Below are 72,089 nucleotides of genomic sequence, written 5' to 3'. Positions count from 1 at the left end.
AAGTAGCAAAGGAACTTGAGCTTTGCATGTTATTTAAATAAGATACTAACTGTTATTAACTATGTTTTGCCATTGGATATTTCAGAAAAGTCGCAAGCAATTCACTAAAGAGGAGAGTGAAGAGGTTTTGAAATGCTTTGGTAAAAACATTAGACAATGAAAGAGGATATTTATCCGTGAGGCAAGGGTGGCTTTGGAAGAGGGTTCCCTGTCTTTGTGCGCAACGAAATCCGCAAAACAAATACAGGATCGGGTTGCAGAGTTCATACGATCGGAACAAAGAAGGGAGAAGGAGAACAATTAAATGTTTGAGTGTGAATTTTATGTAGTAATTTCGTTGTGTTTTTAATGGTTCTATATTCAATTTTCGATTGTGATAGCGTGGTAGTTGTACATGATCAAACAATGAAAATGCTTTGCAATCTTACCCTTTGAGTGCGTTGTAATTAGGAAAAGTTTTTTAGGGCCACGTTTAGAGGATAATATTTCAAACCTAAAGTGCTCTAACACAAATTCTACTCAAAGAAATTCAAGATTTAGTGTGTTGTCCGCAATAAGTTTGTGCCTTGATGTAGAATGCTGAATTCAGATCGAGCAATGTTCATGTTCATGTTTTTATTGTCCATAACGTCAAATCGCGTTTTCCATTATCGGAAACATAAAATTTACAAGAACTATTAGAAGGAAGCATTTTTCAAGTTTATGATTCCGAAATTGCCTTAACCCCAACACGTGTATTTTTTCTTTCCTTTGGTAGGGTTGGAGCATTTAGGTGATTGTTTATTGAAGTTTTAAGAGTTAAAGGTTATAACGATGGACAATTCGACAGACCTTCCTTGCACCCAGAAAGTCATGTAAGTTAAAGGATGTAAGGAAAAAGTAAAACAGTGGATGTCACGACCATGGAAGAGAAATGTCCAGCGGAACAGGGTTGTTTTCCTCATCTACCGTAGTATGTGCAACTGTTTTCTATATTCTGCTGAGTGTTTGCGGTATGATAATGCACATACTATTTTGCAGATCCGCGCTAAAAACCCGGAGCAAAGGGAAATGGTGGCAGGCCATATGGCGCATCTGCCATCCACACAAGAGACGCATTATATTAATCGGTTCCAATGCGATGAGTCAGTCGTTGCTTTTGAAGCCATACAATCACTTTATGTAAGATTGCAGCCTCAGCGAAATAAATGTTTTTGTGTGTGCCAAAAATGTTGAACAGGAACAACTGTAAATTATGGTGTTTAACTGGAGCTTTGCATGTTATTTAAATAAGATACTAACTTTTATTAACTATGTTTTGCCATTGGATGTTTCAGAAAAGTCGCAAGCAATTCACTAACGAGGAGAGTGAAGAGGTTTTGAGATGCTTTGGTAAAAATATTAGACAACGAAAGAGGATATTTATCCGTGAGGCAAGGGTGGCTTTGGAAGAGGGTTCCCTGTCTTTGTGCGCGTATACCATACCACATACGTATGCGGACACATACCAAGAAAAGCACATTAAAGTAAGCACCTGCGTAGAATTTGCTTCTTTTGTGGTTTGTTACGTTTAATACAGACTATATTGGCAGTTTCTGGAGGAAAACAAGTGCAAGCCTTCCACCTTCATATCGCACAATTGCGCACTAATTAATTTCATAAAATTCCTAACTATGAGGCATGCGGCAGAGTGCAGCTTTCAATTTGAACCAAGCATGATCAGAATTAAACAATGGAATGAGTGTTACCGGAGACGCCCCCAGGAGCGGTATGTTACTGATTTCTTTGAAGTTTGGTTCAAACTTTGATGTTGCCGAAAATATTTGTAGACGCCACGAAATCAGGGAGAGGGATAGAAGGAACGCAATTCGAACAGAAGATGTGAATAAAGTTCTTAATTCACGATACGTCACAAGATGCATTCGAGACATGCAACATAAGTAGTGCGACGCAAAACTAGTAAATCGGGTTTACTTTTCCATTATCTACAGACATGGTTGAGCACCCAGGATCTATGCGGATGCGTGCATACGGGGAAGTCCTTTTCACCGTCTTGGCATTTGAAAATGTCCAGAGACCGAGACCGAGGCATGACGGTCAGTGAAGCCAAGGCGGCCGAAAAAGGACAGAAAGGACTTTCCGTGATTCGAGTACGTATTGCTGGTCATTTTGTTGACTGTCAAGCATCATAAGACCGGCCTGACCTCCGGGCCGGCTCAAATTGTGGTGAGACCACAGGTCATGGAGGCCCTTTCAATGTTCATCGGCATGGAGGAAGAACAAAAGTATGTGTTTGAGTGGCGTGGAGAGCAATTCACCAGTTCCCACGCCGCTAAAGCTATGAAGCACGTATGTAAAACTGCAGTGCCAAACGCCCGAAAACTTACTGCGACAATGGTTCGCAAATGCACAGCCACTCAGGTTTGCTTTCCTCATCTACTGCAGTACGTGCAACTATTTCTTATACCCTGTTGGGTGTTTGCAGTATGCAATGCACAATACAATGCACATATTATTTTGCAGATCCGCGCAAAAAACCCGCAACAACGGGAAATGGTGGCAGGTCATATGGCGCACCTGCCTTCCACACAGGAAACGCATTACATCAATCCGTTGCAAAGCGACGAGTCCATCATCGCCTTTGAAGCTATTCAAGCCATTTATGTAAGATTGCAGTTTAGTGAAGTAAATGTATTGTATTTCGCATAAACGTTGAACTGGAATTAGGCATCCTGATTTTTATTGTGTTTTAGGGTCGTGATATCGCAGATGTTGAAGGAGAAAGATTGGGAAACGTGGCTGAGGAAGGCGAAACTTCTGGATGTGTCATTCCAGAACCAAGTGCAGGACCGAGTGAACCTCACTCGGAGGTAGGCCTAACTTCTCCGGAGGAAGTGAATGAAAACCCACAAAATCAAGAAGGACCGTCACAACCGAGAACTAAACTTCTCTCCGAGGTAACTTCTCCGGAGGAAATGAATGAAAACCCACAAAATCAAGAAGGACCGTCACAATCGAGTACTAAACGTCTCTCCGAGGTAACGCCTGACAGTTTACGCAACGGAATCCCTTGCCTATCACTGTAGCCTAACCCTAACACGTGTATTTTTTATTTCCTTTGCTAGGGTTGGAGCTTTTAAGAGTTAAAATTTGAAAGCATGGACAATATGAGTGACTGCACCCAGAAAGAGATTCCAGTTGAAGCAATTAAAGAAGAAAGTAAAACACTGAATGCCACGACGTTGGAAAAGAAATGTACAGCGGAACAGGTTTGTTTTCTCATCTTGTGTGGTTTGTGCGACTATCCTTTGTAACCTGCTTGTTGTTTGCAGTATGATAATGCACAAACTGAAGTGGTGGCGGACGAGGAGACAGACCTACCTGGCACCCAGAAAGAGATTCCAGTATTAGAAGTTACCGAAGTAAGTAAAACACTGGAGCCACGACCATGGACGAGAAATGTAAAGCGGAACAGGTTTGTTTTCCCCATCTACTGTAGTTTGTGCCAATAGAGAAATCATTTGTAAGTTACAATGGACGTGAAACATCGCATATTAAATTTCAGTTTGCTATATATTGCTATTTGTTGTTTCAGAAGGCAATTCACAAAAGAAGAACGTTTCGAAGTGAAGAGGTATTTTGACCAAAACATTAAGAAACAACAAAGAATCTTCATCGCAGAGGCAAGGGATGCTTTAGAGAGTGGCGCCCTGCCTTTGTGCGCCAGGAAAACTCCAAAGCAGATACAGGATCGGGTGGCGGAATTTATCAGATCGGCACAAAGACGGGAAAAAAAGATTATTCATTGTTGGACTGTGAAATGTATTTAATTATCTCATTGTGTTTAGTTTTTTTTTCGTTCGTACCCAATATTCGATTGTGCTATCGTAACAGTTTTAAATTTTCAAATACTATCATTTTTTGGCAATCTGACTTTTGAGTGTGTTGTAATTGTTAGAGTTAATAAGGGCCACGTGTAAAGGGAAATTGCTTCCTTCCTATCTGACAAAAAGTACGTCCTATCTGGAAAAAGTTACTTAGGGTTAAGACCATTTGAGCTGTCGAGGTATCGAAAAACGCTTCCCTGAGGGTTAAGGCCAATGAAGCAAGCCGCAATTGGAAAAAGTATCCTTATTCGGGTTTATGACCAATAAGTTGGTGAGAATTGGAAAAGCGCTTCGCTGAGTGAAAACTAGGTTTAAGGTCAAAAACACAAGCCGCATTTGGTGAAAAGCATCGTTGTTTGAGGTTATGATCAATAAGTTGGTGAGAATTGAAAAAGCGCTTCGCTAGGTAAACACTGGGTTTAAGGTCAATAACGCAAGCCACAATTGGTGAAGAGCATCGTTATTTGAGGATAAGGACCAATTGGTTTGTTGGAATCAGAAAAACGTTACTCTGAGTGAACACTGGGTTTAAGGCCATTAACACAAGCTGCAGTTGGTGAAAAGCATCGTTGTTTTGGGTTATGACCTATAAGTTGGTGAGAATTGGAAAAGCGCTTCGCTGGGTTTAAGTCCAATATTACAAGCCGAAATTAGAAAAAGGCTTGGTTGTTTGGGGATAGCACACGTTGGTGTTTGGGATTTAGAATGAAAAACAGATTTGGGTGAAGTGAGGGTTAGGGTGGTTCCGGTAAGAGCTCTTATTCAAACGAAGGAATTTAAAATGTTTCAAGTAGCATTGTTTTCACAGCGTAAAGTTGAGTGTACTTGATGAAACTTTTAGATGACGTAGAATGTATTGTTTCTAGTAATCTTTATTCAAGCGTAGTTCCAAAAGCGACATGTGATGTAGTAAGTGTGTCAAGTGTTTTTCTGTACCGATGTAAATCGATTTCAATGCTTCGTGATAAAGTAGAAGGGAACATTTTGACAAGAGATACGTTTCAGGGTATGGCTAATTGGCACTCGCTCATTGGTCAATATTTTAGTATAAAAGCAAATGTTGGACTTAAATCGCTCTCTTCTCTTTGAGAAAACCCTCTTGGAAATTCTCTTCCTTCTGAGTTATTTCCTTTGAATTGAAGTTATTACTAAGACATTGGGAATTGGAAGCATGGTGTAAATATTTCTAATTCGATACAACTTATTCGGACAATATAACAATTTGACCTTATGAAGTTGGTGTTGATTTGAAGAAACATTATTGAGACAGTCGAGACGCAACGGAGTCGAAGACAACTAGCTCGGAGTCAAACAGTAAGACTTGGCTTGGCCTTGGGCCCGCCTAAAAGTAATTCCTAACATGACACCACCCAAATCCCCATATTGCTGGTCATTTTGTTGACTGTCAAGTTTGTAAGTGATTGATAATTACTTAAAGTTTTGACAGGTATTGCATCATAAGACCGGCCTGACCTGCGGGCCGGCTCAAATTGTGGTAAGACCACCAGTCATGGATGCCCTTTTATCATTCATCCGTGTTCGACATTTTACCGATGCCTGTACTGCTGTTATAACATGTCTAGTTTTTACCATTTTTTGAAATACAACTCTATAGTTAACCGCAGGTCTCTTCGAGCCAGCACTAGAGAAAGGCCGGTAACATTTGCCGAGCACGACAGGACGTGCAGTATCAAAACGTGTATGAAGAAAGTGATCTGGATCGAGTTTTATCTGCGATAAATTTTCTCTATCCTTTATCCAAAAGTCTAACTTGTCCAAGACTAATGACATACAATGGTGTTAGTAATTGTTATAGATACTGTGGTGTCATGAACTCGAATATCTCGCGCCACTGCAAAGTCGTGCACGATAAAAAACATATTGGGAAAGGTGATTTCGAGTGCGAACTTTGCGAAAAGATGCTGACTTCTTGGAATGGCCTCATGAGACACCTACGTGGCAAGTGTCACGCTGATCAACCGGAGGCAATGGAGATGGCTGATTCTATGGACTGCCGCCGGAAAACCGTCCCAATCGTAAGTTTTGCTAAATACACAAAGTACAAACTAAACTGACTGTGCAGTAGAAACAACTCTTGCTATGATTAACACAATTCCTCGCTTCTTTTAAGAGCAACAAACTAACTGCTTCAATTGGAATAAAGTTTTGAACAACTTCAAAAGCTTTTTAATGGGTCACCATGGGTGGGGCACACGTAAATTTGATATTTTTAGTCTTGCGCGTCGTCTTCATAGACTGTTTGTTCCAAGCGCCTATTTTCTTCCTTCATAGAGTTCACACAGTTTATGCAGTTATCAGAACTGAAGATACGCAGTGCGTCCCAGTACGAGTAAAAAAACTTGTCCTGCCTAAATTTTAGTTCAATCATCCGTAACGCAAAACGCCAACAAAAAGTTCAAGTTTGCACGCGTTGCATGTGTGTGCGGGCGAATGATTTATTACGTGTGCTGTGCAGTCGCGCGCGCATTGATTCACTCACCAACCATGCGCTTGAGATTCGTAAACAAGACAACAAGTAAGCAGTAGACTGTACGTAAGTGATGAGGAATAAGGTAATCTGTTAATCACTGCGTTATGTCAACTGGTCTTGGGCGAAAAAAAAAGTTTCAGCGTGTGGGAACATTTTTGTAAGCCAGATGAAAAGAATAGCGTGTTGCCATTGCAAGGGAGTTTTATCATATTGCAACAGTACTGGCATTCTGTTGAAGTACTTGAAGAAAAAGCATGTGTTCTTAAATATCAGCGGAATTGAAGGCAGTCTCTCTGCAAGCACAAATAACAACCGTAGGAAGTAGGAACAACACCAATAGGAATTACAACAGTCCAAGGACTCGTGGAAGAACTGTTACCTCTAAAGGTGGACAGTGACTTTATTGAAGGAGATAAATATGTGACAACTGCAGCCATTACAGCATTAATTAAAGGGCTGTTGAGTAACTACTCAAGCTCCTCTACAAGCAGTGCTAGTGTTCATATTTCTGCGTTTAGACAAAAGATTAAATCTGCTATAGAATGCAGATTTGACTTTGCTGTTGCATCTGATGATGTTCTATTTCCATCTTTATTTGATATGGCAACATGGCTTCCCCCAGCATATAAAGAAAAGTATTTTAAACCGCATCATGCAACAAGGGTTCACCTGCATTTAAAATCAGAAATGATTTCTGACACAAGCATAGCAGTGATAGACTGCCCCATAATCCCATTCCTGTTGGCGACAGCACCACCAGTTCTATTTCCATGATGGAAAATTTGTTTAATTTAGGAATGGAGGTGCAACAAAGCAACCAAGAAGATGCAGATGATGAGGGAGCTGCCATTGACACTATTGTAACTAATGAAGTTGCAACCTACCTAAAAGAGAACTCCAATAAAACAGACGTGTTGGAGTATTGGAACTTAATAAAAAGGAATTCCCTATGTTGTACAACATTTGCCAGAAATACCTTTCGCTGCCAGCATCATCTGCTAACTGCAACCGCCCTGAGATCGACTTACCGAAAGTCACTTAGAAGCACTGAATATTCTACATTGCAACAAGCAGCTTCTTGATTAATTCTATGATTCGATGTGTAAATGTGATACCTCCGAAAGCATGGTATTAAGTATGGTATTAAGAAGTTGTCAGATTCAACGGAGAAGAGTGTAAGATTTTTTCCCTTATGGATGTGTTATTGAGCTGAATGCTGGGCGATGAAAAATGCTGATATCAGGCGAAAGCAGACGACAGAAATGAGGATGATTCGAATGAAAACACTGTACAGTTTTCTTGATATACCAAAGTTCTTTTAATAATATAGGAGAGCCCCAGCTCAGCTACAAGAACATCTAGAAAGAAGAAAGCTACTTTCGATCGTTATAGTTTCTCGGTAAGTAGTATTTCACATAATTTTTGTTTATTGTATTATATTGCATATAACTTTACATATTTAATATCTATTTTTACATGTTTTATATAATTCCTCAAGCCAAAGTTCAGGTATAAATGGAAGGCTGACGAGTGGAAGGACATGTGAACTTGCGAAGTGATGAGATCGAGCTTGTTAAGGAGTTTCGTTATTTGGGGGATATGATAGGGGAAAATGACAGTACTGGCAGGGCAGTGACGGCAAGAATACGCGCTAGTTGGAAAAAGTTTAAGGAATTGTCTGGTACACTCTGTGGCAGACTACTCTATACCAACCTAAAAGCAAGGCTGTATAAAGCATGTGTAAGAAGTATGAGTGAACTATTGAGCTGAATGCTGGACAATGAAAAAGGCTGATATCAGGCGAAAGCAGACGACAGAAATGAGAATGATTCGAATGATGTGTGGTAAGACACTACGAGATGGGATTACTAATGATGTGATAAGAAGGTGGACATGTGTGGAAGATATTGAAGAGCATCTGAGAGGACATCGTCTGAGATGGTTGGGGCACGTTGAGCGAATGAATGAGGCAAGCTTAATAAGAACAGTACAAAATAAGAAGATTGAAGGAAAGGTGAAAAGGGGAAGATCAAAGAAAACATGAGAAAAGACGGTGAAGGATGACATGAGAAGGAAAGGTTTGAAGATCGAGGATGCCATTGACAGGGGAAAGTGGAGGCGTCGTTGCAGACAACTGGTCGACCCTGAATTTGTTTCGGGATGAAGACCAGGCCTGAACAACATTCGAATGGAAGATGATGATATAAATATACAAAGTCTTAGCAAAAATAGTTGTACTTAAAAATAAACTAAGACAATCTTTCTTTATTTTAGAAATTACAAAATGAAAATAAAACTCCTTCGACATTCATATCCCACTCTAATGCCATGACGAGCTTCCTCAGCTTTTCATTAATGAAGAAGCTGCCATTGACCTTCAACGTGGGGGAGGCCCTTATTAACCTCAAGAATCGAAGGGCATCCTTCAGAAAATTTCTCAAAAGAAGGTGGCTACAAGCGCTGCCTACATGTAGTCACTCTTGGATGATTTAACAAAAGTGAAGAAAGTTATGACAAATCCAATTTTTCATAATACTGCGCTGACCACAAAACGTATATGACAGTTACAGTTGTTTTATATTTTTACATTATTTTATTTCTCGTTGAATGGGTAACTCACTATATAAAAAAATGCAGTATGGAGAAGAGACCCCGGAGCCGAGGTGAGAAGAGCCCATGGGGAAATCTTCTAGACCTATCTGATAATCAAAAACTCGCAACGGACAAGTGCGGTCTGCAACATGCTCGTTGAAGAGCTTATACATGGCTGACCGAGAAAAAACGATGGATTATTCGTGTAAGTCACCACATTCTCCTTTCATGTAGAAAACTATTAAAAAAGGATGTTTTTAATGCAGGTGCACGATCACAAAACATTCTCAACATATGTCGATGCAACTATTGTAATGCCAGAATGGTTGAAGAAAGGGCTGGATAACCTTGTCAGATTCAACGGACAAGAGTGTAAGATTGTTTTTCGACATAAGGGAAAAAATCTTACAAGTTCCGCTGCAGCTAAAGCAATACAGAGGGTTTGGAAGTTGGCCGGAGGTCGCGGAAAATTTACATCAACTTTAAACCGGAAGTATTCGGCTACACAAGTAATTGATGTTCACTGTAATTAGACCTAGCAATAAAAATAACGAAATATCGCTAATAAAGAAAATATTCTGCAGCAGCATTTATATAAAAAAGTCAACCAGTGACGTATTTAAAATTTAAAATTTCATATCAGGTTAGATCTAAGAGACCGGACCGCCGCCTTTTGGTGGCCAAGCATATGGCCTATAGCTCGAGCACACAAGAGAGCTATTACGCGAACGCGCTGCAGAATATAGAGGCTGAAGAAGCCTATGAAGTCATGAATGAAATAAGGGAAAGTTGTTCAAATCAATTGAAAATATGTTTGTTTTATTAAAGGAATGTTCATAAAAAGAATAGGGGAGTAGAAACGAGCTACCTGACCTGACTTGCTGAATTTCTAAGTATTTTACTTCATCTGAGTAAAACTTCTGCAAAATGAAGTTTACAAATGTATTGCACTTAATCCTAAGGTAAGTTAACTTAAATTTTGCAGTTTGCTAAACTTTCAGATAAACCAGGGCAAAATTGACTAAAAACAAACTTGATTTTTTTCAATGCTTCAATGTCTTACAAGATTAATTTGAAGCAAGATTTACTGGTTTTTGGGTATTTTGGAAAAACTTGACATATTTCCTTTAAAACAAAAATCCCCAACCTGTGGCATATAATTTGCATTGCATTATTTTAACAACTATAGAACAAAAAAGTTAATTCTGTTTACAGCTTTAGTTTAGTATTAATTTATTACACTTATGCGTAATGTGCCTTATCACTAACGTTAGCTAACGTCTTTTAAGTGTCAAAAACTTGTATTGAACACATTTACTCATGCGTTTTAGAAGACCTTTAAATGAAGACCACCTCCTACTAATCAACTACTGTATTTAATTCGCAACTCGCATGTTTAAGAGGTTGGTTATCTCTGCGCTAAATATTTTCAGTAAATTCCACAGAAAAAGAAATGCTCAAAATCATTGCATTTACATTTTTCAAACTTTAAATGTTTTAATCTTCAAGTTTCAATCATGAATTGCAAAACTATATTAAATATGGTTGAATACTCTTGTGTATGATCGGAGATTAGGAAAAATATCATGCAGGATTCTGAAGCCAATGGAACAAAAGGGGGTAATATTGATAGTTTTAAGCAAATTTACAGATAAGTGGTTCAATGTCGGAAAATATATCAAAGTTATAGCTAACGACACCAAATTGTTGAATTTTCAAGTGTTGTACTTCATCTGAGTAATACTTCTGCAAAATTAAGTTCACAAATATATTGCACTTAATCCTAAAGTAAGTTTCCTTAAATTTTGCAGTTCGTTAAACTTTCAAATAAACCAGGGTAAAATTGACTGAAAACAAAACTTAACTTTTGCAATGCTTCGAACGCAATTTTATTTTTTACCTACTTTTAATTTGTCTGATTGCTTGGCCTAATATTATCACTATTATTTATTACTTTGGATTGGTTTATCACTGAGTAAAGATCAACAGATATATGGTGGAACACACAAGCACAGACAATTAACAGTGTTCTACACAAAGACACAAAAAACATAACATACGCAATAAGGGAAAAACATTTTCCGTCTTTAATTTTTTTTTATAATTTCAACTCCTTTCTTTCCTTTTTTGTTTTTTTTTTTCACTTTTTTTCTCTTTTTTAAATGTAATTATAGATTTCATATCTTTTTTAATAAATCACATAAATTTACCATTCATTTAAATAAAGCACAATCAACTAACGCAACAAATCAACAATAATTTAGAAATAGAAACTGTAAAGAAAAATTCAAGAAAATTGGAGAAACCATCGACAACTGCACTGGACCAGAACTAAGACATCTTCACTGTACCATGGTCAGGAATGCAAAGTCAATTGTCCATTTATGTCTTGAAATATGATCACACCGACAACTTTCCGTCTTTTTCCAGCGCATAACTATTTTTCATTAAATCTCCAAAGTTGTAATTGACTTTAACACAGATGAAGATTGACCGAGTTAAATGTTGTTTTGAGATGTTGTTTCTTTCATCGTATCATCAAAGGCACAATCATGAAGAATCTGAAGTTTTCAACCGAAACATAACAGTGATGAGAGTTAGTTGGGAGATTGCAACTCCTCCGGTATGAGTCCAGCTGATTGTTAACGATGTTAAAGTAGTGACTAAAATAATTATGTTTGCAACAGAAACACACAAATTCAGTAATCTTGGTTCTCATCGTGTGCAAACAACAGCGAGATGATAAGAACAAAAACGTTGTCGAATTATCCTTAATGAGTTAAAGCGGCATCGTGTGGTGAAATGTGCAACCTAGGCAAGCAAGCAAGTCAGTCATCATCCAGCAATCATCCAGACTTAGCTTTTTCCCCAAAGTTGAGAAATCTGCAGTTTTCGACGGAAACAAAAGTGTTGAGAGTTGGTTGAGAGATTAAATTGGGAAAGATCCTACAGATTTTGATCACTTTGGTACAAGTCCAGCTAATTATTAACAAGGTTGAAAAACTTCTGTCAAACTTTTCCAACGGATTTATAATGGCATTGTATGGTGGAATGCTGAGTCATGTCAAGCCAATGACTTTGTGTAATTTTTTCACAGCGTTTTGGATTCCACGAGAAGTTTGTAGAACTGGGAGCATAAGTGTTTACTTAACTGACTTTCTTCACTTGAAACTTTCATTCACATCAGAATTCTGCCATTGGCAGAACAGAATGTTTACAGCAGCAGATTGTGATAATGACCACTCAAGATAAGTCTGATGAATGGCCCAAACATTACCAGTGCAGTTGCCACAAAACTAAGATTAAAAGATAAAAACAATGGAGGTAAGAGACAAAATAGAAAGATGAAGCAACGGTGAACGTAATTTCTGAACCTACTAAAAATTAGTTAGAAGCAGCAATGGAGAAAACACAGAAATTTAAAGTGGCACAAAATGAGCATCGAATCCAAACAAAAGGAAAATAAACACACTAAGATGACATAGAACTAGCAATGAAACAAGCAGAAAGTAACAAAAACATGAAAATTTTAAATTTTGTGTTCCACCACAGATATTTTGTGCCTTAATAAACTTTGACTTATTTCAAAACCATTTTGATTTATTTACCTACAACGATGAATGCTTTTGTTAAAGTTCCTATGTTAATAGCAATGTTAGCAACAAAATCAATTTTTTATTGGTTGGTTACTCACCTATGCTGAATATACTTTCTATTTACTTAAGTTATTTCCTGATAAATCCATGAAGTTAAATGGGTTTGAATTCATTCTTAAAAGTTAAATATTTTTCAACGGTGATGTGGTTCCCTTTACATCTTTAGTAAAATGCAATAACTCTTACTATTTCATATAAAAACGTTTGCCTTGAGTTTACATTTTCATGATCTTTTTCACTCATACACAGAAAATCACAAACACTTGTGCTTAAGAATTTAACCACAGGTCTTCTGTACAAAATATTTCAAAAGATGAAAATCATGATTCTAATGAAAATAATTAGAGCAGAGACAAACTTGAACCTTATATTGCAAATTGAGTCAGATATAGCTTCTGTAATTTTAATCTTTAAATTTAATTCTAAATTTAATCTCTTAACAACGTAGACAACCGCAAAATGTTGCCTATAAACAGGTATTCCTAGTATAAACACATTCAATTTTTTAAAGCATTTATCAGTGTCACACATCTCAATGCGGTGGATTTTGGCCAACACAGGTTGGGGAGATCAGTTCTTATCAACACAATTATTTAGTTATTGCAAATATTGTTCTTTTATAAAAGAGCAATGCACAAAACCTTTATTCAATCCATAAAAATGCAAAGATTGAACTTAGTATGAATCTACAACTAGAAATAAGGAATGCACTTTGTAATTAAGGGTTGGAGTTTTAGAAATGTGTAAATGTCTTGTTTAATTGTCGATGAAGATATTCAGTGATAATACAAGACCACCTTTTCAGTATGGCGACGAATTTAAGGGATGGTTTAAAATTTCAGTCTTTTGTGGAAACGCTTGGTGGGTGTTGCATGGGAAAATCCACATGGTCTATCTGATAATCGAAAACTCGCAGCGGACTAGCGCGGTCCGTAATATGCTGGTTGAATGCTTCAACTCAACCTTCTTATGTGTCGGCTCGGTCTTCCAAGGTTAGCACTTGCTCAAGCGCTAGAAGGAAGGGACTGCGACAAGTTCAAATTGACGCAGAGCAAGCAAAATTTGAAGCACAGCTGACGTTTGACCAGGATATGATTGAAGCGAAGGCTGAAGCCAAGAGACTTGAGGCTAAAGCTTAACAAAGGATCCAGAGGAAGGAACTCAACTTTAAAATTTCAATGTCTCGTGCTGATGCAAGTGTGCAAAGGGCAACCCTGGAAGCCGAATCTGACGATGACTTGTTAGATACCTCAAGTTTGGGAAGTGCCAAACCCATTACTGCAGCCAGGAAGTTTGCAAACGTTCCAGAAGGATTGGCAAAGTCTAGTACGACCTATGGAAACCCATATCAAGTTACCTGTAACAAACTGGCGACGCATGAAGTCCATGCAGAAGAAACACCGAGACCAGATGAAGTGAGTAGGATGTCAACTTCAAGACCAACTGCCATCTTTCCCAAACAACGACGCAGATAATATCGGACGAAGGAATGGGATTGGCCTATTTTTTAACAAGCGTTGTTCCGGCCCCGTTCAACATCACAGGAAAAAAAATTAAGATACAATTTGCCTCTGGCGATAGTCTTACAGCAGCAGGATTTCAAATCACATTTGAAGCAAGTGAGCATTGTTATTTTTAAAACGTAAGATTTACAATTCTTGCTCAACCGTGGTTTTTATGATAGTTTGCCACAAGTTCCAACAACTCCACTAGGAGCAACCAAATTTTTTTGCGGCAGTCAAGGCCATGTCAATATTAAACCATAAAAAGGCAAGGATTGAACTTAGTATGAGTCTACAACTCATACGTTGTTTTCTATTTGGTTTGAGGTGCCTTAGTATTTTATGCCTTTGGCCAGAAGCACTGATAAATGTGATTATTATTAAACCTTGCCCGTCGTCGAAGGAGTTACATTCTACCGATGCCTGTACTGCTGTGTAGACGTGCCTAGTTTTCACTATTTTTTGAAATACAATTCTAAGTTAACTGCAGGTCTCTTCGAGCTAGCACTAGAGAAAGGCCGTAACATTTGAAAAATGAAAACATTAGAAAATTGTGGGAAAACCTATTTAACTTAAAAACTTCCTACATTCCATTTCAATACAATCATTAATGTAGGCCTATTCGTATATATATCAACTAAGGTATCTTATCGATGTTCATTATTTAGCCAAAATAAAGTACAGTGAGATGGGAATGACCACAGAACTCTCATACGGGTTATCCACCATGCAGGGCTGGCGAAACGGTATGGGATATAGCCATATCTTTGCTGCTTGATTTAAAGAATCTGGAAATTGGAGGAATCTTTGTTACTGCCGATGTTGACGATTTGTTGACTTGGAAGAGCAGCATTTCGTTCCTTTTCACATGTAGACTGTAAGGTGGTGGTTGCATAAGTTGTTAATATAGGCATATTCATATATTTCAACAAACCTATCTTATCGATGTTCATTTTTTAGGCAAGCCAAACATTCAAAAATACAATGAAATAGGTGGCACTAATGAGCTCAAATATGGCGCCTCAACCATTCAAAGCTGGCGGTATGCTATGGAAACTAGCCACTCCGTCTAAATTTGCCTAAACGGGCTACTCAAATGGTTGTTCTTTTCTGTTTCTTTTCTTTGCAAATGATGAAACATTTCGACCGAAGGGACAGTCAGACCTTTTTTTCTGAAACCGGCAACCACAATGAGAGGCCAGAAATACTTGGACTTCACAAAGAAGCTACAACTTCACATGTCGCTGCACAATTTTAAGGCAAGATAGAGCCAACAGAGTTCTTTAGTGGTCCTGCTAACACAGCCCAGTCTTGTTAACACTGCCCTAGTTATATGTAATCTTGATGCTGGAACTTAGAATCAAAAATTTTATCATACAAGTTTCTCAACAAAAAATTCATCTAAGGTTTTGTGCAATTTGTACCAAAATCATCCAACCATGACAAAGGAAAGTTGAAATCAAAATTAAGAATCAATTCTTAACACTTTGCGCAAGATGGAAGACTTAACTTATTTGACAACTGACAGTAATCCCCAACCTGTGGCCTATAAATTCCATCACAATGCCACATGTTACGCAACAGTTCCTATGGTATTTAGTGATTTCCAACCAAATTATTAGTTTATCTAGTGCCAGTATGTATTTGACAACTCTGTAAACAAAGACAAAAGCTTTCATTTCGTGTTAGCTTAATACCCTTATGCGTAATGTGCCCTAGCGCTACCGTTAGCTCGCATCTTGGAAGCGGAAAAACTTGTATTGAACAATAAACTAATGCGTTTTAGAAGACCTTTAAATGAAGACGACCTCCTACTAATTAATTATTTAATTTGCAGCTGACAAGTTTAAGAGGTCGGTCACCTCTGCTCTAAAGAGTTATTTAAGAGTTAACGTTTATCAGGATGGACAATATGAGAGACCTGCCTTGCACCCAGAAAGAGATTCCATTTGAAGCATTTAACGAAGAAAGTAAAACACTGGATGCCACGACCATCGACGAGAAATGTAAAGCGGAACAGGTTTGTTTTCCCATCTCATGTGGTTTGTGCGACTATCCTTTATAACCTGCTTGTTGTTTGCAGTATGATAATGCCCAAGCTGAAGTGGTGGCGGACGAGGAGACAGAACTGTCTTGCACCCAGAAAGAGATTCCAGTGGAAGAATTTACCGAAGTAAGTAAAACACTGGAGCCACGACCATGGACGAGAAATGTAAAGTGGAACAGGTTTGTTTTCCTAATCTACTGTAGTTTGTGCCAATATTCTTTATAACCTGCTTGTTGTTTGCAGTATGATAATGCACAAACTGAAGTGGTGGCGGACGAGGAGACAGACCTACCTGGAACCCAGAAACTGGTTTTCACAATCAAAGTGAGACCATATGTAAGTTGCAATGGACCTGAAACATCGCATGTTGTGAGTAAGAGCTAAAACATGGCTGCAAGACCAGGAAAGTAATTTCAAAAAACAGTCAAAAATAGTATTAATATTTTTCCAGATCAAAGGAAGATAGTGATAATGAACCGAGGGAGCCGAGTGAAAGAGGTGGAGGACCGAAAAAAAGACGGCCTCGACCAAAGAAAAAGTGTCCGTAAGTTCCACTATAATTTTGGCCAGCTTTTAAGTATGAATGGAAGAGAATTTAAAATATTTTCAGCTTATGGATGCTGCGTTTAACTTTTAAGTGTAAAAAAACACAAAAGCCAAACTTGTCCAAACCAACGAAATAATGGTGGTAGTAATTGTTGTAGAGTGTGTGGGGTCATGAATTCTAACATCACCCGGCATGTGAAAGATCTTCACCAGCAGACATACAAAGGGGAGGGCGAATTTGTATGTGAGATTTGCCGGAATCGTTTTGTTTCGCGTCTTGTGAGACGCCTTCGTGGCAATCGTCACGCTGGTGAAACCGAGGCCAAGGCGATGGCTCGGTCTTTAGATCGCCATAGGAAAACCGTCCCAATCGTAAGTTTTGCTAAATACAACAGTAAAAACTGACTGTGCAGTTGAAACAACTTATGCATTGATTTACGTAATTGCTACTTTGTACAGCAAGAGAGTCCCTCCTTCAATTGGGAGGAGATTCTGAATGATTTCAGTGTGTTTTTAATGGGCCATGACAGAGGGGCACACGACGAAAGCATAGCGAGGGATAGGGTGCAATTGATGAGGCATATTATAAAAGATTGTGAATTTCGGGATTTGCAATCTTTTAGTATTGAAGCTTTAAAAAAGTATCCTTGTTTGGGGTTAGGACCAATAAGTTTGTGGGAATTTGAAAAAACACTCATTTTGATGAAGTGAGGGTTAGGGTGGTTACGTGGTCTGGGAAATCGTCTGAGCGTGCTGTTAAGTTCCAAGTCTGTTAATCCCAAATCACTCTGATAGGTCTACCTTTTTAACTGCAATGTGTAATGCTCAAGCATTTGGACTGCATTAAAATTTCAACACAAATATTTGGTTTGGACCAATTCTTGCCTTATCAATGCAAATTGATGCTGTCTAGTATCCATCTTTTCAATTATGGCCTTAAAGCTACTCGTTGTTTAAATGTGCATTTTTCATAACAAATGTGTTCAGTTTTCATAACATGTTAAAGCTGCCCTTTCGTTGTTGGCCCGCTTGACTCTTTCAATGTAAAATTTCAATGTAAATATATCATAAAATAGAAGCAAACATTTTATCAGACCCACGACACGTTTTACAACAAAAAGGTCGTGTGCAATTTGTACCAAAATCATCCAACCATGACAAAGGAAAGTTGAAATCAAAATTTAAAAAACAATTAAACAATCAATAATTTTTGAAAGACATTCAGAAAGCTGAATTGAAGAAGGTTTCAAAATATGAAAAAAAAACTGATAAAAAAGCAGCTGCCATCCGATGTAAGACACTGGGATCATTGACCAATCAAGAAACAGATTTCGTTTGTGGCGATATCTTTGCAAGAATAATTTGTAGGCTTGGTTGTAGGTCTTCTACAGTAACTGGAATAAAACGAAAAGAAGTGGAGGACCACGAGGATATGGATTCTGGTTTTTATTCCATTTTGGTAGCTGACCAGTAAGAAAAAAAGGAGGATGCTTGTCTCGTGGAACCACGAGTAGATTTGATAATCCCCATCAAGCGATGAACCGGAACAGCCGCCCGCCCAACACGTCCGATGCATCAAGCAGACTATGTACGTGTTGGTTGGCATGTTTTAATGCTGTTTGTAATTAATCTTTCAGGGTTAGAATGTAAAGTTCCTTATCAACTACGGAAGCGTAAAATACAGACATGTCGTTTTTTTATATAACTACTGTGGGTAGTTATAGGTATAGGTTATAGGTAGTTTTTTATATAACTACTGTGCCTATACAAAAAAATGTCCTTCTAGTGTTAAACTCATCGTACATTCCATTTCAATAAAATCATTAATGTAGGCCTATTCATATATATCAGCCAATGCACCTTATCGATGTTCATTATTTAGGCAGAATAAAATACAAGGAAAATGGAACGGGCTACAAATTTTCATACGGATTATCCACCATGCTTATCTCCAGGTCAACAACGAGGAGATGAGAAAAAAAATCGTGAAGATCGAGGAATAGCAAGTAGCAAGGCGAAATGTTAAACTCTTTCATACTGCTAGTCTAGGTTACAGACCCTTGCTGTAGTGCTTCCTAGCAAAACAACCTGGAAAGAAGGTTTCCGTGACTAGAAATGTTTAATTTATTTTGTTTATTATATTACTTTTGGTTTGGTAAAACAAAGCCCTGCTGTTGCATTGAGTGTTTTTTACAGCAATTGTGGACACGTTTTGGAGCGTAAAACTTTAAATCGGAATAACCAGATACTTTAAAACAAATAACTCTGAATTTAATTGTACGATGCAGGTATCGGAAAACGCAATTGCAAATTTTAGATTTAAGAAGGTTCGGCAAGCTCAAAAGCTTGTTGCCTTAGCTGGGTTTCTGCTGGCACATGACAAGCTCACTGTAGTCGCATTTGTTAAAGTTTGCCCCATGGAATGGTTTGAAGTAGACCGCATCGTTAACAAGCTCAGCTGTGACTTTATCACCACCCACACTTGTAGTAACCTGTATTAGGACAACCTAGGAGGTTGTTGACGAGAGACTGCTTGCTTGACTTGAAGACGGCGCAAATGATTGAAACCGCAAAACCTTTCACCACAAATTGCCGGTCTCTGACATTTAGGCTTGAGACAGCTTTAACAGGTTAAATGGTACGAAATGTAACAAACCGTGACGGGTTGTTAACTTTGGTTTGTAAACAATGTTGGTCTGGTATTTCGCCAAATGGCCGGAAGACATTACTACCATCTTTGTGAATGGCTGAACTTGGAAGATCGCCAACAAATATATGATTCTTAGCAAAATGTGAATTGTCATTTATAGGATGTTGAATTGTTAGATTGGATTCCAAGATAAATAGAGAAACAAACGACAACATTTCACTATTCTAATGTGCTATATAATTATATTGCCCAAAACATACAATTAGTATAGCTATATACAGTTTACTACAAAAATACCTGAACAATACCAGCTACATGCTAAGGACATGCATATCCTTAAACTAGAGTAAATACATTGAGAGATTAACTCACAAACACCTTGAAACAGACAACAGCTACTGTGCTTAGCTCTACGCATGGGCGCCGAACTTGGGTGGACTGGGTGGATTTTTCTAAAAAATAATAGCGATTTTATGTTCAAAAGGTTATACAGTCAAATCCGGTTAATTGCATTCTGCATAATCACATAGTTCGTTTAATCGCATAAAAAGGCTTGGCAAATTGACTACGCAATTAATCGGATTCGACTGACCTGCTTTTGTTGGAAGTGTTTTCCCATCTCTGGTGTTACGTCTGTACAGACAAACATAATGACCAAAAATAATCTTGGGACGACGCATGCGGAGAGTTTAAAGAGACTAGGGAGAGCAAAACTAGAAGAGGTGCAGAAAATCACGGACGATAAATAAAATTGAGCTATAAGTGTTAGGTTAGCATAACCAACAAGTCTAGAATTTTTATAAAAAGCAAAAACTTGTAGCTTGGCTGTTGTCGCAAATAACGTTGATTAGAAGTATATTTTATCTTATTTTGTGTTTTTACAACAATCCTTGACACGGGGAATTCCCAAACATATGAACCCATTAACTTTTCCGCCCTACATTTTGTAAACTTCGGCGCCTATGGCTCTACGCATACCTGAAGGATTCAAGTTATAGCAGATAATAGACAGTTGCTTCCATCCAGCAGTTGTCGTCAAAATAACAAAGTTACATAACAAAATAGTAAAAGCACAAACTCACCCGCAACCAGTGTCTTAACACTAATGCTTTAAATTGCACAGCTTTGGATGCCAATGTGGATGTGGAGCTCAACATTTTATGAGTTAAAAGCAGATACTACTTTTAAAGTAAACAGTAGCAATATATACTTTAAGTGGCTCAGCGACAGACACATTATTTTCTATTTTAGTAAAAATTATAATTTCGATAATTGGAATGTGCACATGATTATCTTGATCACATATGATTGGAAATCAATATTTCTACCACAAGGATGGTGCACAGAGACACTAGACTAACTGTATTACATGAAGTTATGCAGATTAGCAATAAATAATAATCAACACCAGAACATACCTAACCACGACACACTGAGATTATACATGCAAATATATTAACTTGCTTAGCTCAGCAGATTGACACATTACCTGGATCATCCTGTAATGTTATGAGTTGGAGCTTTTGTTGTCTGATAATGCTTTGCACTTCTCTCTCCATAGAAAGACAGGCTTTGATATGGATTAAATCAACATTTTTCTTAACTTTTTGCCAACAGCCAACAAGTGCTAAATTAAGTGTTACTGAGTCAGCAAACTGCAATGCGACAGAAAGTTACTTGATATACATCCTGTTCTTATACATTGCATTTCCGTACGAAACTTTTAACCAAGAAATGGGATTTATTTATGATTGCTACCTATACAATTATAAACACAACTTTACATAGATGTTGAATAACGTCCCAGGGTATTCTGGCTCTGGAAGAATTGGTGCTCGTAGAAAAACTTAGATGTCTGACAGACACAAACAATGAATCATTTGCTATAGGCTTAAGGTTTAATGAAAGTTCTTCCTACTCACAATTGCCAAAGTCATTTCTTGCAAATACACAATTAGCACCAGCTAATCATGCAGTGCGTAGAGCATAGCCTGACATAGATCACGCCTTACACAATAGAATCATCCAAACATTAGTCACATGGCCAACCACATTGTGGTGGAGGCCAACCTAAATTTTTGATGACCAATGCAAAACTTGGTTGCCATGGCACTTAGACACCCACTAAAATCAAACCATCTATAATCTGACGTTCTACCTGAAGTTAGCCTAATTTCTTTTTAAGTTGAACATACACAACACATAAATGGGTCTAACAGTAATCTGACAGAATGGGTGGATATTCATTTCGCAAGCTGACAGGGAGTGAATGCTGTGTTTAGTGCTAGCAAGCCTGTATAATAATAATAACAGTTAATTACTGTTTATTCTACAAATACTTAAAGATACTGCTCAAAGAGTTATATCCTAAGTTAAATGGCAGGACTTGATGAGATCTCGGTATTGCAGTTATGTGTGCACTTGTTTAACCCTCAGCGCATTACTAATTTTTACATTGACCAGACTGGAAGCTTTGTCACTTTTAACAAGAGTTAAGAAAAGCAGAAACACAAAAATCAAAAATCAATCAATCAAAATTGCATTTAATCAATTAGGCCTATGCTGGTGTCTACAATCTGGGGTGTTTTGCTCAAGACATCGTATAGTACACAACAATTCTTACACGACAAATTTTGGCATATGTACATTTCCAACGTACCAACATAATTTTAAAGTTATGAGAAGATGATTTGGTATTGGAAACTACAACTACACAGCTCATTCTATCAATGTTGACATATGCCAGTGAAACGTGGACAATAACTGCAAGAATAACCAAAACAACTCAATGAGTTCCATCAGCGTTTCCTTTGGAGGATGCTTAGTGTAAGCTACCAAGAGGACATCACATTCAATAAAGCTTTACGCAAAAGTCACTTATTTACCTTTAACAACCAAATAACGTACAAAATGTGCTTTGTGGGACTCGTGTTCATAAGCCAGACTATCATCACCCAAATTGCACTAGACTGGCTCCAAACACATGGAAAACGAAGATCAAAGAAGACCTGGCGGACCACTTTCCATAACGATTTACGGCTCTACAAGACCTGCTGAAAAGCGAAGGATGTCGCATTGGAACGCAACTGCATTGAAAACTTTTACTGCCTAATGTATCCAAAAAATTAAACAAGGACCTAATGATTGTTGGCGAAAACTATTTTGACTGCTGGCAAAATCTAAATCTTCAGCACACAAAGAAATGCGGCTTCTATTCTGGGTTGTAGAGACAGTTACCGTGCAATTTTACATGATTCATGGCAGATTTTTTTCGAAGTGACTAGGCCTAGCCCAGGGGTCGGCAACCTGCGGCTCCAGAGTCGCATGCGGCTTTTTCATCCTTCTGATTCCGCTCTTATTAATTTTATTGTTACAGTAGAAACAAACAGAAGAACACTCGTGTCTCTATCTCATCGAGCACATTATAGGAAATGAAAGCATAATCATTCTTGTTGTGACGTGATAATTAGTCGATTAACATTACGGTTGTTTTTCGCAGTCTACTAGCAGCAGTTAGACTAGTTATTATATTAAGGTTTTATTGTGAAAATAGTTTCGCGGCTCCCAGTGATTTTCATATTGTGGAATATCGGTTAAAATGGCTCTTTAAGCGACCCCTGGCCTAGCCTATTTAATCAGCCTCGATTTATCGAAGTTGTTGAATCACGGTGACTAGCAGATTCTCAGTGATGGGTTTACTGCTCTCGTTTTAAACAGGGAGAAGAAAGCAGAGTGGTTAAGCATAAAGAAAACGCTGGAGGTTTCGAGTTTGAATCCTGCTATTGCTAAACTATTTTGGGCTAAATTCATTTAATTTAATTATAAAAAGGTTTTGGGCACATGGACCTAGTTTTCGATAAATTTAAACATTGTCAAAGTGTCATTGGACGCTGTATAACAGCTTTGACTTCAATTCGCATCGGCCTAGTTTGGCAATTTAATCATGAGGAGAGTTTGGGACAGAGTGATTAGTTTTAGAAGAACTAACACTTGGGAAAAATCGGTAGGCTACGTCACAGAAGCCGTTCACCAAATTAGGTTTTTTAAACCAAAGCGCAGAAAGTGTCACTTTTCGACGAGATCTCCGGTGTGAAAGACCAATCACCAAGGTGTGCAGCAACGATACTTGCAGTGCACTCTTAGATTTTTTGCCACCTTTGTCGAAGAAGGTCAAAAAAGGCTGCCACATTTTGTACTAAGAACAGTTTAAGAAACAGTTCGGTTAACCTAATTTTAAACAAATTAAAAGTTGAAAGTCACTAACCGCAAACTTTGCCTTTAAACTGGACACAACAGCCAAGCAAGTCAATATTAAATAACCACCAGCTTCAGAAGTGAGCACGCAAAAGAACGACACTCCTGTACAACGCCCAAACACGTGATAAGAACGGTGTTGCCAAACAAAAAATGTTAAAGAAAGAAAACAAAGTAAGAAATCGAAATTATCTCACAAATCTAATTAATCACCTGGCATATTTCAAAACAAAAGATTAAAAATTACAAATTATTCTGTAAGAAACTACGATAACAAATGCCAGCACACAGATAAAATATTTTTGAATTTTTGTGAACGGTATAAATTCTTAATTCCCCACAGTCCGCATAGACACAAGACAATAATGCTGTTGTGCAGTCTGTCAACTTTCTACATTGACTGAAAGATATTAACATCATTTTGAATATTTCCAGTCAATATTCTTTGTTGCCCTTGATGTTTATTGTAAGTAAAATTATTTGATTAATCTATGTACAATGTATTATTAATTATTAATTTCCATAAGCCTAATTATCGTTTAAAAAATGTTGTTAACCACGAGGTCCTATAGACGTCACAAATATGAACACATGTGTTTATATTTCCGATGTCTATGCGTGAACCAGATAACTAGTAGAAATCACAAACGGGACATACAAAATAGTTATTATTATTTAATTGTGACGTTACCGTTACAGTTAACACTTTACTTACTTACACTCAAATTTTGCGCATTTCGTCGCATTGCGAATGTTAGTTCTATTAAACCTCGTTTTTGCTATAAACGCTCTGTCTTCGAGATGTTTAAAAGGAACCGCACCTCTGTCTCCAGACCAATCTTTAACAGCTGACTCAGGATGTAGTGCTGATATTGATCAGTTTTACATGTCGGGCTATTTTTAGCTCAAACTGTGGAACTCATAAAACAACTGGAAATTTAATCTGTGTTGATATGACGTATACAAGTCATTCTTAGGACAAGTGTTAATCAACAATTATCAGGCTTTGAGTTGAGGTTCGTCAGTATCGATGAATAGCCGTACACGCCATCAACCTTCATCGTTCTACGGAATCCGCAACGCCGGCACGTGACATAAAAGGATGTTATTGGAATACGTTCAAAAGTGCAGAACACATCTCAAAATGTTACAAATGAAAACCCCTATTTAACAAAAAATGGTTTTTTATGCGAAATTTGTTTTCAATTTTTACTTGACTTCGTTATTATTTTAATGAATGTACCGCTATCATTTCTCACCATCGGTAAAGAAGTCGCAACCAGTGTTCCCTCTAAGAAAATTTTACGCTGAGCAAATATTTGATTTAGTGAGCATGAGCATTTTAATGCTGAGTTAAAATGAATTACCAACTTGATATCCGGTATCATCATTGTAATTTAGTGTCACACACTCTACTGCTGTATTTAACCATTCCTCTCTAAATTCAGTCTTCCTTTTTTTAGCTTCGTTTTCTTGAATAGACATCTCACTGGTAGGTCTATATTTAACTTGGATAAATATTCGCTCAGTTTAGAAAATGTAATTACTGTAAATAGTAAAACCAGTCTTCGGAGTCGAAACTGGAAAATAAAAATCTTTTGCAAGCTGAGGAATAAAGTTAGTTGCATCCACAAGTGTGGAGTGTTTGTGAAGCAAAGATAAAGGATTGTGATCTAACAATAGGGTACTGTACTGTTTATATTTCCGATGTCTATGCGTGAACCAGATTACCAGTAGGGACAGGGTCATAGAAATCACAAACGGGACATACAAAATAGTTATTGTTACTTAATTGTGATGTTACCGTTACAGTGATTACTTTACTTACAATACGATGATTAACAGTTTAACCTACGTACTAACAGTCAAATTTCGCGCATTTCGTCGCATTGCAAATGTTAGTTCTATTTACCTCGCAGTTAGAGTTTAAAACGGTTTTACCATTGCTTGTCTTTTTTGCTGTAGACGCCCTGTCTTCAAAATGTTTAACAATAACCGACCAGTTTTACATGTCGGGCTATTTTTAGCTCAGACTGTGGAACTCAAAAAACAACTGGAAAATTAATATGTGTTGATCTGACCTATTCAAGTCATTCTTAGGACCAGTATTAATCAACAATAATCAAGTTTCGAGTTGAGGTTCGTCAGTATCGATGAATAGCCGTACACGTCATCAACCTTCACCGTTCTACAAAAAGCCGCAACGCCGGCACGTCACATAGAATGATGTTATTGTGATCGTTCAAAAGCGCACAACACATGTTATACGCAATATTTTATATATTAAAAACCTTATATAGCAAAAAATGATTTTATGCGAAGATTGTTTTTAATTTTCACTTGACTTTGTCATTATTTTCATGAACGTGCAACTGTCATTTTCCACCATCAGTAAAGAAGTCGCAACAGATTTCACTTTATGTCTAAATACACGACGCCTAAATTCAAAGTTTTACGAAAGATTTGTAAATATGATTAAAATTTATTCTAGATTTTGAGCTACAAAAATACTTCTTGAAGAGGAGTTTCTCTTATACCTTAAAAGGAATTTTCTTCAATACAACATGAAAGAATCGTTTGAACGAATACTGCTTATTTAAGTGAAATCTCGCTGCTATTGTTGAATATATTGTAGTATGTTATGTAAGGCATTTGCTGAATATGTAATTATTTTACGTTAACAATATTGTTTTCAGTGCGTTAAAATACCTAGGCTATAGTTAATGTGACAAACTTTCCAAAGCTAAGCAAGCACTAAGTTATAAGTTTGTAAGTTATTAAGGCTACTGACACTTTTGATCTTATTAACTCGCCGTATTGAGCTCGTAGACATCAACGACTTAAGTTTTACAGGAAGTGATTTGCAGCTTCATGACGGCATCTTCCTACATAACACACCATGCACTGACTTATTCGATCAGCCACATAATATTATTGCATAATGAGGTCAAAATGCGACAAGCATAGTGAAGCATTTTGCAGTGGAGTTAATGTTGAGGCGCGACTTTTCCAAGAAGTCGCAGATATCCTTCTTGTAATCTTAAATCAAACGCCCAACCGAAGAATCGACTATATATCTTTGAATATATATATTATTTTAATTTAGGAAATTTAAGGAAACCTAATTTACCTTATGTTGGTGTAAACACTGTTCAAACTAAAACTTTATCGGCTTCTTTTTTAGTGGCAAAATACTTTCACCGAAAAGCATGTCTTGGCACCCATCGGGTCAAGTTTTGATTTATTTTTTGTTCTTTTTACTGTTTTTGCTCAACCTAATTCAAAAGGTTTTAATAAAAATTAACCAAATGTAAAAAGCAGACACTAACACGATAGCTACTGTACATTCGATTTTACAGCTTTGCCAATGTGTGACTCTTCTTCGTGTCTTCTTCTTTGTACCCTTCTTTTTAGACATCTTATAAGTTAGATACCAAATGCTTCTGACGATTCAAAACCCATGCACCTGAAATGAAGGAACATCTAAATGCTCGTATGTGCCGAAGTGACTTAGGCGCACATGCTCAACTGACGAAGAAACTTTGCTAGTCGCGATATTTTTTCACGAATTAACAATTGTGACGTTGCTACAAGCAGTTTTCAACTCCGAAATTGTCCCCTCATGTTCGCTGATATAATTAGCACAACTCAGGCTCGTAACGACACCTTGCGGAAGTGGTATCCATCGCGTAAATTGCTCAATAAAGAAAGTTTTTAGATTACCAATTTGAATCGAAGTATCAACAATCATCTTACTTTCCTTGCTTCTGCTTGGATGTCAATGGAAAACGAGTTTGAAAAAATTATGTTTGGCATAAATATGAGCCAGAAGCTGTAGATGGCCACCACAATTATTTATAAAAACAAGCACATTGCAACTTGAAAACGCACTTTTTGTATATTAGGAAATTTATTTGCACTTTGTATGTATACATTGTACAAGGCTGAACAGCAGTAAAATGGCAGAAAGCGTCCAGTCCAGTCCAAATCTCCAGTGACGTAGAAAGGGGGTTGTTAGAAGATATTGCTTCGTCGTCATCTGTTCGTTCCATGATAACCGCCATTGCTCAATCGAGGACGTTTGCCGCTGAAAATAGAGAAAATATTAAGCGCATTTAAAACCGAAAAATACTGAAGGTTAAAATCCTGGAGCAGATTTATTAAGGAAGAAAATAACGCTTGAAATAACTTGTGCTTGATAAATATCTTTCACCGATTTTGCCTTAACACAGTGGGTGGTGTGGGCACGAACACATGCCTGTGTATACAGTGACAGAGGTTGAACTGTTAAATTCCCTATCCCACACATTGTTATTGGAGAAGGCCCCATAATGAATAAAGTGACTAGGAGCTAACACTGTAATAACCAGGTGTAGAGAAACAGACAGGAGAGTTCTAGAATAACCTTCGATGCTTTGTTATTTGACCAAAACTGAAAATCAACTTTGTGACCGCATTGAAATAAGTTAATTTGAATAATAGGCAATAAATTTGGCAGGTTATGTTTTGCCTTTGAAAGATCCATTAAAGCTGATATTATGAAGAGCACATAATATACACATCTAATTCTGTGCTACTCAACCATTTTAACTTCCAGACTACTCTTAATGACAGCTTCTGTTTTGGGACACCCTAATTTAGGTTGTGACGATTACGTCACGAATCACGAGTTGTTTTCTAAGATGTTTGAAATTTAATTTAGAATCCTATTATTCAGTTGTTTACCAGACTTGACTTTTCCTTAATGACGTCAGATAATTTCCTCGCTTGAACTGATTTGCCACATATAAATACCGTTGTAATGTTTACCATCTTTTTTTTACGTGATCAATTTCACATTGTTACTACAGTGCTATGTAACATTCAGCAAGATTTGCCCAAAGGCAAAAGCCTTTGTGTCCTATAATAAATAAAATAGCAACATTATCAGTTAGCAATATATATAGACAGAAATTAAACAAACAGCATAGTCAAACCGTTTGAGAAATAACAACCATCTCGTCGAGTCAGAAGAAAAACTATCTATCGATTCAACCATCAACGAATATAAATTTGTCATAAATTGGTGCCCTGATAAGTTCGAAATTGCTGAGTTGGTTGCATATAGAGCGAGAAAGAATGTTACCAGCTATTTATGAAGTTTTGATAAACAAGTTTCAACAGCAAGATCAGCCAACTACGAACGCTAGTCAACGAGGAAGTTTTCAGGACATTCCATCTACAATATCAGCAACCAGACTAATTCGGAAACAACTAATGACATTGATACCTGGTTGATGTGATGAAGTTTTGATCGCTTAACTAACGTGTTATACATCTCCAAGAGCATGAGCAACCTATTGTATATATTTTTTACGCATCAAAACAAAGTCCACTGGACATCGCAACAAATTGCATCTCTCTACCGCGAACAAGGCTTGCTACAGCCGCGGAACGACACACGCAGACGTGATCGCTCATTTTTTTACCTTCGACACGTAAGGGAATGCGACACTTCTGTCAGCTTATGTCTCATGTTTTGTATTTCAAATGAAGCGGTGTATCGATATTTGTTATATTTACCGAACTCTGTCATTGTACTGTACTAAATTCTTGTTTTAATGTCCGTGATAAATATTTTAATCAAAGACATAATTTTGTCGAGTAAAGGTTGCCTTCAATTTCATTTCAGGCAAGCTTTACTCTGGGTAGGAAGGCTATGTGACGATTACGTCACGAATCACGAGTTGTTTTCCAAGATGTTTGAAATTTAATTTAGAATCCTATAATTCAGTTGTTTACCAGACTTGAGTTTTCCTTAATGACGTCAGATAAATTACCTCGCTTGAACTGGTGTGCCATATATATATCGATGCAATGTTTACAATCTTCCTTTTCATGTGATCGATTTCACTGGTTACTGCAGCGCTATGTAAGATTCAGTAAGCTTTGCCCAAAGGCGAAAGCCTTTGTGTTATAATAAATAAAATGGGAACTTTATCATTTAGTAATTTGTATAGACTGTGATAATATTGTGATTATAACCAAAACTAATATACAGATTATGTGAGATTTACAATTCTAATACTTATGCGTCGTTTTAGCAAAGAGTAACACAATATAAACAGTTTATATTGTTTCTTCGTTATACGATTACAAATTGACAGAACATTGGCACATCAACAGCACTTCATTCAACAGTCAATGTAATAGCATTATGGCTTAGCTATATTCAACTGCATTAATTTGCTGATTGCTGATTATTCCCAGACTTGTTACATCGTACTGTATCGCGCTAACAAACTTATTTTCGACAAACTGAACGCATACGAGAAAGGCAAAATATTACGTCACAACAATGGTACAGGAAATGATTGCGGGTCGTGTTACTCTTTGCTAAAACGACGCATAAGTATTAGAATTGTAAATCTCACATAATCTGTATATTAGTTTTGGTTATAATCACAATATTGTGGCGTTTGGATATCATCAAATTATAATTGACACTTTTAAAAGGCGGTTTTTGCATTCTCTCTGGCTGGAATTAAGTAAATGTTAAAACAGACGTATTTATCGTGTTAATCTCTTATTCAAACAAGAAATTCAGAACCGACATATTTAACGCAGATTGAAGTGTTTCAAATAGCATTGTTTTCACGGCGTAAAGTTTGAGTGTACTTGAAAACGTTCAGATAACGTACAATGCGACACGTGGTTTATGGTAGCAAGGTATTGTTCTAGTATCTTTAATCACAATCGTGGTTTCAAACCAATATGTGATATAGTAAGTGTGTCAAGTGGTTTTTCTGTACTGGTGTAAAATCGATTTGAATTCTTTGTGATGAAAAGCTTAGAATAACATGGACACATGTACACGTGTGATAGCAGTTAATTTGGCACTACCTCATTGGTCAATATTTTAGTATATAAAACAAGTGTTGGATTTAAAATCGCTCTCTTGGAAATTCTCTCTTCTCTGAGTTATTTCCCTTGTTCTGCTAAATTGAAGTTATTACTGAATTATTATGAAAGTGGGATCATGGTGTAAATATTGCTAATTCGATACAACTTATTCGGACAATATAACAACTAAACTTTATGAAGTTGGTGTTGATTTAAGAAGCAGAATAGAGAGAGCAAACGCAACGGAGTCAAAGACAATCATAGGAGTCAGACAATAAAACTGAAAGACTGGGTTTGGCTTAGGCCATCCCAAAACCATTACACCATCACACCACTCATCCCATAAATGGTGACCCCGACTTTCTTCTACAACAAGAAGAGAATACGCACCTCTGACGAGCAAGCAGCAAGACGAGAAGTTCAAGGCCACAACGAACTCGGATTATTACTATTCTGCGACGTTGGCTGTACTTGGGATATATATCGAACTGCTTAATATTGCGGTAATGTCTTTGTTATTATTTCTTGTTTACCTTGGTAATTTTCTATTCATTTATTGTTAGTTTATGGCATCGTTTCTACCAATTTTCAGCTCTAAGTATAATTTGCGCTCGACTAAAACCAAACCTACGTTATCGCCTATCTTTAATAGGACAACGCGAAAGACGCCTACCCCAAATTTTGTAAAGTCGCTTATAGAAACAAGTCCTACATCTAGAACCAGTATAATGTCTAACCCTACCGAGGAAACCTTCGCTATTGTAACATCCCACGTAACTGTACCCGATAGTAGTATAAGTCGGTTGCCGGATTCAAATGTCGTTACTTCAGTTTTGAGTGAACTGACAGTTTCTCCATCGACATCGAGCAGACAAAACCCCGTCATGTCGACGTTCGTAGTCCCGCCACGTAGTAACTTTGCTTCCGATGGGTTACCAGTCGATAGAGGTGTACGCGCCTCAGGATCGTCGCTGAATATACCTAAGCTTTGGCCTAAGAATATTTTTGCCTGGGTGTCTGTTGTGGAAAACATCTTTGTCGAACATAACATTATATCCGAACGTTCGAAATTCTTACATATTATTTCGGCTTTGGATTCTGGGCATATAGATCGTGTCAACCATGTAATTTTGCAACCAAACGCCGAAGCACCGTATCAACATCTGAAACATGAGTTAATCAAGCAGTTTATGGCCAGTGAAGCTTTGCGCTTGAACAAGTTATTGTCTGATACGGACATAAACAGCACGACTAGGCGTCCTAGTGATTTGCTGCGCGATATGCGAAACACACTTAATCAACATGGTCAAATTGATCCGATGGTGGAAACGCTTCTCAAAAAGCTTTTACTCGATAGACTTCCAGCGGATGTTCGCAAAATTTTAGCGGCTTCACCAGAATTGACTTTGAGTGAATTGGCGGATAGAGCAGATAACATTTTGCAAGTATCTAACCCACACATGTTTGCGGAAACGACAGAAGGCAAATTAGACGCTAAAACAAGTGCTCATCAACCTCCACGGGCGGATGCTACGCAAATGCTTATTAATGACAATTTTGAACAACGTATCACTCAACTTACTACTGCTCTAAATCAAAGACAAAACGATACAAGAGGTTCAGCAGCAGATAACGTGTACCGTTCAAATCCGTCTTATCGTGCACCACAAAGATATCGACATACGCAGGACCATGCAGGTCATACAAATTTTCGTCAGAGAGTTCCGTTTGCGCACCAAGCAACATTTCGTCCAGCTTTTCGTCCTGCCCAGGACGGACGTAGGGCTGGAAGTAGTCACTTCAACAGACCAGTTGCGCAACAGCATAACCAACCACCTGTATGCTATTATCATGCTATGTTCGGCCGAAATGCTTACAAATGCAAGGAACCATGTGTCTACCATGCCAGATTTGCAAAAAACGGCCAAGGTTCTCCTCCCGGCCCTTATTAAATTCGGTGGAGGAGAACAGAAGTCAAAGAGCTACCTTTTATGTATACGATTGTAATTCTGCCCTTTCATTTTTAGTAGATTCCGGTAGCGATGTCAGTGTCTTACCCAGTAGTTTTAAAGGCACGGGAGCCCGACATCCAATCACGATGCAAGGCCCCACTGTACACTCCAGCATCCGTTGTTCTGCGACAACCAAGCTCAAGTTGGATTTAGGTTTTTCTTTCTGCTGTCCATGGTCGTTTTATATTTGTGATAAGTTACGCCAGCCAATTTTGGGAGCTGACTTCTTACGCCATTACGGTCTTTTGGTAGATGTTAAGCACAGACGTTTACTCCATCCATATTCTCATGAACAGGTTTCCGCCCAGTATTGCGGAGGAATCAGGAAGAAAATTGGCATATCTAGCACTGCTCTGGATCACATTATCAGTGACGATGACGTGGGCATACGTGGACCACTTCAAGCTTCAGCGGCGAATACGTCACGCTGCGACCGAAGCACTTCTGAAGATAAGGACCCTTCGGCGACACAACCCGTGCTGGACACGAACAACAGCGATTCTAAGCCACCTTTGGCGCTCCTGGGGGAGTTTCCAGAGATTACTGCACCCTTACGGCTAAAATTAAACCCTAAACATAATATTAAACATTATATCAATACAACAGGACCGCCTGTTTTCAGCCGCTGCCGACGTATGTCACCGGAACTGGCTCGCGTACTACGAAAGGAGCTGGACAAGCTGCTGGAAGCCGGAATCATCACACCCGTTTCACAGGAATCCCAATGGGCATCACCCATTGTTCTCGTCAAAAAGAAAACCGGTTCATATCGTCTTTGTACAGATTTTCGTCAGGCGAACCTTCAAATTCCGAGAGACACATACCCCTTACCTCATCTGCAAGATTTTCTCAATGAACTCGATGGTAGTACCATATTTTCGGTTTGCGATTTAAAGGCGGCATTTCATCAAATCCCCGTAAACCCTGCAGATGTCATTAAAACTACCTTTACTACGATTTTTGGGAATTATTCCTATAATTCGCTACCATTCGGGATCCGGAACGCGTCACAGACTTGTCAGCGCTTAATGAATCATGTTTTTCAAGGTGTTTCCAACGTGGCAACCTTCATTGATGATATTTTGATCTTCTCCAAATCGCATGAAGAGCATAAGGAGCATTTACGCACTGTATTTGAACGACTTTCCAAATTCGGCCTGGTGATTAACAGAGAGAAATCCATTTTCTTCCAGGAGGAAATTAAGTTTCTGGGTCATATGGTGAGCAAAAACGGGATTCTTCCCTTACGAGACCGCGTAGCTGTTATTCGGAAATACCCATTGCCCGACACGGTAAAGGAGCTTCGCCGATTTTTGGGTATGTTTGGATTTTATAGACGCTTCATTAAGAATTGTGCTGCCTTACTCATTCCCCTTAATTCGATGTTGTGTAAAGTCAAACGGCCCAGTCAGAAATTGGCATGGTCTGAGGAAGCTCAGCAAGCTTTTCAGGACTGTAAAGAACGTTTAGCTTCAGCGACGGAGCTCTGTTTTCCAAAAATCAATGCAAATTATGTTTTGTCATGCGATGCTTCGGGAAAAGCAGTTGGTGCTGTGTTAGCTCAATGCATTGACAATAAATGGCAGCCTTTGGCATTCTTTTCAAAAGCGCTCAACTCAGCACAAAGAAACTATAGCACCTTTGATAGAGAACTAACTGCTTTGTTTTTGGCCACCCGGCACTTTGCAGATATTCTGATTGGCAGGTCACTTACCCTGGTGACCGATCATCGCCCCATAACACAGGCTTTCCAAAAAGCTGGCACATCAATGTCCCCGAGACAAACCCGTCAGTTCAGTTACTTATCTCAGTTTACCGAAAAGCTCATTTACCAAAGTGGACTTAGTAATGTTATAGCGGACAGTTTGTCCCGTATAGAAATCAATACTTTTCAGTTACAGGACTATACTATCGACTATGAACAATTCGCTCAAGATCAAATGGCTGACGCATCTGTAACAGCACTGCTGACCGACCAAACTGGCCTGAAATTGGAACGCCGTAAACTTCCGGATTCGGACCTCTCGATTCTGGGTGACATTTCACAGAAGAGATTTCGACCGATCGTGCCGACCACGTATCGTGACGTCATTTTTCACAACATTCACTCGCTCTCACACAGTGGATACAAGAGCACACTCAAACAGATTGGCGAACGCTTTGTATGGAGTGGTATGAAAACGGATGTCAAAAATTTTTGTCGTACATGTTTGCCATGTCAACAAAGTAAAGTTAGCAGACATAACAAAACACCTTTACAGCCGCACAGTGAACCCACAGAACGATTTCGGTTTATTTTGGCAGATATTGTTGGACCATTGGTGGAAAGTGACAATTGTCGTTACATTTTAACATTTGCTGACAGGTTCACGAAATGGGTTGAAGCGATTCCTATACCAGACGCCACTGCAGCGACCATTGCCAGAAATTTCCTGCTGCACATTGTTGGACGCTACGGAGTACCTGAACAACTTCACACCGATCGTGGTCAGGTGTTTATGAGCAAAATTTTCACAGGCGTATGCAGGACCCTTCGAGTCAAGCTTGTTCATTCCCTGTCATTCCGGCCTTCCTGTCTTGGATTTTTGGAACGCACCCACCGAACGTTGAAAGGTGCCTTGAGAGCGTGTGAATTTCCGCAGAATTGGACGGCCAACTTGGGACTAGTTCTTCTAGGTTTACGGACATCGCTCAAGGAGCATGTAAACTGTTCCCCAGCTGAGCTTGTATATGGCTCTACCTTACGAGTTCCCGGGCAGTTTTTCGAAGCCCTGGACGATGACACGCCTTCACCTTCTCAATATGTGCAACATTTAACGGACTTTATGGCTACCTTGCGGTGCACACCGCCAGTACATCACGCTACTCCGCCAGTGTACATAGACAAAAGTCTTGCGGATTGTACGCATGTATTCATTCGCGTTGATGCTTCTAGGCCTAGCTTATCTCCTCCGTATGCAGGACCTTATAAAGTTTTGGCCAAATATGACAAGTATTTCACCTTAGCTATTGTAGGACAGCATCCTAATGTGTCAGTAGACCGTCTTAAAGTAGCTCATTTGCCTGTTTTTGATTCTGTAGATATAAGCATTCCGCCAATGAAAGAGACGGATATAGCTGATGAAGTGGTTCGTGATACTGATCACTTGCCTGTTTTTGATTCTGTAGATATAAGCATTCCGCCAATGAAAGAGACGGATATAGTTGATGAAGTGGTTCGTGATACTAATGATATCTCTATCGCTGCAGATTCCAACGTTGAGTTGAGTGGACTTCCGACCTCTCCGGTAGACACTGCGGAAGACATTGCAGTCGACGGCATATATTGGGACGCCTTAACCGACATTCCACCTTTACGCACCACAAGCCGAGGACGTCAAATTCATTTGCCGAAGCGTTTTCAAGACTAAACATGTACGTGCCACTTGCCTTATACTTGATTTGCATAGTTCTGGTCTCCCAACCGACAATTGGCCTACAAACCTTTAACCTGTGTCAACCACATTACAAAAAGGGAGAATATTTTATACCTCCGCCGGAACCATGTTTGCATAAGAAACATACTGCAATTCACCAATGCACAGCCAAAATTTATGATCCTAGTCACCGCCTAATCGACATCGAGGTTTTTGTATGCCGTACGTTTATAACTACCTCAATAGCAACCCATTATTTCTTTGGATCCAAAAGTCACGATGATAGTACAGTCGCAGGACCTGCACCTAACCCGGATGCTTGCGATCTTTGGAGAAGAACTTTTCAAGCACCAAATGTTGGAGAGTTGAAGCAGCAAAACGAATTCACATGGGCGACCAGTAACAAAGTCAAACGCAGTTACAGCTGGCCCTCTACTACCACTACACGAACAATCAATGGCATCCTGAACAAATCGATTTTAAAGTATGATCCGGTAACGCAAAAACTGATGTCGAGTATTGCCACTTTATCGAAGTGCCAAGTGTCTTCGGGTTCCTGTATGGTGGGAGCCAGAACATTTATATGGAAATTTAAACAATCGTTTCAATGTCCTCAGACTGTTCCTCAGGGAGTCCATAAACTGTTACTACATTACCACAAAGAACATTTATACCGAGTGCAAATCAAAGCTCTTGGGATTAGTGTGCATCATCGTGCAAAGTGCGCTGAAAAGACATTTCAATGCTACAGCCGAAACGCTATTTGCACGCCTACAGGACTGATTCTGGTTCCGCAAAATTGTTCGGAGCTTGCAGCTTTAGACTTTTACAAAACCGCGACAGCCAAACAGCAATCCAACGACGTACATAGCCGCTCGTCCAGTTCGGAAGCCGGTGCCCTTGCAAGATTCATGACGGAAAGCAATGACAATATGGCTGACCATGTGTCTAATCTAGTGGACGATATACATTACCTAGAGTGTCAAGTTGAAACACTCGTCTCATCTCTTTATGCGCTGGTCGCACGTCAATACCCCGGGGAAACTTTAACCGCAATTAGCGGACAGAAAAAAGCAGCCGTCACCATAGGCGATCTTATAACAGAAATTCAATGTTACCCAGTATCGGGAACCGTATTACGAAGTCTGGTGTATAAGGGTCAGTTTTCTGCTAGGCCCTTAGTTGAATTCTTCTATAATAATGGATCCAAAACGCTCGGTCAAATCTACCGAGACGGAAATCTTTATAGAGGAGTTCGATATGTAGAATCCTATGTTCCTGTTCGCATATTCTCATTTAACATTGGTAACCAATTTTATCAATTTGAGAATTACTCTCTGAGTCAAATAGACTCGGATGTGCAAGCTTTACGGCCGTCTTTCGCACCAGTGAACTTTACAGAACCAGACATTGATTTTGAAACCTTTATCGATGATTATCCTTCAGAAGAAGACCAAGGATTTGAAGACATCCAAAATATGTTAGTGTCGATGAGCCATTTTAAGCTCGCACATGATAAATTTTATCATTTTCTAGATGCCAATACTGATCAAACTAGGGATTACGATTTCTCTAGCGTCAGACACACAATCGAGAACACCTTCTCCAATGTATTTTTGAGTGTTTTATCTTCTATTACAAATCCTGTTTTAGGCGGGATATTGGTTATTTTACTATTCATGGCAATGTTTTGGGGCTTTGTCTTAACTATTTGGGCAATTAAGTTTTACAGAGGACATGTAGTCGATTTGGCACGATCTCTCATCTCTCGTGTCCGTCGCATCCGTCAGCCAGCCATGGAAGAAAACGTCCCTCCCGACGATGTTCCAGAAAACAGAGAGGATTTAGTTGTAACGCAAGAGGTCCGGCATACCGACGAAAACCCCAATGAACCGTTATACCCCAATTTACGTCAGCATTAGGCTTTGTCGCGGCGTTGTCCTATACGGTTATGACGTAGGTACAGCGCGAACGTATTACCTTTACATTTGCGTTTTCTCTGGTTCACATAGCTGATTCATACCTTGTGTTTGTGTGTTATTTTTTATATGTAGGTGTCTACTTATATGTAGTGTGGTATTAGGTTTTGTGTAAAATTACAATTACCATTCTTTTATGTTACTTTGGTTTGTGGTAAAAGTATATAACAAAAAAATATCAAAATATTTAAAAACCCTTCTATATAACATAGTATTAGTGAAGAATGTTTACTGCTATTTCTTTTTCTTTTGCATATTCCATCTGTGTACGTTCGTTGACCGCTACACAATTCTGACTGGAGAGAAAACAAATTCTGCATTCACATTGCAAGCTGACAACAAACAACAAGAAATCTTGCAACCTGCCAACGCCGACAATTCCTACCTCGAAGCTTTTATGGGTTGGGGGATTTATGTGGCGTTTGGATATCATCAAATTATAATTGACACTTTTAAAAGGCGGTTTTTGCATTCTCTCTGGCTGGAATTAAGTAAATGTTAAAACAGACGTATTTATCGTGTTAATCTCTTATTCAAACAAGAAATTCAGAACCGACATATTTAACGCAGATTGAAGTGTTTCAAATAGCATTGTTTTCACGGCGTAAAGTTTGAGTGTACTTGAAAACGTTCAGATAACGTACAATGCGACACGTGGTTTATGGTAGCAAGGTATTGTTCTAGTATCTTTAATCACAATCGTGGTTTCAAACCAATATGTGATATAGTAAGTGTGTCAAGTGGTTTTTCTGTACTGGTGTAAAATCGATTTGAATTCTTTGTGATGAAAAGCTTAGAATAACATGGACACATGTACACGTGTGATAGCAGTTAATTTGGCACTACCTCATTGGTCAATATTTTAGTATATAAAACAAGTGTTGGATTTAAAATCGCTCTCTTGGAAATTCTCTCTTCTCTGAGTTATTTCCCTTGTTCTGCTAAATTGAAGTTATTACTGAATTATTATGAAAGTGGGATCATGGTGTAAATATTGCTAATTCGATACAACTTATTCGGACAATATAACAACTAAACTTTATGAAGTTGGTGTTGATTTAAGAAGCAGAATAGAGAGAGCAAACGCAACGGAGTCAAAGACAATCATAGGAGTCAGACAATAAAACTGAAAGACTGGGTTTGGCTTAGGCCATCCCAAAACCATTACACCATCACACCACTCATCCCATAATATTATCACAAGACAGAATTCAAGCAACTAACAGCATAGTCACGCAATTTGAGAAATGAGAACTCATATCATTGAAGCAGAAGTAAAACAAGTTATCAACCATCAATCGTCCTCGCTCATATTAAAACAATTACCGCCAGCATATGCGGTCTTTATGACAGGTATGTTCATTGTGTAATACTTCACACAAGCAAAACATTTCTTTGTCATAACATTATTCCTAGCACCCCAATAAAAGGATTAAACTGCATAAAGGTTGATTGGAAGGTTTATTTTACTAAAACTGCATGCGCATCAGCTTTAATTATTGCCACATGATTTTGCAAACGTGAACCATCGTACTTAACTGTACTGCGTTGTTGCACATTCCAACATAAGCTTACATGTTCCTTGCAAACCCGACAAAACACAGACTGCTTCCTAAATTATGGACTGCTAGGCCTGGGCCAAAAAGTCAAAATTTGCAAGATGACTTGACAACTGAGGTCCTGAGTGGGATTGAGCTAATGCTAAAGAAAATCACATAACGCAATAATTGCGCAACACTTGGTACTGTAACTGAAAACGTATCATTCAAAAGTAGCCTACCTTTAAAAAAGACCTACAGTTTTTTCAGTTAAACTGTGGTCGTGGATTTCTGTGCACGCCATGATGTCAAAATTTGCCTGTTTGCTCACAGGGTTCATTGTCAAAAGTTGCTATACTTTCCAGTCAAGCCCACCAGCTGCTTGAGATATAATGCCAAATTTTTACTTTTTGGTTAAAATTTAGGGGTCAAGCCCTAGTTTTCAGATGCACAACTTGAGTAGCTGGGTCTGGTATGCAAAAGCATTCTGTGGTTGCCTACTAGACCCAAATTTGGGTTCGTTATTTTATGCATTTGTAGCTTTGTGCTGGCTTCGTGGCAAATTTGTTTCGAGTTCAGGGTTTCAAGTTTACTGGAAATAGCCTGCAAGGTTATTGATCAGAGAACTTGCACATGCGACATTTTTACGTCACTATGCCTGAAAAAATTTTGACACAACACCGTCTGCACAAAGCTTTACTGAAAGATTCTTTGTTTACTTATTAATATTACGTATAGTGTTGACAAGTATACATTTAAATTACTTACAATAATTCACGTAATTTAGGTACAATCATTTATACAGATTTGAAACTTAATATTTAGTAATATATATTGTTTAGGTAAATGGTTCATTTTCAAAACAGTTCAAATCAAACACTTAATCCATAAGAAAAACAAGAAATGACTCAAAAAAAGAAGAAAAAAAGTCAACTTGGAAACCAGGGCAATCAAAGTCAAGCAATCCAAAAAGCAAGTTATATTAAGTAATTTAAAATGGATTTTTTTTGCATTTTTTAGAACAATGATGGTACCATTGTTAAAAACATAACTTCAACGGAAGAACATGACACAAATTACTCTAATCATAAATCAAACCTGGCCTGATTTGGTTTTAATTCATAAATTTGCTTATAAATGTGCTTATGCTTATGCAAACTATATTATTATTGTTGTTGTTTTTAAAAACTAAAATAGGTAAGAAAGAAAGTGCATAATGTAACCTGAACTTGCATTAAAAAGTAATTCATAAAACTGTTTTTAAATTTTAGAAAATCACTCCAACATTGAATGCTAAGAATAATGAGAATCAAGGTAAGACATTTATTAAAGTTTTCACTGCTCTATGTCTTTAACATGAAAACAAACCTAGAACTCATGCATCGTGTTGCATTTGAAACTCGCAAACATTTTACTGATATTTTTGTTTCTTCAGGAGCTGCTCAAAGCTCATTTGCTTCAAAATCTGGTGGTATGTTATATCAACGAGAATCCGAAAAATCAATTAAACAAACAGCTCTTTTCGCCATATACAAGTAAGTTTTCTTCTCTAAAATCTAACACACAAGCAGATAGCTGTTGAAGTGTTCAGATTACCGCATCTACTGGATTACCGGATACATACTTGCCTCGCAGATATGCCTTTTCCTTTTTTTATTATCGAAATGTGGTTTACGGTGTACTTGGCAAATCTGGCATACATATATATATATATATATATATAAATTAGAGTCTATTCATTTTCTTTGGTGACAAATGTATTTAGTATACCGATGCATACGACTACAGTGAGACCTCGTTAATCCGGACCCCCGATGAACCAGAATCCCCGCTATCCGACACAAAACTGCCGGGAACGGATTTCTTCCTATGCATTTTACCCCTTTAATCCGGAAACCCCGCTGTCCGACTCTGACACAAAAGTTTTGGAACAAATGTGCTAAATCAATAGCGATAAAATACGATAAACCGGATTATTAACTGTTAAGCGAAAATGATTCACGATTGTCCTAATACAGTATGTAGTTAGTTGACGAAACAATAGCTGATTATCTACGCATAATAACGTTGCGGTCTTTATTGATTCAAAAGTACAGTACTGTACAGTATTTTAGAAACGAAAAAATAAATTGTTCATCAACAGTAACAAACAACACTTTCGCGGTCGCAAAAAAATACTTACAGTATATAAGTTGAGTGCGGCAATCTATTGAAGACATACTGCTGCATCTCAATCGTGCTATCAGCTTTTGATATCGCATTGCGCAAAGATTAGAAGCAGGTCAAAGAAAGTTCAAGACTGCTGGTCCCGCCGGAATGCTTCGCCATGCAAGAGCGGTTGTCAAACCGATTTGCGACCGCATGTTCGTCACTTGGAGAGCATTCGTCTTTAATACGGTGGTTCTGGGGTTCGACACTGGGTTGGATCATACAAAAAATATAATTTTATTTTAGTTGCTGTCCAGCAAGAAAGTCGGTACTTAGAATTGGAGTAAGGTGCATACTGCATTTTGAACACGGTACTGCATTTGCAAGATTGATTGATTTTTTATTTTCCGATAATCCGGATACCCCGCTAAACCGACACTTTTGACGAAATGAAGTGGTCCGGATTAACGAGGTCTCACTGTACTTGAATTTCATCCAAATTGTGTTCATTATTGTTTGGGTGTTTGTGTGCTTTCTACCACTATGAAAAACAACACGCTCAAGACGTATGAAATATTACTGTTTTTACTGATAGCTGGTTAATGAAAATAGACCTGCCATTGTTTCAGTATGAAGTATGCTAATACATGAATCTTCAGTGACATTAGTTAACTTAAAGGTGTAAAAGAGAAGATGGAATACTTGTTGCTGAGAAGTATTTGCTGGAAAGGCATTTTCAGGATGCAAAGGCTTGCTTGCGTGAAATCGAAAATTTCAAGGAAATCTGCAAAAAAAGATCATATCCTGATAACGTTGTTTTATACTATGGAACCGAAGAGAAGGTATGTAGCTTTGTGTATATGCGTTATTGCATTGAAACATCGCACAATAAAGAGAGTTGGGCAACTGCTCATTCAAAACATTTTGTTTTGGTCACGTTAACCAAAAGTTGATTAATTTATGAATTTGATAGTTGATATTCTTAATTAAAACCTAAAGCATATACAGTCGACTCCGCTTAATTCGGACACTTTGGTTCCGCTCACTTTTGTCCGAATTAAGCGGAAAATCAATTGTTCGTTTCATTGTCATGCATAAAGGCAAAAAACGCATTTAAAATACTGTACTGTTGCGTAATAAATGAATTGCAGCTGCGCTATACTGCAGTAACTGGCACTGATCGCATAAAACGTCTTCATTTACTTTAGTGAGCAATTTCACTTTTTGTGCTAAACTTTTCTGTACAATTTTGTCCTACAAGATGGACGCAATTGTACCGAAGTAAAAGCGACTATGAAGCTGGCAAGACCTTATATGAGTTCATTGTCGATTGTTACTGCATGGATCGTCATTGTTTCACCATGTAATCACTCATAATGCAATTGCATCTTGTCTTAAAACGAACGAAGTACTGTTTATTGTGTCATAACCTAACGATGGAATTGCGAACCTGTGTCCGAATTAACAGGAGTTTTTTACGTTCAATTTTTACTTTTGTTCCGTTCCCGAGCATTTTGGCCGAATAAAGCGGTTGTCCGGGTTATCCGGTGTCCGAATTAAGCGGATTCGACTGTATATACATATTTATAATATATATATTATAATAATATTGGCGAATCAACTTGTAGAAATGAGAGTAGCTAGCCGGAAGTATTTTACTAGCTGGTAAATCTATAAGGCTAGCCTATAAAATTGCCTGTAAAATCTATCAAGTTGCTTTTGCTTATTTTTAGGGTGACTTTGTTTCAATCTACATGGAACTGTGTGATGGTGATCTTGAACAGGTAATAGAACGTTCTGTGTGATGTACTTGTGTTTATGTTTGTGTGCAGGTACTATACATGGTAAGTTTGTCACATTCTAGAAATAAGTTTTTTTAATTAATTTAGGTTCATTTTACGTCGTTTTAGCTAGTATTTTGAGCTAAATGTTTAAAACACAAATATCATACTGTTTGTAATTTAATAAATTATAGCAGTAACAGCTTTTGATGTCATAGATATCATAGATGAACGAAAGTGTAATGGAACTTATATTACCATTTACCAGTATCTTTAATTTATCAATGCGTCAATCAATATCATGTGTTACTGATCATGAATAAAATGGTAATATAAATATGATGTCCATTGGCGAATAACTTTATTTTATCGTCAGTGTTTTGTTTCATTTCCCACTTTGCCATATTTTCTCTGACTGCCAATAAACCCAACATACTTTTTTACTTTATTATTACTGTCTTACTTTTTACTTTACTCTATTACGGTCTGCGATTGATTGAATTTGATTTGAATTTGAATTTGACTTGTTTTGAATGAATTGAAATTGATTTGTTTTGCCTGCGTGTTTGATTTAGCATATCAAAGAACTTCGCGTTACTATGGTTACCCTACAAACTTTAAACCAAACATGGCAGCTATGACGCTGTGAATATCACTGTTTAACTAACTGACCTGACAATTAAACTTTTCAGAAACTTTTGGAAATACGTTGCTTAAGTTGCATGTATTTGTATATTTAATATATCATTGCACAAACATTAAGTTCTTGATTAGATAGTAAATACTCACAGTTTTTTTTTGAAGTTGATAGAAACTGTTTTAATTAATTTTTCAGTGGGCAAAAAGCGGTCTTCCCAAATGCAAGTTGACTTCTTTGGAAATTTGCAAACAAGCAACTGAAGGAATTCATTATTTGCACACAAAGTGTAATATGAGTAAGTGCCTTAAGTTTGTTAGAGTGTCTGTGTGTGGGAATGATTGAATGAACAATTACGAGCATAAAAAGTTGGTGGTGTTCAAATGGTTTTCAAGTAGCCCAAACTTGCTAAAAGCAGCACAGTTGCAGGTGAGAACAAAATTAAGTCCGAAATTAGTTAGCTTTATGGTAAAGTAATGTATTTACCTGCCGTTGCATTTGCTTCTGGCAAACTCGTGGTAGTTATGAGCATAGTCAATGCCATCTTTCTGCAATATCTTTGAAATTTAACTTGCATATTGCATTGCACAAGAGCACTTTTGTTTAAATATGTCAAACTCTATGCTTGTGTTCAATCTATTAATTAATGTTTTGCTGCTTAAAAGACGACTTAATACTTTTTCACAATCTGGAAAGAGCTTGAGAACAAAAACAAAAACTTTTTTGCCTGGTTCACAATTTAAGTTTAACTAATTTTCTATTGATTGGATTTTATTGAAATGGTTGTCACTAATCCTACTCTGCTCTTTGCAGACAGTTTTACTCAAATGTGTCTCATTTGATAAATGTAACTGGGTTTATTAGCTCTTGCAACTTAGTGATATATTTGTTTTTACCTAATAAGATGTTTTTCTACTAAAATTTGACAAAGTGCACAAAATCAAAGCTAGTGCAACGCAGTAATTTCTCATGATGAATGGAGATTTTTTTCTATTTCTTGCAGTCCACAGAGATGTTAAGCCGTGCAATTTTCTGATCCGCATCGATGATGATGGAGCAATTATTAAAGTGTGTGATTTTGGCTTGACAAAAATACTGCCATCCGGTGATACACATGCAACCACCAGTTCGAACAGCACTCTCTCGTACATGGCCCCCGAGTATTTGCAAAAAGAAGATGGAAATGATAAACAATGGGTCTGTTATTGGCCTGTATTTCAAAGTAATGCATGAACACGATTTGTTCTTTGAAAGTTTATTGAAATAGGTTGAAAATCAACGAATGTCCTCGTTTTATTAAATAAGAAAGAACAGTAAAGTAAAGTATCACAAAATCTAGAATTCAAAATTGTATAACTCTGGGGTTTCGGGTTCTTGACTTTGACTGTCTGCTAGACTAAACAGAAAGTGATCACTGTTATATTATACTCAATCATGCACTTACCCGACTGCTTTTGTTTTTTATTCAGCAATTATTTAATGTATAGCAAGTTTCTATGAGCTTTCTTCCAGTTATTTTGTTCCTAACTAGTGGTACATTGCAAGTTTTTTAGTTAAAAACTAAATGAACTTCTTTTATCACAGAGACCATCAGCCGATGTTTTTTCTCTTGGAATTGTATTTAACTTCACATTTACTAGAGGACGTCATCCCTTTGGTAAAGTTGACTTTCAATAATATACTTGAGAAAAAAGCACCTGATCTTAGCTTCAAAGATTGCCAAGGTACATAATATAAAACTTCTTCATTATGGATCCATCTTTGCCATGGAAATCTAAAGTTTGAAGGAAAATTGAAGTAAAACATTTCATAACTTTCTAAAAATAAAAACTTTCTAAAATTATTTTGCCACCATGAAACTTTTAGTTACCAAGTGCAAGTAGCTTTGAAAAATTTGCTCCGAGTTCACAAAAAAGCTTACAAAGTCGTTTTGGTAGAGTTGATGTAAAAACTTTGCTTAAACGCTTGTACTATGGTGCATGATGGTACAGTTGTCAGGTCATATACCCTGGTTAATAAATATACTTGTACCATGTTGTTCAGTAATGTTTTCAATAAACTTACGTCTTAACTCTTAATAGATTTAATCCATTTACTTGTAAATATTTTATTTAAGCTTTTCCATCTATGGAGCAAAAGGAACTTGCTTATGACCTCATAAAGAAGATGCTTGACTTTGATCCTAGAAAGCGACCAAAAATAGAAGAAGTGAAATGTCATCCAATTTTCTGGGATTCAAAACAGAAAGTTGAATTCTATGAGGTTTATTGGTGTTCATGTTGAGTTTATATTTTTAGTTTAGTGACATCTTGCGGATAATTTAAATTATATTTTGCCTTGGGTCATATGGTGATAGCTCACGTATTGATTAGAAACAATTCTCAACATTTATTTACATCATACATGTTTTCACTGAACCTGTGACCTATATGTGTTTGTTCACTGACATTCTTGTCATATTACAACTGATCGTAAACTTACTAAAGTTTAATTATGTTTTTAATTTATTTATTTCAGAAAGCAAATGATCATTTCCATCGACTTAAAAGAGATGATGTTGAATGTTATGATCAACACCTGAAAGAATTTGAAGAACATAAAATAACAATTAACAATGTTCCTGGCTCACTACGAACAGAGGAAAAATATCCACTGAAGAAATGTGGAAATATCCACGAACTTCTTATTATGATAAGAAATATGGTGAGGTTTTAAAACTTTTACCAGGTTACTGGATGTTAAAAAATACTTTATCTTATGTAAATAAATTGCGCATGTTCTCAACCAGCAAATCCTACCATCTGTGCACTGGTATGTAGAATAGTTGCAGTTTGAGCTGCGACTATATTAGCTGTGTAAGTAGCAATTCTAAGGCATATGCAGGTAGGTCCACTTATGACTTATCACTAAATCTCTGTAAACTTCTTGCAGTGAGTTTGTTGATTCGGAATTTTATGTATGTCTTGTTAAACGTTTGTTTTATTTTCACTGATAGCATACTTTTATGACAAAAAAGGTTGTTGTGCATTCATATAAATACCAGAAGTTCTAAGTTTTATGTGTAAACATTTTTCCAAAGATCAGCATGCTCAACAAAAATCCGAATCTTCTAAAGTTTGCCTTGGAGTTTCAGAAGATGGCGGTAGTAGAAACTATAATGAGTTTTTGGAGTCACTCACTGGTCCATATCCTCGACTACTTGCTCATTTGTATGAATTCTTAAGAGACAAAAGCATTGGAAAGCCAAAGTAATCAGCTTCAAGTGTTGGATCTCCTCCTGTGTCTGTAAAATACTTAAAGTTTATTTTAAGTATTTTAATAATACTTAATACTGTATTAGTATTTTATTAACACTTGAAATACTGAGAAATACTTAAAATACTTTTCCTCTTAAATGTAAAGTGAACTATTATGTTGCAGATTTTCTACCGATGAATCTGCTAAGTTTTCTGCAGAAGTTCTGTCACATCAGCAAAATCATAATGGTGAGATCATTGGTAAGAGATAACCAGCAATTATAAGCAGTGACAAGCTTGTTTCATCACAATTATCTAGTATCTTGGTAACCAAGAAATAATATGTTATTAATATCTATATTAATATACTCTCCCGGCTCTCAGAATTGAAGTCAGAAAATAAACCGTCAGGTGGAGCTGGTGAGACTTCAAATACCCGTGTTGGAACTTCTCAAGGTAAACGAAAAGTTTTGGTGAAACAAGTAAAGCTAATTTTTGCTTTCATGTGAAATAACTATACTTAGTAAGGGTTATTGCAAGCAGAAAATATGCGAGTATTTATACTGCAAATATAATTTCAATCAACTCAAACTTGAACTTGCAGTAATTCTTAATACCCTGGAGCGCTGTTTCCAATACTCGGGGTGCCGCGAAGTTTCTTCCTTCATATTTACATCAGCAACGACTCTGGCAATCGAGCTTAGACTCCATAAAATGAACGGATCCCGGCTCGCATTGGTGTCGATTGTTTGAAACAAATTTAAAATTAGGGGGGTAGAGGCGATTTAGATATATACAGGGAATTCCCCTTTGCGAGAACGTTAGAGCAACACCGTGCGTTGTTATACATGTTGTTTGTGTTACGTGTTGTTATACAATACATGTTATATATATTATAGCGCTTTGCTGAATTTTTAAAAAACTTTTGCAGTGGTCGGAAAGATTCGCCTCGAACTTGTTTACGTCCAATTAGTTGTTTCTGAACCAAAATAATCTTTCCAATTAGTTCCGATTCTGAACCAATTTCGTTGCTGCTAATCTCCTTCTATTGCAGAGTTCCGGCGCTTGTTGAAAATAACCCACACATCGCAGTAGCAGTGTTCCTAATGCTTATAAATTCCGTCATATTATTGAATACTTCAAAGTTTTAATGGAAATAGGAGTTTCCAGTGCGGCGTGGTCCTATTCGTTATCGTCTCGAAAAAGAATGTAGATGGCCAGAAACCAACCACCATTTTACATTAATTTTCGTTCATTAACGGTCGTTTGTTGATTAAAGGTCGTTTGAACTACATCAGTGCAACGTGGTTCGACGCCCGTGCAGCATGACCCTAATCTATGTGAGTATTGTTTCCTATTCTCTTTTCTTTGTAAGCCGGCGCGCAAGTCACAAGACCCTATACGCACCTGCACAAGTAGCATCACGTGCACTAAGGATCACGCGGCTTGAAGTTGTAACCTTATAAAAATCGTGTAAAGTGTTCAGATCTCCCATTTGTGGTTTACCTTGCACGTCTCCTTGTTATCTTCGTGCACTTGCTGTTTTTGTAAATTTTAATGCATTTCGAACATTTTGTTTTAACCACTGATGTCAAATGTACTTATCAGATTTCTATTTAGCGCTTTGCTGATTTTTTTGAAATATTTTTTACTGTACTCGAAAAGATTTGCTGGCTTAGAAATTGCTCATAGTCAATTAGTTGTAACGGATTCCGAACTAATTTCATTGCTAATTTCCTTCTCTTGCAGAGTCCCGGCGCTTGTTGAAAATAACCCACACATCGCAGTAGATGTGTTCCTAATGCTTATAAAATCCCGTCGTGTTGTTGAATACTTTAAAGTTTTAGTGAAAATAAAAGTTTCTTTGTAGGCTACAACATGGAGGTAGGAAATGAAGGGACAAGGAAAAGCGATGAATAATAATTAAAATGAAAATAAATAAAATATGGAAGTGTTTGGAAATTTTTATTTCGGTAGTGAACATTTTTTTAGTGGTAGTAAGTTAGTAGCAAAGTTGTAATTTATTTAAAATAAAACTTGTCTAGTAAAAAGCATTGAAAATAACGCAATGACCAAACTTCTTCCAAGTAGCGGCTTGTTTTGAAATTTTTAAAGGACTGCTATCGCAGGTCGTTAATCTACTTTCAACGCAAGGGGAGTTCTCTGCTGAGTTCATCCATTTGTATGTTCAGCATTGCTTGGCTGCTTGTGAAAGCACAAAGGATGGAAGCGTGCAGGTATGATACTTGTTATCGTTTCGAAAAAGAATGTGGATGGCAAGAACATCAACCACCGTTCTACATTAACTTCCGTTCATTGACTTTCGGTTTCATAACGAACTACAGCAGTACAGTGTGGTAAGTCGCCGGTGCAGCATAGCCCTAAGCTTATTCTATGTGAGTATTGTTTCCTCTTTTCTTTGTAAGCCGGCGCGCAAGTCACAAGACCCTATACGCACCTGTACAAGTAGCATCACGTGCACTAAGGATCACGCGGCTTGAAGTTGTAACCTTATAAAAATCGTGTAAAGTGTTCAGATCTCCCATTTGTGGTTTACCTTGCACGTCTCCTTGTTATCTTCGTGCATATGCTGTTTTTGTGACTTTTAATGCGTTTCGAACATAATGTTTTAACCAGAGATGCCAAATGTACTTATTTATCAGATTTCTATTGTTTTTGACTGTTTGTTTTCATTGAACAATTGTTAAAAGATTGCGTGTTTTTTGTTCACAAATTCAAAGAAAAAAGTTCAGCAAGCTTAGATAGAAGTGTTTTACCTTCGTTATTATGCGGAATCTCAAACAATTTTCACTCTCATGGTAATTTTCACATTTTTCGTCCCGAGATCTAAATTTCAGAGCACTGACACTCGTTATCTGCTTATTTAAAACCAGGTCACGTATGTACTTATTTTACTTTAGCCACTTGTTACTTTACCTGTTTAGCATTTGTGCTATTTGTGGATTTATTTCGCAGCAACCTCCCAACGCACTGCGTTTGTTGTAAGTCTTGGTAACTATAAACCTGATTAGTGATTACACTGCAAATAAGTAGACTGTAGGTGGATGGACACAGAGATTTATTGTAGAAGAATGAATACACTGACAATATGTACAAGTACAAATACATGCACTACAGCAATAATCGGTGAGCATTTCTCACACACATCGGAACTCGCCATAACAATTCGTTTATATAATTGGCGCAATTATGCGGAGACCGATCTAAGAAACTATACCAATGCCTGGTGCAGAATCTTAGCTGGCGTATACCAATAAGGCTACATATGACTGTGACGTAGAACTACAGAGGAGAGAAATCTGAAAATGATTTATCGCACATAGCTACTCCACTACAACCAACATTAAATTCAATACGTAATTGATTGTTAAACTGCAAGTGCCAACAATTAAGATTGGTGATAATCACATATAGCAGGGCACAGCGTGTGACGCAGTGATAAATACGTAATCGCCAATGATGTAAGCGACTGGTGATGACGTATGACTGTAAGCGTGGGAGATCATTATCTCTCGCTGACAATTTATTTGTGTCCGTTAAGTTGCAGCATTCAAGGTTTTGTATTTTAACTAAATAATCTTTTATAATTGAGCTAATATAAGAGGATTAGTCGACTGGTAGTGCCTTGGCTTTTATTGCAACATGCTCTTAATTATGCAAATACTGAAATTACCAAAATTATTTCTACTGCGCGGTATTACAAAAAATGTTTTCTTTACATACGCACGTAGCCCAAGTATAATACAAATGAGCATAAGATTTAGCTTGTATGTTAAAACATAGACATACTACAAAGTGTGTTAAAAGTGTCTCAAAATTATCTAAGGTTTATAATTCCTTCCGAATAGCTCTCCACTCAAGTTTGATTAAGAATAAAGATTTTAACGACCACAGTAACAAGTCACTGCAAACAACCAAATCTTTTAAGAAGGTTTTTACAAAGTTTTATAAAAGACAAAGGTTTTTGTCTTTGTTGTTGTTCAAGTTTAAGTTTACACTTTTGTTGCAGATGTACTGGGCACGTCTGGTTTATCCAATTGTTTTTACAAGGTTCACGATCGTTATTTTTTTTACAACATGTTGTTTTTATTTTTGCTGCCTTGACAACAGAACAGCCAATATCGCTGGCACTTAGCATTGGAGAAGGGGAAGAGCAAGGGCAGTTGCATCGGTTTATGAAGGACTTTCTTCCACACTTGGGGACTGGGATCCTACAAAACGAATCGTGTTAATAAGAACATTAGATGATGAACGTAGTTGAAAAGTTCATGACTATAATAACGGTGAAAGAGAAATCAAGGGTTTTAAAGTAAGTAGGTCTACTGGTTCAAATTTATGTTGAATTTATTTAAAACCAGTAGGAATTATTTTAACGAAATTTGGTTGAATTTTAATTTTTAAATTTGCTTCTAACGCACAAAAAACTTGTGAAATACAATTTTGTTCTAAATTGTTTAATTTAAAAGTCAACTTCAATCTTCAGCACTTACCGAGGGCCAAGTGCTGGTACTGGTGCTTGTTTTTTTACTCTGAAAAAAGATTAAAACAAAAAATTAAGCATTAGACCACATTAGCGAGACTGATATTGACCGGACAAATATGGTAGATGTCGCTACTTCTCGCTGTCTACTTACCGTTTACGCGATATTTGAGTTAACTTGGGTGCATGGTTTTCTTCTTCCACGTACAGCGCAGGCAGAGTTTCTGGCAAGAAACGTTGTTCGGACAGCTTGGTACCATCTTGGTTACCCTTCTGATTTCTGCGATGCAAAAGCTGGTTTTTAACCTTGCATTTACATTTGTGATCACACTTTGACGAAATATATGTTTTTAATGTATTACATTTACTTTAATACATTTTGATATATTTCTTATTTTATACAATTTATGCATGATACGAATTATTCGATTTGCACTTTTACATATGTACGTTGTGATGTCACCTTAGTATTGGTCGATTGCTATGAGCGGAGTTGTGCGTAATCTATCACCTATGTTGTTCGTGTGTTAGCCACCTAGTTTAGTGCGATGTTTTATCCAATGTTTCACGTTGTTCTCGTGGGCTATGTAAAATTGCTGTGAGCGTATTTCGAGTCTTCCCAACTCTACGTAAGAAACACTTTAACGTCGTTTCAAGTCTAACCCTTAGCTGGCTTGGAAGAGACGGTGCAATTCATCCTACAGTGAGAGCTTGAACGAGCTGGTGTTGATATTGTCGCTCGATTGGTCTCTCCTTCTATACGTAAGGCATTTTAATTCATACGAGCCGTCCTATTAAATTGTTTTCACATACAATCTGGCTTGTGGGGTGGCTTAGAAAGCTATTTACAGTTTTATGATTGGCCGTTAAAGCAGGAGACCTGGAACACTAATTTGGCGTGACACCTGGGCGTAGTAAATATAGATAACGCATTTGGCTTGATCCACAATCTCGGTACAGTTTCGAAAGCCACGAGAATTCTGCTCGATCGCTCAATGTAGAACGACCTTTGTACAGTCAGCGTTGAAACACGAACTCATAGCCAACAACAAACCCCAATATGCGCCTAAAGATTGCTATCTTATAACCGCAGTAATGTAATGTTAAAATATCGGTCACGTATGTAGCTTGATCAATAATCTCGACACAGTTTGAAAAACAAAGAGAAGTCTGCTCCAGCCTTCAACGTAAGAATGGGCTTTGTACCGAGCATCACACAAACAATCACAGAAATAGAAAAGACTTTATTTCGATACCTTGCGCGTTGCAATTGGGTTACTCCAGGTCATGCTCACATATGACGTCATTTCGCAGTTTCTTTGGCATCGCGGCCTGAAGCTTTGCAGACGTTTTAGAAATTATTTTGTTAAAAATTAATAAATCTTTCAGTTGGTGTTTATGCGACAGTTAATAATGTTGTTTCCTTGTTGTTTCATCTTGTATCACTCAAACAACCACAAAAACAAAAGTTTATCAAAAAACAAACGGTGTTTCCCCGCTTTAAGGAAAAAGCAAAGATGGCAAAGTGCAGACATGACACAGTAATGCAACTCAAGCCTTGGGTTTAAAGTATACCGGCATACTAAGTGGATCCAAGATAAAATGAAACCACAACCTTACTGGTATAAAAACTATTGGACAATAATTAACATACACTTTAGTTTTAGTAAACCTTTCATCTGCATATACATGCAAGTGGGAAAAGTTTTGAAAAGAATATTGTGATTATCTCCACATGCAGCTGTGCTACTGAGACTTGTACAAAAAAGCCAAAAATAGTTTGTCTGTGATAAAAAATTAGTTTTCACAAAATTGCATTGCAATTTTTTTAATGATTACCAAAATATTAATTTTTATAGTTTGGTGTATTTGCACATACGAGTAAGGATTGCTTACGGTACTACAACTGCTGATTCAACTATCAAGTCAAGAAGTAGAAGGAATAAGAAACTTCGCAAAATCCATTTGGTGACGTAGAAGATTTTCATCGTAATTCCTGCAGTGTCTTGTATGTCAACTTATCAATCCTGATCTTAATTGTCGTGACATTAACAAAGAAACAAAAGAATTATAAACAACACTGTTTTAATTAGATTTTTCTGATTTATTTCTGACGACCAGCTGTACAATGGCCTATATAATATTTAAAACTAGAGCTTTGTTACTAAAGTTGACAGTAGAGTCAGGGGCAAAAAATAAGACCAAGTTATGTTAGTTAAGTTAGTTCCCATGTCATTAAATCTGGAAGTTATGATGTGGTTGCAGCAGGGTGATGATCGAAACAATTAAAAACTTTTGGCCTCCAAACAAGGTGTTGTCTTGCAGCAGAGTGCTTCACTGTCGGGTTATTTAAAGAATTACATTGGCTCCCTGCTCGGGGCTCCAACTGGCATTCTTATATGAGCAAAATTGACAAGCTTAGATTTTTATCTTTCAATGAGTCATGCATGATATTCGAGCTGAATTTCTCGTTTTGATTCCAAACTTTTAGCTTAGATGATGATGCATTTTCTTTTTATTAAACATAATATATTTTCTGCACAAGAAATTTTATTGTTTGCGTCATTTGTGATGTCACCCCAACTCCGATGATCACGAAAATTTTTTTTGTTTTCATTGAGTTATTACAGACTTGGCCTTAGCACAACATGTGCTAGACTTTCTTATATTTTTGAAGCATTGCGCGCAACATTCTCACTGCAACATATTTTAGCAACATAAATTTACTATCTGATAAACATACTTGGTACAATACAACAGCTTCACTGTAGCACTTTCAATTGAGATTTTTGCTTTATTTTAATCCTGGTGGTCGCCTGACAATTAATAGCAAAATTCCTTGCTAAAGCGATTATGGAAAGTCGTCTAAATAAAAAAGATTTGAGTGGTCTATGGTAACACAATAAAGCGATTTCAGGCTTTTGCAAAGCAGTAACTACAATAGTCACTTTTAATTGAAACAAAAAGTATAAAAGTGGGCATATTACTTTGCCCCCGACTGTATTATAACAAACTCTTTGCAAAGGTATCACTCGGTCTTGTTCTAAAGTTTCCTACTTATTACGGCACCATATAACTCTTCCGACTATCTGGATGTTCTTTCCCTTGCAAAAATCTTTAAAAACCCTTATTTTTTTCCTGTTAAGTAATCCCCTGTACCTATTTTAACGACATCGCGGAAATTTCAAGTTGTTTTTGTCAAAAAACCCTTGTTAAATGAATTCATAGCTTACATCCAGGCATGTTTGTTGTGCGACCGTCATTGCTAAAAGCTACTGACAATTTCGCTGAATCGTTGATTCTTTTAATAATAAAGTTTTGCGGTTTGATAACCAAGCCAGCAATATGTCAGTGATTTGCCGTCAAGATCATAGACTTCCGTTTTCCATGACGTTGACTCAAAATGACTTGCAGAATATGTATTTTTGTGATTACCCGCGTAAAAAACAAAGCAGATCGCGTGCGAGTAGGTGGAAACCTAGGTGCAAATGTAGTGCTAAAATAGAGGTGGGAACGTACATTTTTTTTAAATAATAATTTCTCATGGGAATCCTTAAAAATTAGTCGTGATCAACCACAAAATCTTCAACTGCATTTCCAATAAGAAAAAAATCGTGAGAACGCTCTCCGCGCCCACGTGACACTTAAGTTCAATGAACGATTATGATGAAATTATAGATATTTCATCACATGAAAACGCTACTTTGACGATTTTCGACAAATTGGTCAAAACTCGTGGCCTCATAATTCTATTTTTTATCGGTACATTGGCCAAAACGCAAAACTTAAACCTTACTCGTCAGTCTTTGCCCAATGGCTCTAAGTATTAACGCATCAGATGATTTCGTTGAGCGTAAATAATTTAATTAAATCGATCTCTTTCAGATCAATCACGTGACCGCTTCGACCGAAAAATTTCGAAAATTTTGAATAATGAGCTATTTTCATCGTTTGGTAACTTTTTATATTTCAAAATATTTTCGTTAAATTAAACAACAACTTTATCTATAAACACGCATTCTCGCATTGATTATGTGGTTACTTCAGCCGTAAATTCCCGATAGCATTTGACAATTTGTTCGTTTTCTTAACTTTTTGTTCGTTTTCTTTTTCTTTTCAAAGAAGTCAGGTCGGAAACTCAATTTTTGTGCTTTTGCAAAAGACTTTTTGTAGCAAAAATTTAAGAATTAAACTTTTAGAGCAGTAAAACGCTCTGAAATCGTAAAATGAAACGAAAAACCACCTGCAACGGGTAAAGTGAAAGGTGTCTACGCAAAGCGTGACTTGGTTTAACAGCGCCAGTCAGCGCCGATAAAATGAAACTTCAATTCCCGCTAAAGGGCCTGTAGTACCATTTTGAGCAGTTTCGAAACGGCAACCCGGCGATTGTGACGAAGGTCGCATGAAAGACGTCACTATAGAAAAAGTATAAAGGGTTCCAGTCCAGTGCGTATTTGACGTTAATTAGTGATGGTTTGTTGGTGCTATGGCGTTTGCTGAGTATAGTTGCAGGCTATAGTTGACATTTTGTGTTGGTTCAAAATTAAGGCTTTTTGGCTGCTGTTTTGGTAAAATGTATGGAAAAAAGTTGTTTAAAAGTTGAAGCATTTGGTGTGAGAATTCCAGATAGGAAAATTTGCTCAAAATACTGCATTAAGTCCTTTTATCCTACATCTCGGTGGATACAAAAACTCAGCTAGGTGACCGGGCTTGTTTAGAAGCAAATGCGAATTGAAAAATGTTACATTGCATTGTTTAAAATATGTCTTCGGATGGGCCTACAGCCCCACAAAAAATGTCTTAAAAAATAAACAAAACAAAAACAGCCAAAGTCTAAAATGCAAAAGATAATAATAAGTACATTGTTGTGTCTTGGACATTACAGTGTTAAAAACTTTCTCACTTTGTCCATAGCTACGGATATGAAGGCAAACGAGTTTTACAAACGCGCGCAATTTCATTTCATTCAAAACGTTTGGGTAATACCCCGAAAAAAAACTCCCGAATCTTGAAAGAGAAAATGGCGCGGACAAATTTAAACACTGCTTCTCTACTTCCAGCACGTAATTGCAAACAAACAATGTTTTATGCCGATCATCTTTGTACAAACTATACTGTACAGTATGTTGTCGTCTCATTACGAAGGAAAACTGCAAGCGTCATTTTTGCCCATCTTTATATGAACAACAAACTTATCACGACATTCATTTTTGCTGAATATTTGACGCATCTATACTACGTAGCAAACTGTCAATGTATTCATGTAACTATGTAACTATCAATGTATTGAACAAACTATCAATGTATTCATGACGTGTCTTTGCTTATCGCAAATCGCACATTTATGAAATTATTAAATCAATTATGTTTTGATTAGTTTTACTTCCAAAGATAATGCGAAAGCTTAATTTGCCGCATCCGATCAAGTAATTATAAACAAATGAAGTTTTTGGCACAATAATAAAAATATTCGAAATAAAATTTGTGTTACTTTGAAACACAATCTAACGTTGAAAAGTTTTTACCGAATTAACTATCATGGAAGCGGCGGTTTCGTTTCTTTGTTCCTTTCATTGCTTTAAACTTACAGTGACCTCAAATCACCATCACATATATGTAGTTGCGATAAATAAATCTTGATCTTTTTATGATTTTTACTGTTGATTCTGTAGGAAATTAAAATTTTGTTATCGCGAACAATTCTTTTATTGACAGAGTTTTGTGGTTGGTCTACCAAGCCAGTAACGTGTTTGAAATTTGCCGACCGACATCCAATGCTTCCGCTTAAATGTAATTTGCAGTGAGTCCAATTCAACCGGGCGATTATTTGTTTACTTGAGGGCGCTTAATAAACGGAGAAGATTGCGTGCCAGAAGATGAAAATGCTGATGTGGTAATAACTGTCAGTATTTTTTGTCACAAAACCGTTGTTAAATGTCAAAGTTCAAAGCTTTCATCAAGGCATATTTGCTGTGCGACCATCATTACAAGGGTGTGTCAATTTCGCTGAATGTTTGATTAGTTAAGCTTTAGTTTGGTGAAAAAACAAAGAAAGTTAAACAAAGTATCAATGTCGCCAATCAACTATCCATCAGACGCCTTTAATTAATTGCGCTGCATAAATCTTGATCGTTTTACGATCTTTACCGTTGAATCTGTGGGAAATTAATGTGTTTGAAATTTGCCGACGAAGATCTAATTATTCCGTCGTCCATAAATTTGATTAGAACTGAGTTCAAATTGACTTGCGGATCACGTGTTTTCATGATTACTCGTGTAAAGAACAAAGCAGATTGCTTGCGAGTAGAAGGAAACATAGGTGCGATATTACTGTAGATGTGATGTTAACTGGGATAATGTTTACGGAGGCGTAGTGTTGACAATAGGTTTGGGAACGTACATTTTTTTTAAATAATAATTTATTATGGGAATCCTTAAAATTAGTCGTTTTCAAGCTCGAAATCATCAACTTCCTTTCCAATAAGAAAAAAGCGCGAGAACACTCTCCGCGCCCACGTGACAGTTAAGTTCAATGAACGATTGTGACGCAAGTTTAGATATTTAATCACTTCTTCACATCGAGGTCATGTTGGTTGCAAAGCGTTAAACTGTATTCGTTGGGGCCGTTTTAACCTTAAAATTGGTGTCGCACCTTGAACACGAGTCTTCGAAGTACTTGGCCATTGATCAAAAACCTTTGCTTCCAACATTCAACGTTCAATGTGTTAAAGCCTTTGCGCTGTCAATCCGCACCAAATAGAATGAGTTTAAATAATAGCTAGAAATATTTTAGCATATGAAGAATGAATGTTATGATCAGCGTCGTTACCTTCGATGAAGAAAAAGAAAGACGAATGAAAAGATGAAAGATTTAGCTAAATCTACACCTTCATTTCAACCCACGCCATAGAGTTATAAGTGAAAGCTCTACTTTGACGAATTTCGACAAATTGGTCAAAACGCGCAACCTCGTAACTAGTGAATAATGTATGATTTTCAAGCTTAATTGCTAGTTTTTGCTCAATTTTAATCCTGGTCGTCGCCTGAAAATTAACATCAAAATTCTTTTCTAAAGCGATGTTGTAAAGTTGTCTAAATAAAAAAGATTTGAGTGATCGATGCCTCTATGGTAACACAATAAAGCGATTTCAGGCTTTTGCAAAGCAGTAACTACAATTGTCACATTTAATTGAAATAAAGGAAAAAGGTGGTTTTATTATTTGACACACGACAGTATTATAACAAATACTTTGCCAACGCATCAGTCTGTCTTGTTCTAAAGTTTCCTGCTTATCACTGCACCATGTACCTCTTCCGGCTATCTGGATATTCTTTCACTTGCAACAAGCTTTAAAACCTATGATTTTATCCTTCCGTAAATTATTTTTATCGCATGTTAAAGTTCAAAAAGTCCATCAGGGCATGTTTGCTGTGCATCTGTCGTTACAAAGAGATAGTGTCATTTTTACCTAAATTTTTGCCGAACGAAAGTTCAATTTGGTGAAAAATAAAGAAAACTAAACACACTGTCTTAATGTATAAATTCCAATGTAATGTCTTCGTTTGTAACGGATAAAATCAGTTTGACAAATGACAGGTTTATGAATTTATTAGCTCAAATTTTGTTTTTGACTTTTTCACTTTGAAAAATAATTTGTGGACTTAATGGCCAGATCCGATGAAGTAAAAATGTAAAGTAGCGAAATTAAGAGTAATAATATTAATGCTAATTAATGTAAAATGATATTTTTCAAAATTACACTTTTTAAAATTACATTGCCCTGAAACACAAACTAGAATTTTAAAAAATTATTATTACTTAAATTATTATTTGCATTATAAATTATTTGCGATGCATAAATCCTAATCGTTTTACAATCTTTACCGTTGATTCTGTAGGAAATTAATATTTTGTTGTCTCGAACAATTCTTTTATTGATAGAGTTTTGTGGTTTGTCAACCAAGCCAATAATGTGTTTGAGATTTGCTTGTGCGCGCTTTAAATGGAGACGATTGTATGCGAGTGGATGAAAACACTGGTGTGATTTAGCTGGGAAGTCGCCTGTGATCACTTTCAATGCTATAAATCATTAATCATTAACTGCATTAGAATTTGGTTTAATTTACCTTAGGACAAGTTACAAGGAAAGGTTTGCAGCAATGTTGCAAAAACATTTTATAAAGTCTACAAATTATCGTCAAAAAACATCGAAGTAAAATGTTTCCACCGCGCAAGCGCAACTACAAATAACGACTTTTTTATTTGCGACTGTCTTCTACCGTGTAAATCTAATAGAGCATAAAGCTCAGAAGCGTATCGGTTTCGTTTCATTCAATAACGTTGAATAAGTTAAATAAAAAACTTCTTGCCAAAATATCACTTTGTTTTGTTTTAGACTCATATTTTTGCGTCACAAAAGATGATTTTTAACAATGCATTTACATTTGTAATCACACTTTGAAGAAAGGTCTCTGTCTTAATGTAGTATTTCTACGTTTACTTTTATATATTCATCATTTTAGACAAATTATGTAACATACGAATTGTTAGGTTTGCGTTTTTAGTTATGTACGTTGTGACGTCACATACAGTAAGTACCAAACCATGTCACAACAAGTTGTACCAAAGAGATACCAAAATTAAGAACATGCAGATAATGTCTTGTTGTGCACTGTTAAAGGTGGTATTCTTCTTTCGTTTCCTACTCGTCTTTATTTATAGGTTAGACCGATGGCAACCCTGCGAATAAGGGTTTACTTTAACCTAACATTTAAAGACCGAAAAATTCAGAATGACGATGATGAAATTCTGCACACAAACTGTTTGGTTCGTCAAAGCTACACCGCTCTGGTGTATTCAAGTAAAGCATCCGTCGGTGCTGACGGGACTACTGTGCAGTATATATAGAATCCGCTTCTGTATTCTTATAACATCCCGCCATGTTGCCTTCTAAGTGGCAGCTTATTATTTCAAAACACAGTAATATTGGTGTTACGCCATGCATTATAACACGGTTTAAAAGTTTCAGAAGGTTTCAATGATTAAGTTGTTCTATGGGGCTGCAGCCAGTTGATTACTTTTAATAGTTGACTTGTCTTTTCTATACTAGCAGCTGGCATAGAATAGCCAATAAAAATTTAAGTTGAAGTCCAAGCTAATTTTTTCGGGCTATGGCGGTTGTATTGCGTTGCCATGGCCACGCAATACAAAATCGAAAGACTCTGATGATGAATCTAATTTTTAATGAAAATTCAACAAAGTTTAAAAAATAAATAAAGGTTTTTTGTCTTTTCTTGAAGGAAAAACGTAAATAAATTTGTCGTAGTTGGACTTTTTGCTTTATTCGTCGCACAAGGTTGCAAGAAAAAAGTTTTATTTGCAACGTTTAATCAGTAAAAGTATGTTTTCAGTAACCTTTTGGTCTTTTTGCATTCAATACGAATATCAGAATCAGCCATCCAATTCTATCAATGCCTGTATGCATCGCCCACTAGCGGTAACGCATGCTACGGTCCAAATATAGACGACCAGTATTTGCAAACCAGCACGGCCGGGGAAGGTTATTGTCTAACTGCAGTAGCAAGTTTCATGAACTGATCACTCAAAGCTGTTTCTCTTAACTTTAGTTTCGTTTGCTTAAAATTTTTTTTTCTTGTCGGCAGAGACGAATGCATTTGGCGGCGAAGTAACCGCGTCCACAAGGGGCTGCTCTTCAGCCGGTTCCTTGTCGGGTTGCCAGGTGACTGGAGCGTGAGAGGTTTGCGTCCATACCTGCTCGCAGGTAAGTGCATGACGTAACACGCTAGGATTAGTCGTCTACACTTTTTAGTAAACTATATTTAGAAATTTTGAAATTTACGCGATTTCATGGTAACCCTTCCGATTTCTACGACACAAAAGCTGGTTATCAACATTGTTTGTACATTTGTGATCACAATTTGACGAACTGTGTGTTGTTAATTATTTATTATTTATAATTATTTATAACTATTTTTACGTTTACTTTGATATATGTTGATATATATTCACTTGAGGTTGCGCTTAATAAACGGAGAAGATTGTGTGCGAATAAAAACACTGGTCGATTGTGATCATTTAAAAGCAACGAGAAATCTGCTCCAGCTCTCTACGTACAACGACCTTTGAACCGTCAAAAATCGTTGAGCATTTCTCACACACATCGGAACTCGTTGTAACAATTTGTTTACATAATTGGCGCAATTATGCTGAGACTGATCTAAGAAACTATACCAATGCCTGGTACAGAATCTTAGCTGGCATATACCAATAATCTATATATGGCTGTGACGTAGAACTACGGAGGAGAGAAATCTGAAAATCATTTATTGCACATAACTACTCCATTACAACTAACAACAAAGTCAACACGTACAACGTCAACAACGTCAACATGTACAAGTCTACGTACAACGACCTTTGTACCGTCAGCGTTGAAACACAAATTCATAGCCAACAACAAGCCCCAATATGTGCTTAAATATAATTATCTATACCGCAGTAATGCGTTGCATTGTTTGACCCTTAAGATTTTCATGGTGATCACGTCGTTGTGCGTCTTTGTGTTACTTCAGCCATTTGTTACTTTTCCTGTTTAGTATTTGTGCAATTTGTGGATTTATTTCGCAGCAACCTTCCAACGCACTGCATTTGTTGTAAGTCTTGATAAATATAGACCTCAATAGACCTGATTACACTATAAATAAGTAGACTGTAGGTGGATGAACACAGAGATTTATTGTAGAAGAATGAATACACTGACAATATGTACAAGTACAAATACATGCACTACAGCAATAATCGGGGAGCATTTCTCACACACATCGGAAGCTCGTCATAACAATTCGTTTATATAATTGGCGCAATTATGCTGAGACTGATCTAAGAAACTATACAAACGCCTGGTACATAATCTTAGCTGGCATATACCAATAATGGTATATATGACTGTGACGTAGAACTACGGAGAAGAGAAATCTGAAAACCATTTATCGCACATAACTACTCCATTACAACCAACATCAAATTCAACACGTAATTGATTGATAAACTGTAAGTGCCAAAAAGATTGGTGATAATCACATATAGCGGGGCACAGCTTGTGACGTAGTGATAAATACGTAATCGCCCATGATGTAAGCGACTGATGATGACGTATGACTGTAAGTGAGGGAAATTATAATCTCTCACTGGCAATTTATTTGTGTGAGTTAAGTTGCAGCATTTAAGGTTTTGTATTTTAACTAAATGAGCTTTTTTAGTTGTGGTAATATGAGAGGCTTAGTCGACTGGCAGGGCCTTGTTTTTTATTGCAACACTCTCATAATTATGCAAATATTGAAATTACCAAAATTATTTCTACTGCGTTATATTACAAAAAATGTTTTGCTTACATATACGCGTAACCCTAGTATAATACAAATGAGCAACGCATAAGATTTAGCTTGTATATTACAACATGCACATGCTACAAAGTGTGTTAAAATTATCTAAGTGTAATAATTCCTCCAAATAGCTCTCCGCATAAGATTGATTAAGAATAAAGATTTTCACAATCACAGTAACCAGTCAACAACCAAAGTTAACTTTTTCAGCATAGTTTGTGCAATACGCTAGTCTTCCTGTTCTATATTTCTTTTCACACCTCCTATTTAGTTCTACTAAGCACGTCTGGTTTATCCATATGTTTTTACAATATTCACGTTCGTAATAACCAGCATCCACTGGTCGGGTCGAAGTGGAAGAGCATTTGCATTTGTTTATGTAAAATTTTTTTCGACAGAAGGCGGCTGGGACCCTACAAAACGAATCATGTTAATAAGAACGTTAGATGATGAACTCAGTTAAAAAGTTCATGACAATAATATCGGTGAAAAATAGATCAAGGGTTTTAGAGTAGGTAGGTCTACTAATTTAAATTTATGTTGAATTTATTTATAATCTGTACGAATTAATTTAACGAAACTTGGTTAAATTTTAAATTTGCTTCAACCGCACAAAAACTTGTGAAATACAATTTGGTTCTAAATTGTTTATTTCAAAAGTCAACTTCAATCTTCAGCACTTACCTATCGTGAAGTCCTCTTTTAACTCTGAAAAAAGATAAAAACAAAAAATTAAGCATGACAGCACATGGGAGAGACTGATATTGACCGAACAAATACGGTAGATGTCGCTACTTCTCGCTCTCTGCTCACCGTTTACGTAATATTTGGTTTAACTCGGGTGCATGGTTTTCTTCTTCCACGTACAGCGCAGGTAAAGTTTCTGGCAAGAAACGTTGTTCGGACAGCTTGGTGCCATCTTGGTTACTCTTCTGATTTCTGCGACGGAAAAGCTGGTTATTAACCTTGCAGTTACATTTGTGATCACATTGTGACGAAATATGTGTTTTTAATATACTGCATTTACTTTAATATATTTTGATATATTCATCATTTTTAGACAATTTATGCAGGATAGGAAATAATGGTTTGCACTTATAAATATGTGCGTTGTGATGTCACCTTAGTATTGATCGATTGCTATAAGCCGGGTTGTGCGTAATCTATCACCTATGCTGTTCGTATATTGACCACCTAGTTTAGTGCGATATTTTATGCTATGTTTCACGTTGTTCTCGTCTGCTATATAAAATTGCTGTAAGCGTATTCCTAGTATTCCCAACCCTACGCAAGAAACACTTTACGTTGTTTCAAGTCTAACCCTTAACTGGCTTGGAAGAGACGGTGCCAGTCATTCTACAGTGGGAGCTTGAACGAGTTGGTGGAGATGCTGTGGATCGATTGGTCTCTTCTTCTATACTTGCGGCATTTTAATTCATACGAGCCGTCCTATTAAATTGTTTTCACATACAATATGGCTTGTGGGTTGGCTGAGAAAGCTATTTACAGATTTATGATTGGCCTTTGAAGCAGGAGACCTGGAACAGGAATTTGACATGACGGCAGGGCGTGTTAAATATTATATAGATCACGCATGTGGCACGCATGGCGCATGTAGCTTAACCAAATGGACCTCGACATCAACCCATAACCTCGACACAGTTTCAAAAGCAACAAGAAATTTGCTCCAGCCTTCAATGGAAAATGAAATTTTTACCAAGTTTCGTTAGAATGGCGGCACACATGACGTCATTTCGTTAGCATGGCGGCACACATGACGTCATTTCGTTAGCATGGCGGCCCGAATTTTTGCAGACGTTTTAGAAATTAATTTGTTAAAAACTAATAAATCTTTCAGTTGGTGTTCATGCGACAGTTAATAATGTTGCTTACCTTGTTGTTTCATCTTGTATCACAAAAACAACGACAAAAATAAAATTTTATCAAAAAACAATCGGTGTTTCCCCGATGAAAATGGCAAAGTGCCGACATGACACACTAATGCAACTCAAGCCTTGGGTTTAACGTATACCGGCATACTAAGTACATCCAAGATAAAATGAAACCACAACCTTACTGGTTTAAAAGCTATAGGGCAATAATCAACATACACTTTATTATTAGTATATCTTCTCTATGCATCTAGATACAAGTGGGAAAAGGTTTGTAAAAAATATTGTGAATATCTCCACATGCAGCTATGCTACTGAGACTTTCACAAAAATACGAAAAATCTTTTAATTGTGACAAAATAATTAGTTTTCACAAAATTACACTGTAAGTTTTTAATGATTACCAAAATCTTAAATTTTATAGTTTGGTGTATTTGTACATACGAGTAAGGATTGCTTACGGTGCTTCAACTGCGGATTGAACTACCAAGTCAAGAAGTAGAAGAAATAGGAGGCTTCGCAAAATCCATTTGGTGACGTAGAAGATTTTCATCGTAATTCCTGCAGTGTCTGGTATGTCAACTTATACTGCACCAATCGTGATCTTAATTGTAGTGACATTAACAAAACAACAAAATAAAATATAAACAACACTGTTTCAATTAGAATTTTCTGATTGCTTTCTGATGAAGAGCTGTGCAATGGACTATGTATTATGTAAGAATAGAGCTTTGTCACTAAAGTTGACAGTACAGTCAAGGGCAAAAAATTGTTGCAAAACCAAACTCACCAACATTGAGTCATGACATAGAAATACAACTGAAAATAAAATATTTAACTCTCCTGGCTCTTTTAGCCAAACTTATTTGAAACAAAATTTGAAGGCTTATTATTTCGGCCCCAACTGTATTAAACAAAACAAAAGTGAAACAAAAGTTTAAACGTGGGCTTAATACTTTGCCCCGTACCGTATTATAACAAACTCTTTGCAAAGGTATCACTCTGTTTTATTCTAAAGTTTCCTGCTTATCACTGCACCATGTACCTCCTCCGACTATCTGGATATTTTTTCTCTTGCAACAAACCTTAAAAACCGTTTTTTTACTGTTACGTTATCCCTCATGACATCAAGGAGATACGAAGTTGTTTTTGTCGTAAAACCCTTGTTAAATGTTAAACTTCAAAGCTTACATCCAGGCATGTTTGCTGTTCAACCATCATTGCTAAGAGCTACTGTAAATTTCGCTGAATCCTCGACTCTTTTATTGATGAAGTTTTGCGGTTTGGTACAAGTACAAAGACTTCCGTTTTCCATGAACCGGATTCAATTTGACCTGCAGAATATGTGTTTTCATGATTACCCGTGTAAAAAAAAGCAAATCGCGTGCGAGTAGAAAGAAGCATAGTTGCGATATTACTGTAGCTTGAATGTCAACCGGGGATCAACACGGAGATGTCGTGCTAAAATAGGAGTGAGAACGCACATTTTGTTAAATAATAATTTCTCACGGAAATCCTTAAAAACTAGTCGTTTTCAACCGCAAACACTTCAACTGCATTTCCAATAAGAAAAAAAGCGCAGGAACGTTCTCCTTGCCCACGTGACACTTAAGTTTAATGAACGATTATGATGAAAGTTTAGATATTTAATATTTTCAAGACATCGATGTCATGTTGCATGCAAAGTGTTTAACTGTACTGGTTGGGGCCCATTGTTACCTTACAATTGGTGACGAACTTTGAACACGAGTCTTCGAAGTACTTGGATTTAGATCAAAAACGTTTGCTTCCAACATCCAACTTTCAACTAGATTGGGTAAATAGAGCACCCAACTACTAGCTAAGTTGACAATGTAATGACGCATCGAGATGAAAGATTCAGCTAAACCGACACCTTCATTTAAACCGGCACCATTGCAGTTGTGAGTGGAAGCGCTACTTTGACGATTTTCGACAAATTGGTCAAAACTCGTGGCCTCGTAACTTTATTTGCTATCGGTACATTTGCCGAAACGCAAAGCTTAAACTTTACTCATTCGTATTTGCCCAATCGCTTTAAATATTACCGCATCAGATAATTTTGCTGAACGTAAATAATTAAATCGATCTCTTTAAGATTAATCACATGACCACTTCGACCAAAAATTGTCTAAAATTTGAATAATGAGCAATTTTCAGCGTTTGGTAATTTTTACGTTTCAAAATATTGTCGTTAAATTAAACAACAACTTTATCTATAAACACGCATTCTCGCATTAGTTATGTGGTTACTTAAGCCGTAAATTTCTGATAGCATTTGACAATTTGTTCGTTTTCTTAACCAGTTTTCGAAGAAGTCAGATCGGAAAATCTGTGTTTATGCTTTTGTGAAAGACTTTTTGTTGTGAAATTTTAAGAATGTAATTTTTAGAGCGATAAAAAGTTCTAAAATAATAAAATGAAACGGAAACCACCTGCAACGGTTAAATTGAAAGGTGTCTACGCAAAGCGTGATTTGGTTTAACAGCGCCAGCGAGCGCCGATAAAATGAAACTTCAATGGCCGCAAAAGAGGTATTGGAATAACAAAGCACCGACTCGATTAGCTTGCCTTGAAAGCAGCCATGAGCAGATTGTAAATTAAATCTTTATTTCTCTCTATGATGCTGGTGATGATGATGATGTTAACATAATCATTAAATGCTTAAAAAGTTTTAAAGATCTTTTTTACGTCCCACCATTTTCGTCCTCGCTGGATAAAAGCTCGGCTGGTGTTAGCTTCAAATTGACAGTTGCGACTGACCGAAGATACAACGTAACAAAGCTTAAACACTCCATCCAGCGGTGCCTGTTTGCAAAGGCAGTAAATGCTCGTTTATATGAGGAATTGTTGCGCTCAGATAACCATTGTTCGTCGGCTGTATAAGCTGTAAAGGATTTAATTTTTATTTCTATGTACTCAAACCATTTTTTAAAAGCTGAGGAATTAAAATTGTACGCGAGGTCACAAGGTTTGCGGAATCTCGTGGTTGGGAATAAAAATTGTTATGAAAGTTTCAATAAGTTCTTGGTCTGAAGAACTTTCGTTGGTATTGTTGCAGCAGTTCTCGTGTTACTACCTGCCAGCAAGAAAATATATTTTTATCTCTTGCTTTCTGGACGTACTTTTCGGGAAAAAATAAACAATGCAAAAACAGCCAAAGTATAAAATGCAAAAGATAATAATAAGTACATTGTTGTGTATGTTAGTAGCAAAGTTAAAATTTATTTATAATAAAACTTGTCTAGTAAAAAGCATTGAAAATAACGCAATGACCAAACTTCCAAGTAGCGGCTTGTTTTGAAATTTTTAATTGATTGCTATCGCAGGTCGTCAATCAACTTACAACGCAAGTGGAGTTGCCTGCTGAGTTCATTCATTTGTATATTCAGCATTGCTTGGCTGCTTGTGAAAGCACAAAGGATGGAAGCGTGCAGATATGATACTTATGCTTTCGTCTCGAAAAAGAATGTAGATGAGCCAACCATCGTTCTACATTAACTTTTGTTCATTAACAATCGCGCCGTCACAGTTTTCATTTATCTATAGACTCGTCTCGTCAGAATTGTTTCCGTTTTTATCCAATCCCTCATCCGCAATCGCGTCATAGGTCTAAGCTTCCTCAAGGAAATCTTCATCGATCTTCAAGCTTTCTGCATCCAATTCAGTCACACCAGAGAGGCCGCCGGACTTTTCCGTCTCCTTAAGGAGATTGACTGTGGCGAAACAGACGTTTACAACACGTGACAGTTCGCCCGTTTCGACAAATCTGTGTCGAGAATTCTTCGCATTGTCGATGCTGCCGGGCAGGCGCGTAAATGCTAATACAACACAGCATTGGTTCCCAACCATTGTGCCGGGTCACCCTGGAGCGCTGTTTCCAATACTCGGGGTGCCGCGAAGTTTCTTCCTTTATATTTACATCAGCGACGACTCCAGGAATCGAGCTTAGATTCCATAAAATGAACAGATCCCGGCTTGCATTGGCGTCGATTGTTTGAAACAAATTTAAAATTAGAGGGGTAGAGGCGATTTAGATATATACAGGGAATTCCCCTTTGCGAGAACGTCAGGGCGACACCGTGCGTTGTTAAACATGTTGTTTGTGTTACGTGTTGTTATACAATACATGTTATAGCGCTTTGCTGAATTTTTAAAAGACCTTTACAGTGGTCGAAATGATTCGCCTCGAACTTGTTTACGTCCAATTAGTTGTTTCTGAACCAAAATAATCTTTCCAATTAGTTCCGATTCTGAACCAATTTCGTTACTTGTTGTCTCCTTGTTGATTAAAAGTCGTTTGAACTTTGAACTACATCAGTACAGCGTGGTTCGACGCCCGTGCAGCATGACCCTAATCTATGTGAGTATTGTTTCCTATTCTCTTTTCTTTGTAAGCCGGCGCGCAAGTCACAAGACCCTATACGCACCTGCACAGGTAGCATCACGTGCTCGAAACATCACGAGGCTTGAAGTTGTAACCTTATAAAAATCGTGTAAAGTGTTCAGATCTCCCATTTGTGGTTTACCTTGCACGTCTCCTTGTTATCTTCGTGCATTTGCTGTTTTTGTAATTTTTAATGCATTTCGAACATTTTGTTTTAACCAGAGGTGCCAAATGTACTTATCAGATTTCTATTGTTTTTGACTTATTGTTTTCATTGCACACTGGTTAACAGACTGCGTGGTTTTTGTTCACAAATTCAAAGAAAAAAGTTCAGTGAGTTTCGATAGAAATCGGTTACTTTCGTTATTATGCGGAATCTCAACCAATTTTCACTCTCTAGGTAATTTTTACGTGGTCCGTCCCGAGATTTAAATTCCAGAGCACTGACACCCGTTATCTACTTCTTTGAAACCAATTTAAATTAATCCGAAATCTGCAAATTTGTCTTTAAACTTAAATTGTACAAAAAATATGACGATCATAGCCTTGTGAGCATTCTAAGAACGCATTCATTGCTTCCATCGGCAGCATCGTGTAAATAAGCGCAATTGTAAACGTTCGTCTTTTACAACGGGCGTCTTAAAAATTCTCAACAGCCACCTCACACGAGTAATTTCAACTACAATGTGCATTGTGCTTATACACGTATAGGTAATAAGCAGGGTTGTCACACCGTGCTTATTTCTAAGATTTGTCTTTATTTTGAAGGTCTGTGTCTTAGAACATATTTTTGTTCTTACTTCTAAGAGATCTCCTTATTTTTGTCTTATGATTTGGGCAGAGGTTCCTATTTTGGGCATTTCGACCACTTTAATATACTCTTTTGTGCCAAAGAGATACCAAAATTAAGAACATGCAGGTAATGTCTGGTTGTGCACTGTTGAAGGTGGTATTCTTCTTTCGTATCCTCCTCGTCTTTATTTTCGAGTCCAGACCGATGGCAACCCTGCCAATAAGGGTTTAACCTAACACTTGAAGACCGAAAAATTCAGAAGGACGATGGTGAAATTCTGCACACAAAGTTTTAGTTCGTCAAACCCACACCGTTATGGTGTATTTAAGTAAAGCATCCGTCGGTGCTGGCGGGACTACTGTGCTGTATATATATATATCAATGCCTGTACGCATCGCCCACTAGCGGTAACACATGCTACGGTCCAAATATAGACGACCATTGTTTGCAAACCTGGACGGCCGGGTAAGGTTATTGTCTAACTGCAGTCGCAAGTTTCATGAACTGATCACTCAAAGCTGATTCTCTTTACTTTAGTTTCGTTTGTTGACAACTTTTTTTTGCTGACAATTTTGAACTTTACGCGATTTCTAGGCAACTCGTCTGATTTCTACGACACAAAAGCTGGCTTTTAACATTGCTTTTATATTTGTGGTCGTACTTTGACGAACTGTATGTTTTTAATGCACTACTTTTACGTTTATTTTGATATATGTTGATATATATTCTGTATTCACCATTTTAGTAATTTACTGCTTCCGTTTATAAGAAAAATTTGAACCGGATTGAAGTTGACGTGCCGACTACTTGTTTGCTTGAGGGCGCATTTAATAAACGGAAAAGATTATGTGCGAATAGAAACACTGGTGTGGTATTAGCTGGGAAGTCGATTGTGATCACTTAAAAGCAACGAGAAATCTGTTCGATCGCTCAACGTACAACGACCTTTATACCGTCAGCGTTGAAACACAAATTCATAGCCAACAACAAACCCCGATATGTGCTTAAAGATAATTATCTTAACCGCAGTAATGCGCTGCATTGTTTGACCGTTAAGATTTTTATGGTTTCACATCGTTTTACGTTTTTGTGTTATTTCAGCCACTTGTTACTTTACCAGTTTAGCATTTGTGCTATTTGTGGATTTATTTCACAGCAACCTCCCAACGCACTGCGTTTGTTGTAAGTCTTGATAACTCTAGAACTGATTACACTAAATGAGCAGACTGTAGGTGGATGAACACAGAGATTTATTGTAGAAGAATGAATACACTGACAATATGTACAAGTACAAATACATGCACTACAGCAATAATCGGGGAGCATTTCTCACACACATCGGAAGCTGGTCATAACAATTCGTTTATATAATTGGCGCAATTAAGCTGAGACTGATCTAAGAAACTATACAAATGCCTGGTACAGAATCTTAGCTGGTATATACCAATAATGCTATATATGACTGTGACGTAGAACTACGGAGAATAGCAATCTGAAAATCATTTATTGCACATAACTACTCCATTACAACCAACATCAAATTCAACACGTAATTGATTGTTAAACTGGTGCCAAAAGTGCTAAAGTGCCAAAAATAGGCCATGTAGGAAACAAGATTAGTGATAGTCACATATAGCGGGGCACAGCGTATGACGTAGTGATAAATACGTAATCGCCAATGATGTAAACGACTGATGATGACGTATGACCGTAAACGTGGGAGTTTGATTTAGAACAAAGATTTTCACGGCCACAGTAACAAGTCATTTCGAATAGCCAAGCCATCTAGCATATTTTGTACAAATATTTTTTATTGCTCGTTCAGTTTTCGTTCCACAATGATTTCTCAGTTGTTCTGTGCA

General features: G+C 37.2%; 3 protein-coding genes across 11 annotated transcripts; 2 read left to right on the top strand and 1 right to left on the bottom strand.

The window, feature by feature from the left end:
* The first annotated feature begins 40,244 nt into the window (after nucleotides 1-40,244).
* LOC143452788 (uncharacterized) lies at nucleotides 40,245-44,898 on the top strand. Its single transcript, XM_076953890.1, has 6 exons — nucleotides 40,245-40,403; nucleotides 40,703-40,745; nucleotides 40,867-40,966; nucleotides 42,259-42,421; nucleotides 43,313-43,363; nucleotides 44,196-44,898. The coding sequence occupies exons 1-6, from the start codon at nucleotides 40,335-40,337 to the stop codon at nucleotides 44,340-44,342; spliced, it is 573 nt and encodes a 190-aa protein (XP_076810005.1). The 5' UTR covers nucleotides 40,245-40,334; the 3' UTR covers nucleotides 44,343-44,898.
* LOC143452786 (serine/threonine-protein kinase/endoribonuclease IRE2-like) lies at nucleotides 44,198-68,841 on the top strand. 9 transcript variants are annotated; one of them, XR_013115098.1, is made up of 12 exons: nucleotides 44,198-44,295; nucleotides 45,001-45,194; nucleotides 45,582-45,721; nucleotides 46,114-46,259; nucleotides 46,515-46,701; nucleotides 47,077-47,245; nucleotides 47,418-47,494; nucleotides 47,618-47,689; nucleotides 47,838-48,573; nucleotides 49,104-49,206; nucleotides 49,363-49,470; nucleotides 68,597-68,841. XR_013115098.1 is itself a non-coding variant. In XM_076953888.1 (10 exons), the coding sequence occupies exons 2-9, from the start codon at nucleotides 45,112-45,114 to the stop codon at nucleotides 48,560-48,562; spliced, it is 924 nt and encodes a 307-aa protein (XP_076810003.1). In that variant the 5' UTR covers nucleotides 44,198-44,295; nucleotides 45,001-45,111; the 3' UTR covers nucleotides 48,563-48,573; nucleotides 48,983-49,110. The 9 variants fall into 9 exon arrangements, 7 of the variants coding, with proteins under 7 accessions (XP_076810003.1, XP_076809999.1, XP_076810004.1 ...); XR_013115099.1 differs by having other exon boundaries at nucleotides 48,513-48,573; nucleotides 68,597-68,829; XM_076953888.1 differs by lacking the exons at nucleotides 49,363-49,470; nucleotides 68,597-68,841 and having other exon boundaries at nucleotides 48,513-48,573; nucleotides 48,983-49,110.
* Nucleotides 50,302-53,898, bottom strand: LOC143452789 (uncharacterized). The gene is made up of 4 exons (XM_076953891.1): nucleotides 53,631-53,898; nucleotides 51,889-52,014; nucleotides 51,745-51,783; nucleotides 50,302-51,465 (listed from the first exon to the last, which is right to left on the bottom strand). The coding sequence occupies exons 1-4, from the start codon at nucleotides 53,720-53,722 to the stop codon at nucleotides 51,156-51,158; spliced, it is 567 nt and encodes a 188-aa protein (XP_076810006.1). The 5' UTR covers nucleotides 53,723-53,898; the 3' UTR covers nucleotides 50,302-51,155.
* Nucleotides 68,842-72,089: the final 3,248 nt, after the last annotated feature.

This window comes from Clavelina lepadiformis, chromosome 4 (assembly GCF_947623445.1).
Source record: "Clavelina lepadiformis chromosome 4, kaClaLepa1.1, whole genome shotgun sequence".
Taxonomy (NCBI): Eukaryota; Metazoa; Chordata; class Ascidiacea; order Aplousobranchia; family Clavelinidae; genus Clavelina; species Clavelina lepadiformis.
The sequence above is the reverse complement of the archived record's forward strand: the minus strand, read 5'-3'. Positions and strand labels throughout refer to the sequence as shown.

Coding starts and splice junctions, on each gene's coding strand:
- LOC143452786 (XM_076953883.1), top strand. CDS start 45,112: ATGCAACCACCAGTTCGAACAGCACTCTCTCGTACATGGCCCCCGAGT. Junction 45,722..46,113: donor TAGCTTCAAAGATTGCCAAG/GTACATAATATA, acceptor ATTTTATTTAAG/CTTTTCCATCTATGGAGCAA. Junction 46,702..47,076: donor TATTATGATAAGAAATATGG/TGAGGTTTTAAA, acceptor ATTTTTCCAAAG/ATCAGCATGCTCAACAAAAA.
- LOC143452789 (XM_076953891.1), bottom strand. CDS start 53,722: ATGAAAATCTTCTACGTCACCAAATGGATTTTGCGAAGTTTCTTATTC. Junction 52,015..53,630: donor GAATCAGCAGTTGTAGTACC/GTAAGCAATCCT, acceptor TTTGCATCGCAG/AAATCAGAAGGGTAACCAAG. Junction 51,784..51,888: donor ACTCAAATATCGCGTAAACG/GTAAGTAGACAG, acceptor ATCTTTTTTCAG/AGTAAAAAAACAAGCACCAG.
- LOC143452788 (XM_076953890.1), top strand. CDS start 40,335: ATGACTCAAAAAAAGAAGAAAAAAAGTCAACTTGGAAACCAGGGCAAT. Junction 40,404..40,702: donor AAAGTCAAGCAATCCAAAAA/GCAAGTTATATT, acceptor TTTAAATTTTAG/AAAATCACTCCAACATTGAA. Junction 43,364..44,195: donor GTGATGGTGATCTTGAACAG/GTAATAGAACGT, acceptor TTAATTTTTCAG/TGGGCAAAAAGCGGTCTTCC.